The sequence below is a fragment of the Cryptomeria japonica genome, chromosome 8 (assembly GCF_030272615.1).
Source record: "Cryptomeria japonica chromosome 8, Sugi_1.0, whole genome shotgun sequence".
NCBI classification, from domain to species: domain Eukaryota; kingdom Viridiplantae; phylum Streptophyta; class Pinopsida; order Cupressales; family Cupressaceae; genus Cryptomeria; species Cryptomeria japonica.
Genome location: NC_081412.1, coordinates 576,405,858 through 576,477,946, shown reverse-complemented (window position 1 = coordinate 576,477,946; position 72,089 = coordinate 576,405,858). Strand labels below are relative to the sequence as shown.

The 72,089-nt window shown below is 34.2% G+C and overlaps 3 protein-coding genes and 1 pseudogene across 3 annotated transcripts in view; 1 reads left to right on the top strand and 3 right to left on the bottom strand.

Moving 5' to 3' along the window:
• Positions 1–784, bottom strand: part of LOC131857801 (ATP-dependent RNA helicase SUV3, mitochondrial-like) — a 1,272-nt gene extending 488 nt beyond the window's left edge. Inside the window, exon 1 of the mRNA XM_059210526.1 lies at positions 1–784. This exon is cut by the window's left edge and continues 488 nt beyond it. Coding sequence (XP_059066509.1) covers positions 1–784 — 784 coding nt within the window.
• Positions 785–19,916: 19,132 nt separating this feature from the next.
• Positions 19,917–31,142, bottom strand: LOC131857800 (protein DETOXIFICATION 33-like). Its single transcript, XM_059210525.1, has 8 exons — positions 30,954–31,142; positions 23,082–23,620; positions 22,862–22,948; positions 22,503–22,559; positions 20,517–20,755; positions 20,253–20,371; positions 20,079–20,165; positions 19,917–19,997 (listed from the first exon to the last, which is right to left on the bottom strand). Exons 1-8 carry the CDS (start codon positions 31,056–31,058, stop codon positions 19,917–19,919), a joined length of 1,314 nt encoding a protein of 437 aa, XP_059066508.1. The 5' UTR covers positions 31,059–31,142.
• A 23,540-nt stretch (positions 31,143–54,682) lies between these two features.
• On the bottom strand, positions 54,683–70,870 carry LOC131857799 (protein DETOXIFICATION 33-like). The gene is made up of 4 exons (XM_059210524.1): positions 70,580–70,870; positions 55,270–55,811; positions 55,037–55,122; positions 54,683–54,729 (listed from the first exon to the last, which is right to left on the bottom strand). Exons 1-4 carry the CDS (start codon positions 70,868–70,870, stop codon positions 54,683–54,685), a joined length of 966 nt encoding a protein of 321 aa, XP_059066507.1.
• On the top strand, positions 65,935–68,991 carry LOC131055709 (potassium channel KAT1-like; annotated as a pseudogene).
• Positions 70,871–72,089: the final 1,219 nt, after the last annotated feature.

Genomic DNA, 72,089 nt, shown 5'->3' with positions numbered 1-72,089 from the left:
TTCGCCCAGCTCTCCCCAACCCCAGCCTTTTTGATCCCATACATAACTGAAGATAACGAACAAATGTCCAATCCTGAAATTCCCCCAGCTTTCTCCAACGATGGTCGAGGATGGGCAGTATTGTTGGATCCAAATCTAAAATCGCCAGCTTGATGGGCTCAGTGAGAGCATCAAGACAACTCGTAAGGTATTCCAGGCTCTTATAGTTTGTAGCTGTACAATACCCAATTTCACTGCCCCGACCAGCTCTTCCAGCAATCTGTTTAATTAACTGAATCTTCACAGGACTGGAAGATTTGCAGAAGTTTATTATGCTTGGGTCATATTTTTTTGTCTCTGTGAAAATCACTCGTCTTAGTGGAAGATTGAGGCCCATAACAACGGCAGCAGTGGCTAACAACACGGTCTTTTGGGTCTCAGAATCTTTCAAGAAATTTTCAGCTGCTTCAATGATGAATTCTGGTGGGAGGCTTGCGTATAACAGAGTACATTTCACAAAAGGCTGTTGCTGGAAAATTGTTTTTTTAATTTCTCTCAGTTTACGCACTGAAAATCCAACAAAGCAGTCCCCTGATTCAATTTTACTTGGAACTAGGGCCTCTTTTTCCACAACCAATTGGGTTCTCCTGCGGTGTTTCACCATTGTCAATCTGTCTCCTGTTAATTCACAAAGATCTCGAATGAGGTCCACCACGCTGTTCTCTCCACACAAGTGGATTTCATCAGCATTTAGCCCAAAAAAGGCCCTTGTCCAGGCCCCACCTCTGAGATCATCTCCAATCATCTGAATCTCATCTATCACACCCACATCCTACTTTTTACTCAGATCCACCATTTCCACGCTGCAACAACATTTTACAGAGTCTTGACGATATTTAAAATCCTCCACAGTTTTAAGGTCACATAGGATTCCTTCCTTAGTCACATCTTGGTAAACTTGCATTGCAAGAAGGCTAAATGGGGCACAATAAATTGCAGATTTTCCTTGTTCCTTGAAACTTTTCATAGCCTCAAAAGTTGTCCCACTATTTGTTGGGCCAAAATGAAAAGTAATTTCACGCTTGGAATCTGTGCCTTTTCTTGGATACCATTGCAGAGGGCCGCACAAGCTCAACAGCCTTTTGGGCTCTCTGTGTACTCTATCACAGTTCATGTACTTTACAAACACATTTTTAAGGAAAATACAACTACTGAATTTTAGAATGATATCCATTAAGGCTGCAGGACAGTAATTTTTCAAGAAACTCATGTAGTCTAATTGCATCCAAAGGGTAACGCGATCTCCTTCAGCCCACTCCAGCTTCATGAATTTTTTTGTGTCTCTATATTCAAATGAATTCTTTAAAGGCATATGGAACTTCTTAATATATTCCAAAATATCGTCTAATCTCCACTTAATTCTTTTCCAGGATTTTTTGTCTCGCCTTATCTCCTGAATCGACCATTTTTTTGAACATTGAGTGCAAGGACTCTCAAGATGTTGAGAAGATGGGTCAGGTTTACCACACTTGGGACACAGCATTGTTATGGTGGTTTTAAGATTGGCATATCCATCGTAGATACCAAGCAATGCATTCCAAATATCTTGACTGTATCTTTCAATCTCCTCCTTTGTGGCACTTTCTCCATTATATTCACGCTCCCTCTCAATAATACGGTCTCTCGCTCTTCTGTAGTCACTCAACATAATAATCTCTCTCGCTCTTCCGTGTTGGCTCCTCACAATAATCTGTGTCGCTCTTCTGAGTTTGCTCGTAATTTCCATATATTGTTTTCTCTCGGGTGTCTTCTTTGAAGACGCACCTCAAAAAAGCTCTTTCGCCCTTTCGAAAAGAAGGTTTATGGTTGTGTTTGCAAGAGAGCTTCTATTGATTTCATGTTTGGGAAATATATATATATATGATATAAAATTAAATAAATTAGAAGAATGATTAATAATAAAAGAAAATAAAAAATTATTCAAGATAATTAAAGTGTGTTTAATAAAAATAAGAAATTATAAACTATTCAAGATATTTATTTTATCTTTTTGAAAAAATAAGGTTTGTTTATACACTAAAATATTTAATACGTATATTAAATATTTGTCTAAAATTTTCAAATAGTATTAATGAGAGATGAATTAAAAGCATTTAGCCTCTACATTTAGCCTCTAAATATATGATAACCAAAAATTTGAAAAGTGTTTGATAATAATGAAAAATTTTAAGTTGCTAAAAGTAACTCACCCCCTTTTAAGAAGAAAGGTTTTGGAAAAGTTATGTGTAGCACCCCTATTCATTTGAACTCATTAGACTCATATTTTATTATTGTTTACTTTCAGTGGATACATTACCATGATGTGGTTTTCAGACTTATATGACATTATTTCATGCTTTATCTGGATATGAGATGCATAACTTATTTGCAATATTTTTGTACTTGTAATGTATGGCATTTTTATGGATTATTGCTATGTACTGACACTTTACTTTATTTTATGTAATGTGGAATAATATGTTGTGTGTCTGTGAGTGTATTGGATGCAAGGGGACGATTTTCCTTCACTCATTTCGCTGAGATAGGGAACATTGCAATTCTCCTTCATCGGTGTGTATGTTGTGTCTTCTATATAGTATATATGCATGTGTGGTTCGGTGATGCAGGATATTGCAGGTACAAGTACCGGGTAGGTACGGGGTATCGTCTCCACCTGGCTCCACAGGTTTGAGTGTGCCTTATATTTTTCGATGGAAGTGGAGGAGGTAGTAGTTGACCCTATTTTTTTCAGTTACACTCGTGTGAGTGTCATCAGTTGGTCGTCCAGTCAGTTAGTTCGACCTTTGTATTTTGTCGTTTGATCTTTTTATGAGTATTTGCTTGAAGTTTGTTTTATTGTGTGTGCTTTAATGGATTTATTTAATTAATTAATTAAATTTATGGATTTATCTCATGGTTGTTATTCTTGTGAATTATGTATTTTATGCATTGAGATTATAAATTTAGCCAATTAAAAAGAAATTATTAAATTAAGTTGCAAGCTGCATGATGTTAGAAATATATTTTATTTAAATTTTAGTGGAAAAATAAATTAGATTAATTGCATTTATTGTTTCCTAGAATTTTAAATAAATAAAAGAATAAATAGAATAAATGTATAAATAAATGAATGAATAAAAGAATTAATTAGAACTAAAATATTGCTTTAATTTCTTTATTTAGAAAATTAATTAATTTGCATGAGAAAAGAAAAGAAAGAATAATAATTTTTAATTATTGCATGTTAGTTTATCTTTTGTTATAAAATTTGAAAAGAAAATAAAATTACTTTTATTTTAAATTTAGGTTTTTTAGAAAAAGCTATTGAACGTAGAATTTTAGTTTAAATATGGAAATAGGTCTTTTTTTTTAGATACATAGGAAACAGGTCAGGGATTTAGGTGAAGAGAAATTTATTTGGAAGCTTTTTGAAGGATTGGTTCTCTTCTACAAATTTTCTTCCAGGAAAGCTATACCAGGTTGGGTGGCTTCTTTTGATTGTTTGTTTTAAAGAAAATATTTTATTTCTTTTATCTTTCTGAATGATGTGTGTTAAGATGTTTGACAAATTTAAAATCATGTCTGATTATTTCTTGTTCTTGGCTAAAGTCCATTCCTGGAGTTAATTTCTAGTTTATGGAAATAAGTTATTTCCTGGGTGTTTGTAGATTAAATTTTAAGAAAATTGGAAAAATTTATTATGGCAAATTTTGCCAAGATTTTTACTGTTCATGGAAATTGCAAGATTTGGGAGCAATGGGATTTACCAGAGAAACCATTCCCTCTTGTTTGATTTTTGCTTCGATATTTGGCTATGACGGTCCTTTTTAATATTTGTGTATCTCTGTGATATAATTAGTTATTATAGAAATAAATTTAATCATTAATTAAATTTATTGTATTATTAGAAGTTAAGAGAAATTATTTTATTATATTATTTTGGAGAAATTGTGTAATAAATAATTTCTCTGGAAATAAATTGGTTTGGAAATTAATTATGTTTAAAAAAAATAAATTAAATTTACTATTTTTAAAGTAGTAGTGAATTTTAAAAATAAAAAATAAAAAAATTAAAAAAATTAAAAAAAAAATTAAATTAAAAAATAAAATTAATAAATAAAAAACAAAAATATTAATTATATATATATATATATTGTTTTATGTGGTTTTAATTATGTTATTTTTGGAAATGAAAGATATTTCAAATTAAATCATCTTTTTATTATATAATTTAATGTGATATAATTATATAATGTTATATTCGTAGAATATATATATTTATGTAATTATATTATATTATTATATATAATTTGGAATTTGGAATTTAATTTAGATTATTGATACAATCTAATCGGGTTTATTTGTAAAGTAATCATGAACATATAATTAGGGGGTTAATTTTTATGTGATTGATTTAAATTTATTGGACAAATGACAAAATTGATTTCTTTGTATTAATATAGTTGTATTTTCTTATTGTCTGGAAAATCTTTAATTGCAAGTTATTTGTGTTTTTGGCTATTTTAAGAAAAGATTGCCTGTATTAGGATCTTGTGTAAATGGTGTTTGCAGTCAAGCTTAATTTCATTGCAATTCTGGTTGAGTTGTCATTATGTCCTATGTTATTATGTCTCCTTGGCCAGGTGTTGTCATATAACCTTATTGATGTGAGCCATTGTGTGTTTCGTCCAAATGGTCAATCTTAGGTTAGTGATTGTGTATCTTTCACCTGTGCTTTGTCAGGATTAGTTATGGTTGTTTGTTTCTCCATAGAGTTCTTGAAGAGAGACCTTTCCTGTTAGTGTCCTATGAGAGAGAGTGGCTTTTGAGTGGGGGTCATGCCCAAAGTGGATGACAGGATAACCCGTCGAAAGTCAGTTAAAAAGTGATAACCTAATAATATATTGGGGGGAAGTCAGATAAATATTAATTAAGATAATGTACCTCGTACATAGGTGTAGTGCTTGTACAGGGCTCATAATGCTACGAGAAGGCTTGTAATGGCAAACTTACCACCTTGTCTTCATGAAAGGATTGGTAGGGTCTGCATGAGACTTAGTTGGAACCGGAGGCTCGGGAGAAGTTACTAGGAGAAACCCAGGATGGGGGTCGGGACTTATGGAGAATGTACCATGGTATCCACCGTAAGACATGCAATGACACTCTCTCCTTAGAGTCACATGTGTTTTGTGAGTTGAGTTACATGGATGTTTGCGGAGTCTTGTGGTCCTTTCGTACTTGTTTTACTTTGCTTACTTGAGGGTTTTCTTCTATCTCCTAGCACAGTGGGGTGGTTCCATTTTGGGATCACATGGTCAAGTGGTAGTGCCACTTCCCATCGGATGTTCTAGATTGTATCTTCAGGCGAGGAAAGGCTTCATTGGTGTTTCTTGGTTCGTGGTTCATGTACCAGCTCTTGTTCGAGATCATTGTTCAGTTGAGACCTTGTGGTCATTGTATCAAACTTTTATGTAACCTTGATATTGTAACCTTATAATCTGTTGCATTATTGGAAGCCATGTATTTGTGGCTATTGTAATAGTATGTCAGTGGAAAGTATGTTATTTCAGTTGCTTTGATCTTATGTTAAATTGTTTTATGGAAATTGGATACATTGGAATCCTTTCATTTCTTCATTATGGAATTTAGATGTATGTGTAGTTTTAAACTTAAGCATTTAATTTATCTAATTAAATAGACAATTGGATTAACATTGGTGTTAATATAATCTACAAATTAATCTTCATTGGTAACCCTTAGGAAATCATATGTTAGACTTCCGTTGTGGTATTAAACGTGCAATGGTTATAGTTAGTGCACTTAGTCTTAAAAAAAATTTATTTCACCCTTTAGTTGCCTAGTTGTGTTGTTTTCCTTTAGGGTTCCTGGCGAGGCATTACATTATGCTTAGGTGCTTATATGTTAGAATAAATATGATCTAGTTGAATAAAATGTTTAAATACTACCAGTGAAGAAGAATTTAGAAAAGAAAACTAAATAATGTTTTATTGAACTCTATTTTACTTCTAAGATCTTCTAAAATTTGAAAAACATCGTAATCTTAATTAAATCGAATTGAATTTTAATTTTGCATCCTTCATAAGTCATATCATTGCTACAATGGCCAGCTTGATGCATGGTGTACAAAAGAATAAAAAATAGATCTTATGAATGTGAAAGATTTTTAAAGAGACAATTTATGCTTTGTTTTTTATTGTCTCTGTAGATGTATGTAAATTGAAATGATAATTAAAGTAAAAATATGTGCAAATCATTTACCTGAGGTCTAATATTGAAAATGAGCTGAAGATGACTAGAAATTTTGCCATGTGAATTTTAGAAGTATGAAGCTTTCTTTAAGTGTTAGCATTGGTTAAATACAGGGTACCTATGATACTTAGGCATGTAGATATCATGTGTCGTGTTCATTATTTGACCCTATGTTTACTAGTAATTAACTCATCTGCCCTTTAGATGATAAGATAATCATATCTAAGTGTTTGAGATGAAAAAAAAAAACTTGTCTAATTTAACAAATTGTCATAATTAATTCCCTATGTTAGTGATGTTTCAACTTTACCAAAAGTACAAATAGGAATTGTTAACTGTGTGCATGCCTAGTGATGGTGATAGTGATGTCAAAAATAAATTTGAGAAACTAACCCTATAGGATGTTACACATGTGGTATGTGATTTTGATTGAGAGAAAATGAAGATGCAAGTGGTGGCCACAAAAAAAGAAATCAAGCAGAGTCAAATGCTTTAAATTTTAGAAGGGTTGAAGAATGAAGGTGTTGGATACACCATAACTAATAACTAATATATGATTGATTCATATATAGGTTTTATTGAAAGGATACGATACATTGTCCCATGTGCACCATTTTTGTCTTGAGTTTAGTCTTAAGAACATCATGATTTATAGAGTCAAATATTATCATGGTCCCACATGTCCAACTTATTTTTTAATTCAATTTTTGTGTTATTGTGATTGGTTGTACATATTATTATGGATGGTTGTCTTGTTTCTATGTTGGTTTCTCAATTTTTTGTTCTTGTCATCCACATTTGTCAAAGTCTAGTTTGCTTATGATTTTGCTACTTCTCTCCCTGTACAATATTTGTATTGTGATAAGTATTTATTTCAATGTCTTGATCCCACGTGATTTAATTGTATAATTATATTTCTTAGGTTCTTTTCTTGGACCAATTATTATAGATCCTTGAAATTTGGATTATTTACATCATGTTTTGTATGTACTCTCATGTATAAAATATTTTATATTTCATTGTTTAGAGAATTAAGATACATTGTGAATTGTTTTTAAGTGAATATTTTTAAGTCCAAACCACCATACATTAGCAGTTAAAGTCATAAGAACTAGTTGTTGTAAATGTATAGGCAGATTGAGAAAATTTTTAATTGCATGATCTCTTGATGACGATCACACCATCCTGCAATAAGAAGGAAAAATTTTATACTTCTAATGAAATAAAAGAAATACTAGTTGGAGTTGAACCAAAATTGTGGCACAATATCTATGTTTACCTTGTGCACTTTTGTTCTATCAAGTATGCCATGGTTTTCATCGTTGACGATTCTTATCCTTGCCCTATATAAATGTTCAAAGTTAAACCATGATAAATGAAAAAAAATGAATCAGTATTGACACACATTTAAATATGTCCTTTGATGATTCTTGAATAACACTATATCCAATATACTTATAAAACATAGATGTTTTTATGAAGAAACACAAAAATTAGTGATTGCTTGTTGCAAACAGTTTGGAATTGATGGCAAATGATATGTCCTTGATGATCAGAAAACACATCTTATTGATACTATTATACTTATTCTTGTATTTCTTCAATGCTTGAATATCTACTATTAAGCTTTTGATTACAACAGTCCACCTTTTAAATATGTCATGATGCCTTTCATCTTAGTGAGCAAACATGGCAAGTGACTTGTATCATTCATGTGCTATTATGTTTCTATGGATTTTTTTTGTTTTTCAATATTAATAATGACATAAATAAAAAATATTATGTGATTATATTATAGAACAACTTCATTGTAGTGTTGAAACATAATAAACACATTGTTGTGTCAAACATTTTGATAATGCACCCTATTTTTTTATTAAACGTTTGGATAGTACCCCCCTTATGTGGTTTATACGATGTTGAGATGAAAAGCATATTAGTATTAGTGTGGTGGGACTCTTGTGTCTATTTTTAAGAGTGAAACACACATTTTGTACAACTTTGATGCATTATAAGAAAATTCATAGAGGGAGGAAAACAAAAGACCAAAATAAGATTGCACAAGTGAAATTGTAAAACACATTGTGTCTGCCAACTTGTTCCATGCTGAAAAAAAAAAAATTGTTTCAAAATATTTCTACGAAAGGGTATTCAACTATAAACACAGTGTGTTTTCAAACATTTTCATAGTGCATTGTTTTGGCATTTATGCAACATTTGATGCGATTAAATGTTAATGGATATTTCTTGGTCCTCTGCATCCTGAAGCTAGTTAATGGAACGGACGTATGTATAGGTTATTACATTGTATGAAAATATCATATTAAAAAAAACTTATGATGTTTATGTAAATATTAGATTTGATTAGAAATTATGGGATGTCTCTTGTTGCTCTCCATCTGAAGCTAGTTAACATGTATAGGTTATTGCATTATATGAATACCACCAAAAAATCTTGTAATATTTGAGTCCACGTGAGATGAAATTATTCATTTTTTTTTTGGGTTAGTGCATATGAAAACATGGTAGAAATACACATTTGAGATGTAGATAAATATATAAATCATGCACAGAACTCAAATCATACACAAATAAATTGATACATATGATGTATGTAAACCGAAAAGTATTTTTATTCAATTTATTTGTAAAGTCATACATTGTAACTCCCCTCACATACCTTATATCAAGTGAGACTTCAAACTTGTAGCAGTGCACAAATATCAAGTGTGCACGGAAGGGACAGCAATTTTTTTTTTAACTAAATCATTCTCTACAAAAGTTAGTTTTTTTATTTCTTGAAATAGGAGGATCCAACTTATAGTATACAAATTATAGAGCTAAAGGCATATAGAGTGCCTATTTGTACATGGCCTTCCTTAATTATATAGAACACTCGACTACATCAATCATGGCATCAAACTCTATTGAAATAAATCCTGACATCTTATTGTTGGCCTAACTTGGTTACCTATTGAAAAATATTCATCACCTGGTGTTTATGCATTTGCACCTCCAATACCACAATGAAATCAGTCACCTCAATGAACATTATTTTTTGAATAGGCATGACCTCAAGTGCAAGGTGAGGTTGTATTGCTTCAGTGAAGTGGTAATATCATTGTTGAGCACCCCCTCTATGGTTGTGTCCTTTGTAGAGTTTCCCTGCACACAACATATGGTACTCACTCATAGAAAGAGGGACAAGAAATGGTACTATAGCAATATAACAAACAAATGCAATGCATAGTAACTAACCAAATTGCAAAGCACTTATAGTGCAATTAAAAAAAAACATGAAATGCTTAGTTTGATTAAGCACATTGAATCATGTCGTCACACCGAACATGTATGTTTTTGATTGAGGAAAAAATAGGTTTTGAAGGGGTCCTCAAAACCCTTTACAAAGGAGATTCTAAAATAATTAGAATCAGAAAAACTCAAAAGAGAAGTTGTCTTAAAAATGAAGCATTATATAAATAGACAACCAAAAGACAAGAGGCGCCCATAGCCAGAAACAAAAACCAGCAGCCAACCTATCAAGAATTACCTTTAACTTTTCTCTTGTGGGAACAAAGAGTCATAACAAAAGAGGGCAAAGATCGCTTAGTTTTCTTTTCTTGAATAGTGACCCAACCCTCCTCCACTTGTGTAGCCTTACTATGCCAATCTGCAAAACCATCCTCCCACCCCCACCTAAGAAGAAAAATCAGTAGGAGAAACTCCCACCAACACATTGACAAAATCTCTCCCTGTAGACGAGCCAATATCACCCATGTCATTGACGCGGGGAGTGGACACTTGCGGCCCATTCCCTCGATCAATAGGCGAATCAGGATAGAGTCTTCGTCTAAAGCCTGCAAATCCCAGTAACACCAGTAGCCCCAACAGAAATATCCTTCACAACTAAAGAATCATGTTGGGAATCCAACGCAGCCTCTTGAAAAACCAAATGATGCTCATATTTTTTCTCAACAGTGTAGTGTTGAGCTAATACCCCTTTCCACCATGAAACCACCAAATATTTCTTCTTAGTACCACAATAAGAAGCCACATGAATAGTTTTGAAGGGGATCCCCTCATAGTATAAAGGTTGAACCCAGCAACCCTTAGAAGTATTGAGTGAAATCTTTGTAGGCAACCCTTAATAAATATCTATCTCAACTAAGATATGGGAAAAATAGAATGATAGATATCATTAGAATCATTATCAACCATCAAAAAATCCCCAAGTGCATCACTCACCTCCTCAAATAGAGGATTCACCCAAAAATGAAGGGGAAGATTAGGGAGCCGCACCCAAATTGGAATCTTATTAAATGTTTCCAAAGATGGATTGAAATCAGCATGCCACACTTTAATCATCAATACAAATTTATCTTCTCAGCTAAAAAAATTATCACATAAAATTATTCTTCTATCATGTACATTCTCAAACTTAGCTATAAAAAAATCCTTCGCCATAGGGTAAATATGTACCTTATCAGAAATGAGCATCCTCTGATGCTCAAAAACCAAGCATGCAGATTACGCAGACTAAGACAAAAACCCTTGAACCTATAAATCACTCATGAGAAGAGAGGATAAAATCATTCAAATAAATCTCTCTCACAATCTCCTCAGACAACATAATCGACATGGAGCATAAGACTGGGACAAACCTCTCCCCAAACCATCTTTGCACCTTATCACCAAGGACGACAATGGAAGGGACGAAAAAATAAACAGTTGTATTTTCCCCTCCCCTGCAAGCCTCCAAAAAGTTTTGCGGACCGTTCACAGCATTACCCCCATTGGAAGCCACAACAAACATAGTGCATTTTCCACTATCCGCTCCAGGCACAACAAGGGCCACCCCATCACGCAAGATTCTAGTGGTAGTCAACCCAGTAGCAGTCGCACCATCTAGAGAAACCCTATCGACAACAGAAGAATCGTGAGAGGGAAGCATGGTTTTGAAAATTTTGTCTCCCTCTTGCACGATTGTGTTAACTGTCCAACATAAACATATACGTAATTCATTTTACACCGAATATGTATGTTATATGTGAACAAGTAACATAAAAAGTGCCATGGTGCAAAACACGATGTGTTTCTAAACCTTCACATTCCTAGTTTTAGCATTTCCAAAAAGAGGAATGTATGTTTCATTTGATTTGGGAATGAAAAATTCAACTTCATATCATGCTAAATGTGAAGTTTCTTGAATGTAGGGCATTCAATACCGTACCCAACAAAGGGTATTATACATTTTACCAAGTGCAATCCAAAAGGAAGCGGTTGTAAATTGTTGCCATTACTTTGGGCAATACTATTCCTTATATTCCATTAATTTTGACAATATAACATGATACAAAACACAATTTGTTTACCAATGTGTTTACCAATTTGTTAAACAATGTGTCTACCAATTCATTTACTAATGTGTTTACCTTAGTCTATTACGCATATCCAAAGACAGGAATGCAAAACTAGTGATATGCCTACCACATTGTAGACAAAGTTATCATGTAAAAGACAACCATAGATTACAAAATCAGGACAACCATAGATTACAAAATTATTAAATTAAAAATTGTTCCAACATAGTATGTAAATAGAGTTCACAATATGTATTGTAGTGAATGCAATGTTCGAATAGGCGATAAATAGGTTACAATTATATGCCCCTCTCATTGTCTCCTTCGCTATCTATTTTGTGCAATGGAGGAGATGTCTTTGTAAAATCTACTTCACTTCTTCGGGTCCTTATGCACCTCAAAAGGAGTGAACCCGAGGGATCAAATCCTCAATCTTGATCATCTGCTAAGTAGAGGGCACTCAACACATTATTTTTCAAATTGACACACTCCACAAGCTTATCCTATAAGAAACCACAAACATTATATGAGTGCAACCATTATAATAGGACCTGTGCAAATTAATATGTTGGTATAGTGGATAAAATAAAAATTGTGACGCAAATGCCATATGTAGGGAACCCTTAAGTTGTAGATCACAAAGATAGGATGGGCCAAGTCTAAGATATTCCATATTTTAAATGCACCTAAGGAATTAGATAAGACATCTGAGACAGGATGGCAATAGGGTATCTTGACATCTATGCCAATGATCTTGACAATCCGGACTTTGACACATCCTTGTGGAAGTGCAATATTTTTGCAAACTGTATCCTTTCCCACAATAGCCACAGTGCATTTTCTAACCAACACTCTCTTCAATCATAGCTGGATATGATCTCAAATGAGATAAGTGTTGCATTCACCATCTTTTCTCTCATCATCCATAGTGTTTGACTGCAATGAAAGGAAGACACAATCTTAAATGTAAAACACATTGAGTTTTCATACTTCATAAGGATTTTCATATTAATGCTCAATAGAAACGAGAATGGCTATAGTTCAATCCATCAAAAAAAAGAATATGTTAGCAGCATGTACCACACGAAATGTATAGTAATCACATATAGCACTATCTTAAAACAATAAACTTACCACATCCTCTTTGAAATCTAAATTGGCCTTATTATGCCCACCACCTCTCTCATCATTGTTGCCCTAAAATGTCAGTTGATAACATTACAAGGAGTACATATACATGGATGCATGTCTATAGCACTAGAGTTGAATTAATTCTAGCATGACATAATTTCCATATGCAAGCAACCACCTAACCAAGAAAATGACACAATACTTTCGTATTACAATGCTAAATTAACTTCTCTTTCAATATCATCACCTCCTTCGACCTTAATATGTTCTTCTTCCTCTTGTCTATTGTCTACTCTATATATGAGAAGACCCCTTTGCAATTACCTATAGAGTTTGTGAATGAACGACTTCAAAAGTGCCCTATCAGAACAAGAGAGTTCACATCAGTGCATGAATGTTAGCATGACATTATTTTCATATGCAATGAACCATGTCTCCACTTGCACAAAATGCTAAATCCTAATACATTTAGAAGTATAATGGCAACTCACCATCTTGTCCTTCGACCTCAACATTTTCTTCTTTCTCTCGTTCATTAACTTCTTTGTATCAAAAGACCCCCTTGAAGGTACCTACGAAGTTTGTGACTGAGGAGGTGTCTCCTCTCCCAATTCCATAGCACCATGCTAAGGTCCACTAGGAATGGCTTCAGAAAAGACCTATGAGAATAGGAGATTTCAAATAAATTCATAATTGTTAGCGTGAGATCATTTTCATATGCAACAAACCAGTTACACATTCTAATGACCCATCCGGATACATTTAGAAGTACAATGACAACTTACCTTCTCCTCCTTCGACCCTAGTATTCTTGTCTTCCTCTCATTCATTGACTACACTGTATGAGAAGACCCTCTCGCAAGTTTGATATCTGGAGTTTGTGACTGTGGACATGTCTTCTCTCTCAAATCCACAATACCATATTGAGGCCCACATGAAATGGCTTCAAAAGTGCCCTTTTAGAATATAAGAGTTCTGATTAATGCATGACTGTTAGCGTGACATATTTTTGTATTCAACTAACCACTTGCACAATTGGATAACACATCCCAATATATTTACAAGAAGAATGACAACTTACCTTCTTATCCTCTGACCTCATTTTTTTCTTCTTCCTTTTCTCCGTCCTTCCTTTGTATGAGAAGACCATCTTGCAAGTTTGTCCTATGGATTTTGTGTCTGAGGAGGTGCTCCATTTCCCAAATTCGTAGCACCATGTTGAGGCCCGGTAGGAATGGGTTCGGAAGCACCCTATCAAAACAAGATTGTTCACATCAATTCATGAATGTTAGAGTGACGCCATTTTCATATGCAATGAACCACTTGCACAATATATGACTTCTCATAATACATTTGGAAGTCTGATGATAGATTAATATTTCGTTCTTTGACCTCAATCTTTTCTTCTTCCGTTTCTTCAGCCTCTGCTCTACATGAGAGAAACCCCTTGCAGGTTTCTAACTGTAGAGGTTCTTTCTCTCCCAAATCATTGGCACCATGTTGAGGCACACTGGCTACTCACAGCTCGCCCATGGTTTCGTTGGGTAATGAATTCTAGGTTCTTCTTCAGCAATCTATGCACATTCACCATCTTGAGATCCCAAAATGTTACCCCTTTTTCTTTGGACCACTAAAGAATATTTGGTGAACTACAACTATTGCATTGAAAGAAAAGGACAATCGGATTATATGAACACCTTGCCTCCATTCGGACGACCGTGCTAATGAACTACGATCAATGTAAGGTTTCATTTGATGTAAACGTACAACTTTTAACCTCAGTCGATTCATACTTATATTCTACATCACAATGTCTAGTCTACTTGTTTATTTGTTATCAATGCCTTGAAGTTACCTTCTTCCAACACTACTTTTTATTTAGAAATGAAGAGAGAAGTCCCGATTGCACTAGTGAGAGAATGTACCCACTACTCTCAAGTAGCAAATTAAGCCTTACACTTTAGACTAGCTTTATTTTAACTAATAGTCTTATTCACTTCCACCATAATAGCTCGCATGTTATGAATACCAATACTAAGTGAGCATTCATTTTATAAATTACATAGTTTTTCAAGTATGGATTGTGCTTGAGAGACCTTATGTAGTGTTTAATTATAAACTTAAGGAGATGAAGGTGCAAGTGGAAAAGTATTCTCAATCATTTCTCTTTAAAAAAAAGGAGGTGATCTAGCTAATATTTCAATCAATGGAATCTTAATGCTTTACAAAATTTAATTTTCTTCTAGGTTAAGAAGATAGTTAAATTGGGAGGCCCCGTAAATGAGCAAGATGCAAACATGTTCAAAAAAAGAAAGAATTTATTGAACAAGCTAATTAGGTGTATTACAAGACCATTTGAGATATCTTCTTTGCAGTTTTTTGTTATTCTATTAGTTTGTTTTCATTGAAGCTAGTTCTTGAACTCCATTCCTAATGGAGTTCAATTTCTTATGTTTTTTCTCTGTTAATGCATTCTCTATTTTTTGGTGTCATGTTATAAAAGAGTTTGAGTCCTTTCAAAAACCCACTTCTAATCATAATATCAAAAGAAAATATAAGAAATTAAATGTAAATTATGACTTTTACTTTATATTTAACAAATCTTTATATTAATTTGGTGAAAATAAGATATTTCAAAAAGACATTACTAAATGTTTTTTAAAATTAAGCAGGTGCCTTCTGAGCTAAACTAATTTAAAACAAAAAATCTATCAAATATTGTTTATTAATAAAGGAAACATTAGTAAATGTAATATGTTTTTATGACCTTTTTTAAAATAATCAATTGTTTATTATTTTTTAATGTGATTTGAAAACTTCACTAAAAACTATTTTCTACCCACAACTTAGCTTGCTAATAACAAAATACCAAAATTTAAAACTTTACAAAAAAATTATAGACAATAAAGTCTAGAATGTGGCACAAGTGTCATATTTAAAAAATTATACATGGTTCATTACATGTGTATGAGACAAAATAATTTTTTATAATACACGTAATTCTTTTATAAATCCTTTTCATTTTATTAAATTTATTCACAAAAATATTTATTATCTTCAAGGATGAAGTCATAAATAATGTAAGATAACACCAAATATTTGATTTGTGTATGTTTGTAGGAAGTTTTGATATTCCCAATGGCCTTAATAAACATAATCCCAAGTCATTATTGGAGAGAATACAAATTTGAACTAGAAATGACAACTCTTTTTCCTTCCATTTTTTCTTTCTAAATCATAAATTTGAACTAGAAATGTTAGCACTTTTCCATCCAACCATTTTTTTTCATTTTTTTCTTTCTAAATCACAAATTTGAACTAGAGAATACAAATTTGAACTAGAAATGTTAGCACTTTTCCATCCAACCATTTTTTTCATTGTTACTATTTGGCCCATCATGATGTTGCATTTAGCCACACCATATGTGCAACAAGAAAACCTATGCACAAAATAAAAGACACAATAAAACCTAACAACTCTTCATGCATGAAAATAGACAACTAGTGATGCCCATCAAGAAGCCCATCACTTGAATGAGAGTAAATTTCAATGTGAGATGAACATTCCTATAGAAAGGTCCCACTTGCTTTGATCACTAGCTTGCCTAACTAAGTAGGGCAATGAGAGTCAAAGTTCTACCAAACTGATCAAATATATACACCTCCTCCTCACATCTCCTAAAATTATTATGTACCTTGTATAACAAAATTTCAATGCATGTGGATTAAAAGAAAAAGCTATTGAAAAAAATGATAAAGAAAGTCTATATTATGAAAAAACATCATGTGAAACATTTGGAGTTAAAAAAATGTAATAATTTTTTATAATAAAAGTAGTATATGTAAAATCTAAAACAATACTAGAATAAGTAAAAATTAAAGATAATATCCAATATTTTCACCTAAAAAATACTTATTGAAAAAAAACAATCAACACAATTAAAAAATTACTATTGTAAAGTTAACTCGACCATTATCAAATACAACAACGAATTTTTCTCACTTTACCTTTAAACTTATGTAGATATAAATATGCACATGAAAAGTAGCTTTATACATTGCATGAAATCATGCAAAAGATGGACATGAGTGCTTTAAAAACACAAGAAAAAATAGAAAAAAATAAAAACTAACATTCAAATTTTTTTTATCAAAAATGTCTAACAAGATTGATTCCATTTCAACTATCAAACATTAAAAATCTTCATACCGCTTGAGATCGGTAAACACTTTCTGCAGAACACTGATAGCCTAAAGACTATAATACATAATACCAGTTTGGAACAAATACCGATTGAGCATAACTCATACATAGAAAAACTGATCTCAAAGAAAGTGTGTGTCTATCAATGACAATCACAACATAATCATCAAAAATGCCAACAATCTCCCCCTTTGGCATTGATGGCAACACTTAGGAAAATTTTGACATCTAAGTGTTTTACAAAAAAAATATGTCATAATCAAAATTACTCCCCCTAAGCATATACACTATCCCTTTGCAGAAAATACAATGTATACTACTCCCTTACAGAGATAAACATGAAAGTATACATAGCATGCATCAAAATTTTAGATATAGAATACTACTCCCCCTTTGCCAATAATGACAAAGTAACTGAATAACCCCTGTTTCCATTAGCAAAAATAATAAGTGTTTGACCATACTTATTACAGTTAAAGCATTTACCATTGAATTTAATAAGCATTAGGTGGTCTTACCGGTTTGCTGTGATCCTGAGTATTTGCAGTACCAGAGCTTTCACCAATTTCAAAGCCAATTCCAGAAGTGTCACCTTTGGGTTTTTGATTCTTTAATAAGGTACCAAGTTCTTGTGAGCTTTTCTTGAATTTTTCTTTATGTTGATTTGCAGTTTCCAATTCCCTTTCCAAGATTTCTTTTTGTCTCATTAGTTCATTTGAGTCATTCTGAGTATGCATCAAATCTGTCTTCAACATGTCATTTTCATAGCTAAGTCTTGTGATCTCATTTGCTGCATCACTTAGTCTTCTGGTTAATTCTTCTTCATTCTTCTTTCTGTCCTCAATCTCTTTGCAAAATCTCATAGTCATATCCTGCATTTCATTTTTTGTTGTCATGATCTCTTGTTTCAGCTTGCTTATCATATCATTAAGTGATTCCTTTTCATCATTCTCATTTTGCAATTTTTCACAAAGTTCTCTTCTCTTATTTCTTGTAACAGTAAGATTTTCTTGAAGTGCCTGACTGATATCTTGAGCTGCTCTTAAATCATCTTCTAATTTGATATTTTTCAACTCAAGCAATGAGGTAGCAACCTCACTCTCCGTTTGCATCTGGGATACCTGTTCCTCCATGGAGTCGAAGCTACTCATCTCTTGAGTGACCGTTAAGGCATCCAAATTGAGATAGCATTTTTGAAGTATTTGCAATCTTGGTAGTAGAACTAGTTGAAGTTCTTGCAAATATTATCCAATGATATTATCAATATCACTTCCAACTTACCAAATGAATATTTAAGAATGGTTGCTTCTCAAACAAAAAATATCTTGAAACTATGTTATGTACTTCGAGTATTGAATAGCTAGAAACTCTATATAATCCTTGTATTGTATAATTTGAGTCACGTTCCAAATGCTTTCAATTATAAAATGTTCAAATATTTAGAAAAATTCTATCCAAGAGAATAGTTTGTAATTTCTTCTACACAAAGTAAATTCACTTAATTTCTTATTGTTTGTTTAAACAATGTACCATATAATCACCAAATTTTACTCAATTCTTAGATCTGCCTTCCATCTTTCACTAACTAGGTGTTGAGAAATGAGGTTTTGTTTCAAATTGACTTCAAAATTATCTAGTAAATGTCGTAGACACATGAATTCATTGATATCCGACCACACCCGAAGTTATCTCATTGTAGCTAATTATATAAATATTTATTATTTTTGTATGCAAGTTTCTGGATTAGATTGTATGAGCATTTTTTTCCATCAACGTTTCGAATCACACTCCGTGATTCATCATCAGGAGGTTTTTATTCTTTATTTATTTCATTTTTTATCTTTTAACCCTAATCCTTATCAAATAATTACATTAACTAGTACCTACAAATTAATTGATTTAGGCCGTCATGTGACAAATATTCCTACCACCTTATGTTCACATGTATGTGCATGCAAAGATCACCTCGTAGTTATCATATCTTTTACACATGTCATAATGTAAGATAGCCACCCTACCTTTCTTCCTTATCTCTTTCACGAGATTTTCCATGTGTGCTCACACACACCTAACTCTTACACCCCCATTCCACTTTGACATAAATCTCACAAGGTTAAGCCTTGAATCCATGTCATTTTTTCAATCAGTCCTATCCATCCATCTGACATTGAATTTTAGCCATTGATTCTTTCCATCAAAAATCTATAAATTAAACCATTTGCTCTCATTTTCTGCATCTTCTCATATTTTAATTACATGCTGTCATATTTTCTATCTATTCAGATTTGAACAATCACATTCCACCCAATAGCAACATCAAAGAACAAATCAAGTGAAAGGGTGTATTGACTTCTGCTCAGTCCATCCATGACGTTGAAAAAGTAGAAGACAAGGTATTCTGTGTTTCTTTCATATCATCTATTTATGTGTTTTATCCATAGTTTTCGTATTCAAATATTGCCTACTATTTATAGACAACTTGCAAAATGCTGACATTTCTGATAATTAACTGAATGAGAATTCCATCATGCTTTGTTCAATGGGCAGTTTGTTTCTCACTAAGAAATTTATATTATCTTACCGCATGACGAAAAAATTTCATTGAATTATATTACAAACGTTTAATTTTGAATTATAGTTACAAAACTTGCTAACGAAAATTTTTCATTGAATTAGAGTTACAAAACTTGCTAACAAACGTTTAATTCACGGTATAGCATGTTGTGTGTCAAACCACTAATTTGTAGCTGCAGTTCAAATATTTGGAGAGTTTTATTTGTAGAGTTTTCTTCTTTACAGAAGACATCTTCTAGATACTATCTTGAGAACAACATTCTCTTTCCCCTGCAACTCAAATGTGAGAGGGTGGATCACAATGTGAGAGTAGGTTGTACAGTTATTAGTGTTTTTCGAGTAGTCTATTTAACATGCACTCACTTATCTTCCAATGATCGATTTGCATAAGACTCAGCTGATTCTCCCCATACCCTCATACGATCCTCAGCTTGAGCAGCCTGCACTACAAAAAATAAAAAGTAGTCACCACAGTAATGAGATAGTTATCCCAATAGCCTCTTCAGAAATATGATGCTTACCTCTCGATTCCAGTTAGTGAAATATGCAATAACCAATAAAATGGCAGTCTGGAGGGCTGTTCCACAAATCATTCCAGTCCAAATGCCCTGTTTCAACATAAAAAAGACCAATTTCAAGAGAACAACAAAGAGCAATTGAGAATTTGCATTCTGTAAAGAAGAATCTATGTCTACCTTCGCTCCTAGCTCGAATTTATATCCCATAAGAAGGCCAAGGGGTAATCCAATAACATAGTAGCACCCTACGTTTACATAGGCGATCAGACCTTGCCAACCTCCGCCTACAGCAACATCTGAGTTGTTTGCACACAAAAACAGAGGATTCAAAAATTATGATACAACGTTATGAATCCATAATCAAAGAGGTCATCAATTATATAGCGTAAACTGCTCACAGCCATGTAAACCAAGAATTGTGAATTAGCATTTGTACTCTACCTGATAGAACCAGTTGTACACTGTTCAAAACCATTGTCACTGCAAGTAACAATGCCATATTGGATGCTGTTTCCATGACCACTTTACTATTCGTGAATAGTACTGAAAACTCATTTTTGGTTGCAAGAATGATGCCCATACATATAAGGCCAATAGAAAGTGATGTTAGAATCACAACGATGACAGAAAATTTTGCAGCTTTAGGGTGACCAGCTCCCAACTCATTTGATACTCTCACACTGCATGGATTCAATACAGACTAAGCAGCTTGCAAGTTTGCCAAAGATATGAAATAGCACCACTGAAAAAATGAAGAAATCTTTTATTTGTTCAAGTAATCTCTATCTACCTTGAATATAAGGTCATGTATTCGGCTAATAATTTTCATTCCAAAGAACCCAAAAGGAATATGAAACATGAAATAGTAACTGATGCAGACATATTTATGAACCTGCAAGTTAAATTCCAAAAAATACCCTTTCCCTAGTAATCATTACTCAATGCTATGAACAGTATCAAAACAACAGAAGCTAGAAAGGAAGAGTCAGGCTAGGCTTCTAAGCAAAGTTTTAAGTCATGATCAAATATATAAAGCAAAGAATGGAATAGGAAGATCTAAAGCAGCAAACAATCAACATATAGCACAGTTGATATTCTATTTAGATTAGAAAATAGGAATAATACACCTTAGCACCAAATCTAATCTCTCTTATAATTTCAACTGCTAATCAAACTTTTAATTGACATTTGTATCCAGTCCTCTAGAATAGAGAAGGGCAGTTTCAACCACTATTAATTGAATTTCTCTGATTTCTCTGATTTGATGGTGAATAGAGTACTCCCTTTTCAAAATTTTGAATCTCTTGGTTCAAAGCTAGTTTAAGGGTCTTCAATCCATTAGTAATCCTGCCAACTCTTAGATTTAATCTTTCTCTTGACGGATACTAGATTCAATGACTTTCCTCTTTGAAAAGAACTCTTGCTCACAAGATAAATATATTTATTTCCGCCAATCTTTTTGATCTTTTCACACTCCTTCCATGTTTTTGCTACAACGTTCTTTTTCTTAGCTTTCCAAATATTAGCTTGTCTCACGCTACTCTAATGTCCAGCATAATTCCTTCAACTGAAGCTCTATCTTTGCAACTTTCTTTGCTTTTCTTTTCTTTGGTTCTGCCTCTTCCTTGCCTGGTCATCCTATTTTAATATCACAAAACAACTATCTGCATACATAGCCATAGCCACAAGTATTTTCTGAACCATTCAGAACTCTATCTCTGCCAGCTAGATACTCTGTTCCAAAAGTTAATGGATCAAAACACAACCCACAGGTGAAGAAGAGAACAACAGAAACATTGTATCGCAACTAATGCAAACATACCATTTATTATTTGTTTTATACTATATTAACTTGCCCTGAATGTAGAAATAGATGTAGTGTAGTGAGTGATTGCAGGAAAAATAAATAAACTTATACCTCCGATACCAAACTGATGCGGACAGATCTCTATTGGTAATGAATACTCATTACTCAAGGCTATGAACAATATCAACAAAAAGCTAGAAAGCAAGAGTCATGTTAAACCTACAAGCAAAGAAGATACAACAATGCTTACTCACGCTCAAACAGATAAAAACAAAATAATGCAGCTCAGAGGAAGATTTAGAGCTCAATATACAGCACATTTAATATTCTGTTTGGATTAGAAAGTACAAATAATTACAAACTGTCAAACTCACCCTCCTTCCCCCATTATCCATCTCATCAAATGCATTACTAAATATAATAAAAGATGTCCACACAGCAGCGAATTCCTAATTGAACTCCATAGGATTAATAAAACAAGCCAATCAAACTTTTAATTGACATTTGTATCCCCTTTGCTGGAACAGCAGGGCGGTTTTAACCACTACTACTATTTTTAGAAAGTCAATTTCTTTGATTCAGTGGTGAAAGTTTTACATCAGTAGCGGAAAAAATCATACCTAATGGCAGCATTGAAACCAAGGAAGATCATGGCTTCCCATCCATTCAAATTCATGCTGCAAAAGGAACAGATAAAAAACGGTCAAAAGGGGTACATTTAACTAGTAATTCCAATTGATTAAAGGTTTAACTTTAAACAACCGTATACACCGTGACTAGGGACTCCCCATTCGTGTAAAGCCCTTTTGACCTATGAAATGCAAATGTCTTACACATAAATACACGAGTTCATTGCAGCCAGTAAGAGCTGGAACTAGACTTGTGGGGGTTCATACAAGTTACAGTTATGCTACTAAAATGAAACTGCATTTGAGAAAAAAGTTGGACTTTTAAATAAACTTCCGGAGGTGCTTATTACCAGATAGATATCGCATTAACTTCAATTGCTGCATTTTTTAGATGACCCGTCAGAACAACCAATGACATCATATACCAGAACTCCAAGCTGAAAATGGCACCACCACAAGTGAATATGATTAACACAGATTGACTCACTTCCTCAGATATATTATTCATTATCATCTACTAATTAAGGTTTTCACCAGAAAGAAAATAACCACAACCACTATGCTACTAACCATAGCATAACAGCTGAAGCCATTGAAAGTCGAACAAAAGCCCATAGATCATGAAAAGCGAGCCAGGAGAACCCCTTCCAAGCATCTCGGCAAAAGTAAACTATATATAAAAACTGACCAGTAACGTTAATATACCATGATAGATTTAATGAAATAGCTGTTCCAACCAACCCCAAACCCACTTCGAAGATTAATAACCAGCTCAGAAAAGCATGGATTATCATTGCAGCTAAGGCAATAAAAGCCATGGCCATGAGTTTTTTCTGTGACAGAAGAAACTTTTGCATTGGCAACAATAATGCATACGCAAACAGCTGTGGTAGCATCCAAAGCGCATATTCACCCGCTAGATCAGCTACATCATTTTCTTGTCCCAGTAGCTTAAGAACTGGAGTGGCGAAGATGCAAATAAAATTCAAAAGCACTGCTGCACCCAACAATATTAACCATGAACGCTGCAAATACACTCCAAGCATTTGAATTTTTCCTGCTCCAAAAGCCTGGCCACAGAGGGTTTCTAACGCACTGCCCATTCCCAACTGCACATAAACGATTGAAATTTTGGCATGGTTGATTTAGTGAAAAGAAAATTATATTGAGTATAAGTCAAACATAGAGCAATGTGTTGTCATGGATCAGGTAGAATCTTTGAAAGCTAATTGTCTGACTCCACGAAGGGTTAACATTTAAAAATATACATTTTTTCATTCAATGATGAAGCTGCAAGAATTATCTTTCAAACAATCAACATAATTGTTACAAGCCTGTCATTCCAACATAAATGGTCTCGTTTTTAGCTAATCATGGCTCCTCCAACGAACAGAAGTCTTCATATTCTGACCAAATTCTATTTTGAAACTTCAAACCCATGAGTTGAGAGGCAGATCAGCACTCGTGCAGCTTCCAATGTAGAAACAAACTTGAAGGAATGATACTTACATTCCAATGTCTATAATAGGACTATCCACATCTAATTTAAGCATTTTTTCTGAGTAGAAGTTTGATCAAATATTTCAATGAGCAAAATTTAATTGAGATATGCAAATATTCAACATTGGCATAAAAAAGTCTTATATTGCTATATAAAAATTCAGTACAAGAATATACAAAAATCTAGTGATAAGGTTTTGATATCATGTGAAACAATTAGGCACTAAAGACAAACTATCTTCTATGTGAGATAGGTTGTCATCTACAACAAACCTTGTAAAATTATGCATCAAAACATGTCAAACATATCTTCCCTATTATTTCAAGGTGTTACATTTAAACTATAGAAACAAAGATCTTAGACTTGTCAGAAAATCCCACATCTTTAAGGAAATGAGGTACCCTTTGAATTCCAAATTTTTATTAACATTAATAGCTGCTTAGAGAGTCTTTCATTATCACCAACATTTAGTTCTAAGATTTTGACAACCCTAAAACAAATTTCAAGTTCAATTGTGTCTCTAAGAAAAACTTTGTACCTTCAAGAAATAGTTATTTTGACTTAAACCTCCAATGTTGCTAATTGTTTGAATATTTTGTATAGCTCACTTATGATTAGGTCAAATCATTGAAGACACGAACAAGGTAAGAAAAAGCACAATGGATAAAAGATAGTCAAGTTATATTTGTTACACCTTTTGTGTAACAAGTCCAAATCAACAGTGCATTCCCAACCTTTTACTTGACCTTGTCTTATTACATTAGTCAAAAGGATTGAGAAAACTTATAAGCTCATACATATTATAACAAGTTACAATCATAGATGACGAGATCAAGAAATTTAAGTAATAATCTAAATAATGTATGTTTGATTACATTATGCTTTGTAAGATGTAGTCCAAAGGTTTCCTCTACACTAGTTTTGTACCATTATTGTAGCATACTAGACCAACATATTTTAATAACCCAATCATTATACGAAAAAATACTATTTTTTAAATTTTTTTAAAATTTATTTAAAGTTATTTAAAGTTATTAAAGTGTTCATTTCTTTGTATACTCTAGGACTTCTAGCCATACACGACAAACATTTGTTCATTCAAGACAAAAATCCATCCATAAGAGACATCTATCATACAATACGCATCCATTCTTAAAGGATATGTACCCATTTATCTATCTAGGATAGGCATCTACTCAAATGACCAAACCCTGTCTTTGAATTGAGCATACGTGGCATCAGTTCTTGGCAGATCCCCAAGGTTATGCAGGGCATGTCATCCCTATCCATGGATGGCAGAATTCTGCAAGTCATGTGGAAAATAGATACCTACGTTGCCACGAAAACCAGGATAACCCCCTTAACATAGACAAAGCGCGTGAACTGTTTAACAGAATGTCTAGAAGAAATGTGGTCTCATGAAATGCAATGATGGCAAGATATGCAAAAATTGGATTTGTCGAAAAGGTTTTTAAAACTATCAAGAAAATGCAATTGCTAAGTGTAAAGAAAAAGGAAAAAAAGAAAGTTCCCCAATTGCTACCAGCATTCTCCCTGCCTGCAATGAAATGGAAGCTTTCAAATAGTCTAGGGACATCATTGGAAGTGCAAAGAGGGGATATCAAAGAACTGTGAGGAGGAGGAGATAGCATGCAGGGTGAGAGAGAGAGAGAGAGAGAGAGCAATGGAAAAAAAGGCCTTGGAATGGCGTGAGAGAAAGACTAGAAAGAAAACTGCAATAGGTAGGTGTGAAAACATAGGTGTGGGAAGAGGTGATGGGACGTGCGGAGTTCCCTTTAACGATTTGGGGATCACCACTTCCAACAATTTCTTCTTCCAATGAAATGGTCCATTCCCTTTATAGACAACATACAAGTTGTAGTTGCTTTATGTGAGTGGACAGACATCTCCCAACATAAATCAACCATTGTGGCGCAAATCTCATGTCATGAGGAAAAGTTCTTCAATGAAGTTTAGTAGTTTATCTTATTTATACGTCATCACGTCATTCTCATTTTTATTTATTACATTAATTAGTCTACAAATAGTCCACTCTACTATAGAATAATGTTATTATATGGAAGCGTGTCAATATGTATAGATGTTGGAATCTCCACCTTTATAGAACGGATTACAACGATTTAAGTAAGCATACTCCTATACTACAAGACATCGTTGGCTAAGCAGCCACCTAGAGGATCCAATCTGTCAAATTCGTCAGTCAAATTCACCCAAGAGTCGAACCTAGCCCGAACATACCTCTAGGGGTTTGAAACTTGGTGGATGGCTTCTATATCTCAGACCATCATCCTCACTAATTGTGCCAAATTTAGCATAGTTTGACTAACATGCTTAAATGGTATATATTTATTTCTTTCATATTGGCCTTATATTAGGAATTTCATCATGCTAGGTGAAATAGATGCAAATATAACTTGCAATAATCAAGGGAAACTTTGCAATGTCTTTTATATTGAATGATGGTGAAGCATCCATGATAGACCAACTATCATCTCATTGCTAACAAAGTTGGTCCTACGAAATGACATGTAACTTTTCATGCATCTAATATCATACATTTCCTTAATAACCAAGTCAATAGCTATAGAAAAACACAATATGAAAAGGAGAGGTCAAAGAAATGCATTTTCAATATAAAACAATTGCTTACTATGTTAGTTCTCCCAAAAATAGTTTGGCATGAGGGCATTTGTTATTGAAGGTATTGAAATGGTGTTCTAAGGATTTATATAAGCATATATAGATTGAAAGAAACCCCTCAAGCATTGCTCCAAAATGTTAATGCATTTGTAATTGTGATATTATCTTTGAGACATAGAAAATTAGAGTCAAAACCAGAACAATATTGTTTATATTTCCAACAAGGTTAGGTACTAATGAAGAATGCTTTCTTATAGTTGAATAAGTCACTACAATTTATACATATATTCATCTTAAAGAAGACAGTTTTAGGGATGCACCAAATCCTCTTCTTGATTGTCATATGGTATACTTGACCCTATAGGGCTAAGGATGGACCTCGACTGTAGTATGTGGTTAATAACTAAATCTTCTTCCCAATTACTATTGGTGTAGAAGACAAGGGAAAAGAATGGGATCCACAGTATAGTGTGCAATGCACTAAATTAAATTTTTATATGGGATGCAATATGGACAAGAGATATTTAGCCATTGTGTAAGAGCCAATTACTATTGTCTTTGCGATGCCTATATAAAAGTTGTCTTTACTGTCTTTGTGATGAAATTGTATGACCTCTAGTAACTGTGTATTTGTGATGTATTATGGAGCTACTCACTATGTATGTGATGAATTTCATCGCTAGTTAGCTTGTGCACCTGTGATGTGTATGAGCTAGTTCCTTGTATATATGTGATGTATACTAGAGATAGTCATTGGGTGTGTGGTCTATGACATGACCCCTATACATGTGTATGTTTGAGCACTAATAATTCGTAATGTTGAGTATCTTGATGATAATGGTTATATCTTTATTATAATGAGACTAAGTTAATAGATTACACTGAATTTAATAGCCAAAGTTTAAAGAGAGATCAAAGATCTCATCAAGAGGAGAGAATGAAAACCCTTTGATTGTGAACTACAATGTCTCTAATTTTCTACAAGAGGATACACATGCATGTTCATCAAGAACGAACCCTCAAGGCTTAGGCCTAGGTCTAGTGATGACCATAATTATGGGATCTTAACACATTCTAGTGTAATAATACAAGTTTAATATCAATGAGTTGACACCATTGGCATGAATCAAAAAGTTATGAACTCAACCCTTATAAGCTAGATGGAAAATGTTTATCAATAATGATGATAATTAATGTTAACTGCAAAAAAAAATTGTGGTGGCCAAGGGGCAGATTTTACACTTATCTGGGAGTGTATGTACATTTTGAAATAAGAATCTTAATGTTATTTGGGAGTTTTCTATATTTCATCCTTTCATTTGTTTAATTTTTCAACATGGTAACAAAGTGAGTATTAGAACTACGGTTGGATGATCACAAGGACGTTGAGAAGGGAAATTGGAGATATGAGAGATATCCTCCAAGTAATACAAGTAAAGTAAATATCTAGAAAACTAGCCAATGAGTTGTATGGGTGCAACCCCAATGCATCAGAGCAATGGACAAATTCTTCTGGAGGCTTCACTACAAGAAATGTTAGAGGAAGGATTTTTTTTTCCATCTTAATGGGTGAAACATTATGTTCCATGGTGTTTTTGGGATAGGGAGGGTCAGAGAACAAGGGACATGTTTTAGAAACGACAGTCCAAGGGTCATATTTTAGGGATGGTAAGGGGCGATAATATATATGAATGTTTTTGAGAAAGTTGAATTTCTAGAAATTAATGAACATCAAGATAGCAATAGCTATATAACAGACACAGTTAAAATGATGTTAGATGATGTTTGTATAAGATTTTTTGCCAACAACATTCTAAAGAGAAATTATTTGTTTGTAATTCTCACACAATACCATAGGTAAGTTAGGCCATGGAAAATGCAACTTTAATTTCTTTTTCAATTGACAACAATAACTTACTCTAATACCATATCATGAATTTTGAAGTTTGTGACTTTTTTTAACAAAGAAAACATAAATCCAAATTATTGTTGTTAGTGTTAGCTGTTATATAACTCTTATCATTAATCGTTGATCATTGTATACTATTGGCATCCTTAGTCATGGTAAGCTATTTTATTTCCATACTCGCTTACGGAAGACTACCTTTTGTTTTGTAGGTGATCTTGGGTTTGGTGAGCTCATTTTCAATCTCCTAAATAGTTTGAAAGCTTGAGTGACTATTACACCCTAAGGATTGAAATTTATAATTGTGTTAGAATTTGGGCTAACAAAATAATTTCAAGCTTTGAGAAAAACCATTTCACTTGAAACTACTTGAAACCAATGTGAAATCTTTTTTTAAAATTTTAAACTCTCATCTAAATATATTAAACTAATATACTTTGATATGATATCTTTCTCCTCAAGAGACTCTAACATTTTAAAAAAATTGCAAACTAGTCATGTAGAAAATGAGTTGTTAGGAAGCCAATGCCATAATGTTGTTTTTTAGGACTATCATTAGGAACCTATATACTAATATCCCAATATCTTCCCAATCATGTCAAAGGTTTCTCACATGACACAATTCTTAGACTTCTCCCTAAAGGAGATAATAGTCAAGTATAAATCAAGAGAAATTAACATGCACAATTTGTTGCATCCATTCTCTTATTAGACAATTTTCTAAAAGGCTTGGAGCCAAACAACTCTTAAGGGAACTTCAAGGGAATATTATGTAACTGCCATTTCTTAGATAGTAATCATATTAAATGGGCTCAACTACTAATATTATTCATTATAGACAACTTATTGGAAGCATATGTGAGGTCTCTAACATTACAAGAGATGGCATTTATGTGGAGTTGTTCTCCGTAGGGTTTTGTGACTACTCATCGTTATTGTCAACTAACACTTCAAAATATTTTCTTAACAATGATATTGATTTGAAAAAATATAATCTCTAAACTTAAAATAGACAAAAATTTGCTACTATATTCTCCCTTTAATGACCTATCCTCACTAGAAAATTATTGTGCCTAGAAGTTCAAGAGCATTCTTGAAAGATTTCACAACATTCCCTAGGCACCTTTGACTAATTGTCTCAACCACAAGTTGAGAAGATGAAAGATGAGGTGATCCAAATGAAAGAACCAACACGTTATTTTTTTATCCTTAACCTTACAGATATGCTATTATCTTGGTGGAGGGTAAAAAAACAAAAAAAATTTAAGCTACCTAGTAGCAACAAAGTTTTTAACATTTATAATTTACTAGCCAACCTCTTAGACTAGGAGTACAAAAGACTCATATATTGATTTAGGCACGATCAATCCTTAATCTTATGATCAACTAGCAATAAAAGCAAGTGTTAGGTAAACTGATATAGATAACATTTTGTGAGAACCTTAAATCGTCAAATTCAATCTACAAGATTCTTTGATGGAAGAGTAATGGATTAAAAGCATAAAGCTATGGTAGAGTTACAACCAAAAAAAAAAAAAATTCTAAGTCAAACAATTCCACTTAAATTAAACATGTAACATTTTTTTTTTTTTTTTTTTCACATATAGCTCTAGCTAAAACTCTTTCACCCGAAACTATTAAATACATTTTTCAATTAAAATACCTGTAATATTTTAAGTGTAAGCATATTACTTGAAAGAGTTTCAATCAAAAAAATTTCATCTGAAATCATCTATGGGTAGCTTAACCTCTCTTTCTAGGTAAATTAGGAAAAAATTACATCAGATCAGGTAAAACATCAATTGGGTCGGCACCATTGTCTGGTTTGAGATTAAATAATGGAAGATCAATCACTGAGCAACTGCATTACCTTTCACATATTTATGATCTCATATGAGAACAAATATAGTAACAGTATTGTGGACTTTATGACGAACGTTGTCGTCCACTCACAATTGTCTAAGCTACATTCAATTCAAAAGATGTAAATGAATAACTGATAAGACATACTAGCCTCTGTGCATCCTCTGTCAATGTGATCATGGAATGTAAGGGGTTTACCTTACAATATTTCTTCTGTTTATATCTACATCAATTTGTCGAGGAGCTATTTGAAAAGTTTCATTTCTAATAATTTTAATCTCCTCACTGTACTCACTCTTTATCTCAGTCGAGGAAAGTTGATCATAAATTAATGTCTTGTATGTTGAGGATGGATAGAATGTTTTCTTAAATAAATATGATTAGAAACTTATGAATAAATAAGATCTAACTCTCATCATTTATTCTACATCTAATTTGTATATATAAATCTAGTTCTTTTAATCATATTATAAAATTTTGGAAAAAGAATACAGTGAAAGATTGTACTGACCATGAACCCAAAAGCCAGGCCTCCAATAACATAGCCATGAATTGCCACAGCTGCCAATTCTACAACACCCATGTGGCCTGCACATATTCTTGTGATTACTTGCATCGAATATGAACATATTCTGGTAAAAATAGCAGGCCCTGCAATTCTCCACAGTTTCTTTGATTCTGTCCAACTTTCTTTTATCAGCTGTTGAAAACTAACAATACTATCCAAGTCCGTTACTCTGATATTCTCTCTCCCACTAACTTCATGGTTACTGATCTCAGCATCTTGCTCAAGAACATCAGCCATTTTACAACTAATATATGTATGCTCTTCTTATGTGTCTGATAAAACAGAGAAAATATATTTGTATTATGTAGTCTTAGTTTTCACCTTTGAGAAGTCATGCGTGTAGAAGGGTAGGTACAGGATTTACCTCAATCAAAATGATTGGTTAATTCTAATTCTATTAATGTGGTTTCATTCAATCTAATCTAATCGTCCGGTTGCTGTTACTCTGTGATTGTCATTGTCCGGTTGCTGTTAATTCATTTATTTCGTTTCTTGTACCACTCTGATATATTTTGCTGTTTATTTCACGATCCTTTATAGGATAGGATGTTAGAATGGCATTCACAGGCATTTTCTTCGTGAAGAGTACGGATAAAATTAGATAGATTAAATGTAGAGATAAAAAGACTGTTATAGAATCTTTCTATGTTTTATCCAATGTATAATGATCATATGAGAACATATTCTGATGATTCTTTCAATGATATAATTATAAAAGAGATTAAAGTAATAAATTGGTTTTTGGTCTGATCGTATGATTCTATCAAATCAAACATCACAATCCAGAAAACAGAAAGAACTCGTAAAGTATAAACTTCCATATTACTTTCAACCGTCTCCTCACTTCTTCACCGTATCTGGGAGCTCTCCAGGCTGGACTTGGTTCGATGGGGACGTACACCTAATTTTTAAATAAATCGATATTTCTTTACTCCACATCCGCATGGAGAATGTTTTGTTGGTTATGGGGTTCTGTACAGGGATGTCTATTTATTACTGAATATACCTATGCATCTTTAATTCTGTTTCCAGATTTTGTATATTTATTGTGTATATGTCATGTGACATGTGCACGCCTGTATCCTATTGTTTATTTCTCTGTCTCTTCTCTGTAATAGTGCTGAGGTGTACAATCCAGATGCACTCCCCTGTAATAGAGCTAAATTTCTGCCGCTCGACAGTCTGAGGCAGTTGGCTGATTTCCGTCACCTACCAGAATTAGTAAGTTCACTTCAGCAAGAAAATAGATTGAACTACTCTATTTCAAAGGCTGTAGTTCAGCTGTTTGCCATCATACGTTAAATTTTGACAATGATCATATATTCAAAGCGTAATAAGCAGGGAGACAGCTATCCTAGCGATAAGAGGACATGGAAGTACCGAAAAAAAACATACATATCATCATGGAAATGTACAAACCAGGGAAAAGAGATCAGAAGTGGAGCAGGGTCTAATAGTCGTGATACGTGTAGAGGTTTATGGCCGAAAAGTTAAGTTGTCAATACATATCATAAAAATAATAAAAAGACATTGTACGCAGAAAAACTATTTTATAATATAAATAGATTTGTCAAAATTAAGTATATTATGAGTACAATATTTCAAGTCAGAGCACATTCATTCCACAATTGTCACAACACATACTAAAGCAAATTTGGTATGCAAATGGTCACAACTTTGAAATAAACACCCATAATAAGTTAAAAAAAGGTACAACTATGCAAACAAGTGAACCTTATTTGCTAAACTTTTTAACTTGTGCTAAAACTAAGTGAATCTACATCATCAATTTACAAGACATTCCCTCCCATCACATGTTCTAATCAAATCCATCGCTACTCAGTCAGATCCACATTCACATTACTTATCAAACCAAAACAAACACATTGTGTCCCATCGATCATGCTAAAGCGCACACGTAATGGGCAAAACGACAACAAGATGTAAGGCCACAATTGAACTACCACATACTACAAGCAAACATTAGTACACCATTATGTCAAGTCATCCATTTATGTCTAATTTGGAATCACAAGATCCATATGTAAAAACAATTCAAATAGTAATACACCTATTTATTTCTCCAAATCAGATAACCAATCCACAAATCACTGATGCAAACAATTCAAATAGTTATTCCATCCACTCAAATTCACTTCATTACATTGCTTTAGAGATGGTCATGGAGGAGGAGTAGTCGATTAGGAGAAGTAAAAGCCATTTTCATACAATTATTCTCCACATTCTATTTACTCTAGGGTTTTAAGTTATATTGTCATTGGGGTTTTTAGTTATACTATCATTGTGGCCATCTCTCTCCAATTGATATTTATATGGGGTTCTAAGCTATAGCTTCCATGGCTGCCCATTTACTAATGTAAATATCATTTATGGGGTTCTAAGTTATGTTGTCCATGATTGTAGCCCATTTAATAATGTAGATATTGTTTATGGGGTTCTAAGTTAGCTTGTCCATGGCTGCCCATTTAATATTGTAAATATCATTTATGAGGTTCTAAGTTATGTTGTCCATGGATGCCCATTTAATAATCTAAATATCGTTCAAGTGATTTTTACAGTTGTAAATATCATTCAAGTGATTTTTACAATTGTAAATATCTTTTTAATCCTTTTGTGATGCCTACATGTTTAAAATTTATGTGTCCACATCAACATACACTTACTCTGTCAGGTAGGAAAACTTAAGTGTTGTATGTGTCCATTTAAGTATTCTTACTATCTTTTACAGACTTAAAATTATGTTTGAATCATTGCCATTTCATGTTCATATATTGTAATACTCTTTTGAGTGCTATAAGTGTCATTTTTAATGTTAGTTATAGTTTGTTGTATCTGGGCTTTAAGTGCTATTCTCAATTTCGTATCTCAATTATAATTACCTTTATAAGAAATAATTAATGATCTACCATGTTTTTTTATAAGTGTCATTTCACTACACCAATTATACTTCAATTTCTATATATGTTGTTTGAATTGCTAGTTTCCATTACAATTCAAGCTTCTCTATGCATATAAATGCAGTTCTAAGTTATAGTGTTTAAGGTTACAAGTTATACTAATTATGACTCCATGCATTGCTATTTTTAAGTTACACTATTTATTCCTCCATGTATTACTATTTGTAAGTTATACTATTTATGCTTCCATGCAATGCTATGATATGTTGGGTTGTATAGATGTTTATGTCATTTAATGTTTTGGGTTTTATGAGTGCATGTCTATGATGTTTATAGATATAATTTTTATAGAACTCTCAAATACATCTGTTACATTGAGAATGTATTTTACAATATTGAAACATTAGTTTAAATATTACAAAAAATGCTTTCAAATATTATTTTCAAGCATCACTAGGAACATTGATTTTAGCTTTATATATCAGTCTGAAGATGACAAATCCATGGGGAATTAGATCCTATCCTATGAAAAGAAGCGCAACTAAAAGGTTGGCTAAGAATAGGAGAGTTAGAATTCAATTAGATGAGGAGGCTCCATATATTATTGAGAACACTCTAGCACCTCATGAATTTGAGGAGGAGTTTCTAGCAATTCCAACTCAAAGTTGAGCAACTGCCATATAACGTTCTTTGTCACCAATAGACATGACAAGAGCTCTTTATTGCATAGAAGACAATGACATGTCAAGAAGGGCGAGTGCATGAAAATAGAATATCCCACCAACCACACTCACCAACTAGTTCAGTGATCATAACTCCACCAACAAGAAAGGACCACCAACTGTGTTGACTAAAGATGAAGAGACACTTATTCTAGAATGGTGTAATGAGATGGTTGCAGTTGGGTGTGACCTTGAAATAGGTAATCCGAAAATAAAAGTTGCTAAAATATGTCAAACTAGACCTAACCCTTTCAAGGATGGGCTACCTAGGAAATCATGGTGGACTGGTTTTAAGAAGAGGCATCTAGAAATCACCCTACGTACAACCGAAGGTCTTAACAATGATAGAGCAATCAACCTCAAAATTGTTGTTGTATCTGCATTCTATGAGACATTGTCAAAAGCATATGATGCAAATCCATATGGTCCTCACCAGATAAAGAACTATGATGAGAGTGGAATTCAAGCAAGTAGAAATGGTGTGATGAGAATTCTCACCAGAAGAGGTAGCATCATCTAAGGCTTCATATTTTCTTAGTGTTATGTGAGGAGAATATCATGAATAAAATGTATAACATCTTTCTTACAAATATGTTGATGAGTAAGATAAGCTCTAGGAGAATAAGGAGGATCTAGAGGGATTGATACACCAACATTTTCATCTTGTCCCCTTTGCACTAGAGTATGTATATTAGAGTAAGGTGGTGTCATGTTGTTCTTCAATGCTTGCTCTCCATTAGAGAGATCATTGACAAGATTATTGGTCAACTCTTTCCTCATTCTCATGAGATACCCTAGTTGAGGTACAAGTATTATCCTTTTCATTGTCATCGTTAGGATTATAATTGTCTACAAAATCTTTTATGTGATCCACATATGTAATACATTTTCTTAAGAATATCATCATAAAACAACATACAATATGGATAAAATCTTTGAGAAATGTCTTGCAAGTAGTAAACATTTTGGAAATTGCAATGATTTCATATGCAATCTAGTACTATGAATGAAAAGAAATAATGTGAAGTGAAATATTCCATTATCCAACACATTATTTTAATAAATATAACTAAGAAATAATTTAATCACATTTGAAATAGAAAAACAATCATATTAAATAAATTCCATTATAAAAAACCGTGAATCAGATCTGAAAACACAATTGAACAATTTTGCAACCCCCAATTCAATTTTAAAAGATTAAATTAGGGTGTTTTAGAATTTAACCTCTGAAGTTTGTGTAATTCAATTGTATGAGTTCAAATATGAATGTTAAAGTGCATACAAATCAGATTTGAGACCAAAAATCAAAATTAAGTATGAAGCACGTTGGGTTCACCAAAATGCGTTGATAGTAAAAACTAGGGTTTTGCCAATCAAAGATAATAAAACCAATAATCTTACACAAGGAACCAATACATTGAAGATGGGTGAATCCAAAATATCTAGTCATCATTCAATTAGGAGAAGAACTGAAATTCTAATTAGAATCACTAGTTTTGTGTGCCACCCTCTTTGAGTTGAAATTGGATTTGTAATTGTGAAACTTAGGGTAAAATAATGGACAATTGAAGTGAAATAGAAATAATGGATTGCTACAAGTATTAGATAGAACCACAGGAAGAGATATGAGCAAAAGAAGATGATCATAACTTGTTCTTAAAAGCTCGGGCTGATGTTCAGGGATGGGGAAAGTGTGTCACCCTAGTCCTTTAACTCTAAGGCAAACACGTAGGATATGTTTCAAATCAAGGAGATGAACTAGATTCACTCTTAGAAGCTCAAGTATAACTCTCGGGACCAAGAAGGTAGGTCACCTTGGTCCTCCGCTTTTCGCTCCGTCAAAATCTAAGCATGTTCCTCGTCATGAACTCTATTGAAATATCTAATTATACCTCTCAACTCAATTACCTTCAAACAAAAAAAAAGGAAAAATGTTGTGGATAAGGGTTTGCCTTAGGTCAAAACCTAGTTTAGGAATTAACCTTGAATTGAATAATGTAAATACTAAAGTAAATGCTAGGAGAAATGCCTCAAATCTGCAATGGATAATGAAAAGATTGATGATGAAATTTTCTTTTGATATGATCGCAAAGGGTTAATATAATAACACTGCAAACACATGCACATAAAAGACCTAATAAAACACAAATGCTTTCATGAAGATTTATTTGACTTTTCTCCATAATGCTTGAAGGATGAAATGCTATCTTGAATGTGTGAAAATTCTTGATGGATGCATGAAAGATGGGGTATAGTGTGGATCCACAAATGAAATGATAGGATGTCCTTATATAGGGTTCCCTAGGTAAATTACCGATTAGGCTAACCTTCAGCGGTCACATTGAGGCATGGGGACTGAAATCTTTTAGAGAGGGGGAGTGTCAACCCATATTTAAATTGGTTCCTAATTAAGAGAGAGCTCTGGTCCAAACAAGGGTGCCCTAGTGCCCTTGTCCTCCAAAAATAGGAAAAGAAGCCAATAAATAAGGTGGACACTGCCATGGGATGGAGTCCACCTAGCCATGCAAATAAATGACATCAAATTTGAAGAAAAATGAGGCCAAAACAGGCCTGGGGGGAATGAAGATAGGACACACTAAGGTAGGAGCACAAATATGAGGTTTAACTTATACCAGTTGTAATTTACGATGCTACAGTTTCTATCATAAATAGATGTTTCAAAGCCTTCTATTACAATTCTATCCATTAAAAGTTTTGCATGTTCCCTTTAGAAAAGTTCATTTAACTTCTTTTTTAAAAAGAGAAAATAAAAATATGCATTTTTTGTATTTTTTTTATTAGTTTTTTAAAGAAACTTTAATATTTTTGGTTTGAAGATTGTTTATTTTCTTATTTTCTCATTTTGTAGATTTTACATTGTTTTGTTAAATATTTTTTACAAAAAAATAATTAAATTATATTTTCTTAGGCTTTTGTTTTGATTATAAATTATCATTTTGTTATTGCTATATTGTGTAGTCTTGAGGACCAGTCCCATAAATGAATGGATAAAATCGATAAATTATAAATCAAATCCATAAACAAGGGTGCATAACAACAATAAAGAAAGAAAAAGGTTATCGTCCTAATATCCCTAAACAAAATTATATGAAAGAGCATGTTATGAGTCTTTATACTTAAATTCATTGTGAGAATATAGTTTCATTTGTTGCTAAAGTCAAAGGATATTGTGTAATGTCCCATAAAAAGAACCAAGGAAAAACTTGGCAAAACAACTTTTTAAAAAAAGAATCAAGTACAACACCAAAGATATGACAATTTTACATTGCATTTGCACTACAATGTGCACACAAGTGTCAAAAGTAATGATACAACATGAAGGAACAAGTACACAATACCCTCACCATTGCATAAGAAAGGTGGCACCAACTGAAGACAAACAACAATGGGAGAAACTCACCACAATGAACTAACAAGAGAGAGGATGTGACCTCAACAATGATATGTATAATTCACAATGACATTATCAAACAAAACCACATGAGGATGGGATGAGAGAATCACCAACCTTTAGTCCACATCAAACCACACTAATGCCATACTCAAAATATCAACAACAGTCAACGATGCCTAGGAGGCAATTTGCTCAATTAGACAATGGTGTGCTACCAATTTTTGAGGTCAAGAGTAGGAAAATAGTATAGTCACCTCTAGTCTACTCAATAAGAAAAAGAAGATCGTCAAATACAAGGAAAACCTACACAAGCAATCATTGAACCAAGAGTAATCAACTCTCTACTGAACAGAAGGATGACAAGTTTCTTCCAAGCTTGAACATGCTTCCCAACAAAATGAGATGTCTTAAATCCTAATGTAGGGCACTCATCATAAAAATGATGACCTATGAAGGGTCCAGAGACCAAAGGGGACCGAATTCCATACATTGGGTCACCCTGAGGAACGTTCAACAACAACTTTTGAGAAATGAAAAATGCACAAATGGATAGTCTAGGGATACTAGAATCTTGGAATGACACTAGCATGCCACATTATAGTCCCAAATTCATGTTGGCATCTAATTATAGTATTGTTGTCCAGTGCTAGCATTAGTTTTATAATTGCACATTGTAGTCAAGCTCTACCACTAATGTTCTAATAAGTGATCAATCTAGATCTAGGGCTTGCTCACCAAGACACTACAAACATAGAGGACACAACCACAAGGGCCTATAATGCCACATGAGCTCAAAAATGACAAAGCTTGACTTGAAGAAGAACAAACAAATGACTCCCTTAGGAGCTAGACACCAACAAAACATAAGAGGAGAAGATGGGAAGGTCTATAATGACCTGAAAAACACTCCTAACTACTATGCTAAGCTAAAATATACAAGGATAGACAATTACAATGCTTTTCCATGTTTACAACACTCTACAGGAGGGTCTAAATCAACCTGAAAGATTCACAATACTACTCAAAATGCTAAAAGAAAACATGAGGAAGGTATGGTGGGTCTACGATACCACCCAAGATGACTCCAAGACATTAATTTATTTTAAGCCCAAAGACAAGTTTCTACATTCATTTCACCTTAATCAACATAAGCAGCTTGATCAAATAATAAAACGATCGTGCTTAGCTCCAACACAAAGACATAAAATCTAATCCATAAACATAAGCATCATCTAATATCAATTACATTCATCTTAACGAATGGATTATGAAAAATATTTCATTTACATTACATGAGGACTCAAACGTCCTTTCGATATGCTACTTACATTTTGTATATGGTGAAAAATGATGATGACAAACTATTACAAAACTACAAAGATCCAACCACAAACAATCCTAGTTCTACAATGAAACATTCACTATACACCAATTAAGATACCTAAGAACATGCAAATCCACAAATTGAATCAATGATACTATTCACATGCCAAGTAGGGTTTTATCGCCATTGTGTCCTATCTCCATTGATCTTGTTTGATATATTTTCTTTCAGATTTTTGTATCGTGCACAAAATATCAACAAAGAATGGATTGTGTTTGTTAAATCGCTTGATTGCAAGAAGGCTTGATTGCATAAAGAGTGTTGATTAGGGTTGATAAGGATGAAAGAATCTTCTTATATAGGAGATACTTTAGGAAATGTAGGGATAAGATTAAGAGGTGAGAAGATAAATGGTCGAATAGGATTAAAGGGTAGGTAAAAGAAATAATAAAATAACGAAGCTTGTAGGTAGAGAAAAATCAAGAAATAAATGACGTGTCATAAAGTGAAAAAGATAATGAATTAATTAAATAATTAAATATTTATTTAATTAATAGAAGAAGTGAAATGAATTAAATAAATAAAATATTTATTTAATTTAGGGAAAAGATAATTTAAATAAATTAAAATATTTATTTAAATAAGGAAAGGGATAGAAGAGGCTAACTGAATTAATTATATAAATAAGAATTTATTTAATTAATAGAAGAATTAGGATAAAATAAATAAAATATTTATTTAATTAAGGAAGACAATTTTAAGTGTCTACACATTTCAATGAAAAAACTTAAAAGTATAAGAAAATATATGAAAAATGGATCCACTGAACATTCTCAGTTCACTAATCTTTGGACCCTAATGGTGGTATACACGCAACTCAACCACATGGAATCAAAAGATTCACTCCCTTTCTGCTAAGAGATGGATAGAAGGCCAAAATGCTCACACACACAAGACACATAAGGAGAAGGGCATACACTCATCCAAACATGAAGAATGCATAGCATCAATATATGAAGAATACACAACATCAAAGAATGAGAGATATCACAACAACCAAAAGAAAAGAACAGAACGCATGGTATCCCAAAATGCATCAATAAATCAACACCAATAAGAAACCTGAATAGTCATCTTTTTTTTGTACTCTATTACTCAAAGGGTTATACATTAGAGAGCAAGAGACTGAATGGTCATCTCATAGCTCAAAGGAATGGCTCACATGGAATCTAGTCCTCTACAAGAGACAAGGTAACTCAATCTTACCGGATCAATGTCCCATGGATGGTAAGGTCTTCCCAAATTTGAAAAAAAATAAAAAAAATTGAATGAAATGAAAGACAATAAAGAAGGCAAACATCCTAACAATGTCTATTTAACCTCTCAAACATTTAAAACGAAATATGATATAAGATTTGACAAAATACATCTTTTCACATCACAAATTTCAAATGGAGAGTACTCAAATATAGGCAACGATGCAAGACAAACTCACCCTTGCCTGCGAAATCCAAACTCGGATAACAGACAATAGGCAGATTTTTCTGCTCTTAATTGAATCCACAACCATAGAATGAGATAGCAACACATACTTTTATTGTCTTCAAATCTTCAATTACTCCTGCATATGGAGTCTTCTATGCCTTCTCTCATTCACACAAATTTGAGCTACAACCTTTAACTATTATCAAATCAAAGACAAGCTCGAATAATACAATAGCTATTACACCTTGTAATGAACTCAAAGCTGCACAATTCCAACCACGCCTCAATTCCCCTATACAACCCACTTCTATTATCTTCCACTCTACCTTTCACAGACCCCCTCTCCACTTTTCTGGGCCGATGCCCTCATCTATGGAGCCACAAACCTCTGAAATATGCATTCTTTACTTAACTCAGTCATAGTAGATCAGGTACATCATTCTCATGTCCCAGTAGCTTAAGAATTGGGGTGGCAAAGATGTAAACAAAACTCAAAAGCACTGATGTGCTCAGCAATATTAACCATGAACACTGTAAATAAACTCCAAGCATTTGAACTTATCCTTCTCCAAATACCTGACCGCAAAGGGTTTCTAATGCACTCCTCATTCCCAACTGCACAAAGACGAGTTAAAATTTTGACAAGGTTGATTTAGTAGAAAAAGAAATGGATTTTGATATTTCAATGTCAAACATAGGTGCAATGTGTTGTCATGTACCCCGTAGAAATGTTTAAAGCTAATTGTCTGGCTCCATGGAGAATTAAGAAGATAAAATCCTCCTACTAGAGACACGAGGTTTTTATTCTGGGGAGGGACGTATCTTTATGGAATAGTTCTTTAAAATATTAGAGGAATGTGACAGTGTTCTGAAATATTTCAACATTTCAACATGTTTTGTGTTCTGTGATAGGCGAAATTTGGGAGACCGAGGAAAACATTTCAACATGTTTTGTGTTCACTTTTCAGGTTTAGCACGTTCAAGCCAAATTTTAAAGCAATCTTAAGGAAAAAATAGAGGGAAAAAATTATGTCAAAAAAAACTAATATTTGTTTCTCGACATCATTGTTGTGATGTCATTTTTTTCAAAATAGATCTATTTTGAAAAGTCTAGAAAAATACATTTTAGTAGAATAGGCATAACTTTTGCATTTCTTATCAAAATTTTAATTGTTTATATGCATTGGAAAGGTGATTAAGAGCTCTATGCAATTAGCCCCTGCGGGCAAGCATAGTTGGCTTAAGTCTCGGGTTTTCTCCCTGAGGTCTTGGGTTCGACTCTTTGGCCCATGAATTATTCTGTTGCACACACTTGGGGACGAGTGTTGATAGCCATGTGGCCCTAGGGATTAGTCCCGCCTCAACTCGCCTCTCTCCTGAACCCCAACTTGGTTGTTAATGGCCAAGGTAAGGTTCTAGGTTTGATCGATGGGCTGAGACATGGGGATATCTTGAGGATAGGAAAAAAAAAGAGCTCTTTGAAATGTAATAGGTAGCTTTTCTATATTATGCATTAAAAAAATAATAATAATTTGAATTCATCCTTCATTTTTGAAACATCAAAATCTCATAAATTCTTCATATATGAATTCTCTCTTTTATGAATCTTTCTATAACAATCATCTGAAAATATTTGAAACATTAAATGAGTAATTAATAATAAAAAAACTAGCCATTTTACCAAGGACTGTAATAAATTTTGATAAACCATCATATCTCTCTTTTTCCCTTTCTCTACCTCTCTCTCCTGAGATCGAAACATATCACTCCACCTCTCCCTTGCTCCCTCCCTCTCTTTTTGTCCCTATTTATACATCTCTCTAGACCTATCTATCTAACTCTCGTTGAATCCCTCATTCTATCTCTATTCCAGTTAGTTAAATATGTCACCCTACACTAAAAAATAAAAATTAGTCACCCCACAGTAATGAGATAATGTCCCAACGGCTGCTGCACAAATATGATGCATTACCTCTCGATTCTAGTTAGTTAAATATGTGATAAACAATAAAATGGCAGTCTGGAGGGTTGTTCCACAAATCATTCCAGTGCAAATGCCCTATTTCAACATAAAAGAGATCAAATTCAGGAGAGCCTTATATTTATTGGTAATGGAAAAACAACAAAGAGAAATTGAGAATTTGCATTCTGAATAGGAAGAATCTAAGTCTACCTTCCCTCCGAGGTCAAACTTATATCCCATAAGAAGGCCAAGGGGTAATCCAATAATATAGTAGGACCCTACGTTTACATAGGCTATCAAACCTTGCCAACCTCCACCTACAGCCACACTTGAGTTGCTCCCAATTCATTTGATACTCTCACACTATAGGGATTGAATACAAACTAAGCAGCTTGCAAGTTTACCAAAGATATGAAATAGAACCACTGAAAAAATGGAGAAATTTTTTTATTTGTTCAAGTAATCTCTGTCTACCTTGAATAAAATGTCAGTTATTGGGCTAATAATTTTTATTTCCAAAGAACTCAACATGAATATGAAACATGAATAGTAACTGATGCAGACGGATCTTTGAACCTGCAAGTTAAATTCCAAAAGATACCATGTTCCTAGAAATCATTACTCAATGCAATAAACAGTATCAAAACAATAGAAGCTAGAAAGTAAGAGTTATGTTAGGCATCTAAGAAAAGTTTTAAGTCGTGCTCAATTATATAAAGCAAAGAATGGAATACGAAGATCTAAAGCAGCAAACAATCAACATACAGCACGGTTGATATTTTATTTAGATAAGAAAATAGGAATAATATGTTGGAATGTGAAGTCATTTAGGACTTTGCTTTCATATGTGTCATACAAGTTGTCTTCAATTAAGACTTTGCTGATGTATGTGTCATACATGTAGTTGTGTGAGTCGTACTTACTATATTTAGTAAGTTGTCTCCAACTAGGACTTTGCAACTCGGTTGTGCTGAGTTAGTAAATTATTGAGTGATTCATAGGAGAGTCAAGTTTGACTCTATATGTGTCAGCCTTGTAGACAATTGAGAGCCAAATATAGGCTTAGTCAATAATATGACTATAGTGGTGGTATTCGAAGAGTTGGAGGTGGCAAATTTGAGAACTTAATTATTGCATTAAGTTTCTCAAATTTGTATATATATAGAGTAGCTCTTCTTGCTTTGAAAAGAAAGCCTAAATGGCTTTGAGATTGTTGTAACTATGTAATTCCTGAGAATCATTACGAAAGACAAAATTTGCCCATGGTTTTTTACTAGTATATTTTTACCATGTTTTTTCACATAAATCTGTGTGTTATGTGCTATTGTTCTTCTTTGCAAATTTTCTGCACTTGTTATTTTTCTCACAATTGGTATCAAAGCATGGGTTATTTGTGTAGAAGTTGTTTGTTTTTAGAAGTGAGCAATGGCTGGAAATAGTGTTACCATGTTTGAGGTACATAAGTTTGATGGTTCAAATTTTGCTCTATGGAAGCTTAAAATTGAAGCTTTGTTGGTGAAGGATGGATGTGCCAAAGCTCTTAAAGGAGTATCAGCAAAACTTGCAAATATGAGCATAAGAGATTGGAATACTATGGATAGCGTGGCTAGAGCAACAATCTAGTTATCTCTAACATATTCAATTTTGTTCAATGTTGCAGAAGAGAAATTTTTCCACGACTTATGGAATAAGCTTGCAAAGCTGTATGAGATGAAGTCATTAGCAAACGAAATTCTTCGAAGGAGATAGTTGTATAATTTGTGGATGTGTGACAATTCATCTGTCACAAATCATCTGAATGATTTCAACACACTAACAAGTAAATTGGCTTCAATGAGTGTGAAAATCGATGAAGAAGATAAGGCAACAATATTACTTTGCTCCTTGCCAGATAGTTGGGATCAGTTGGTTATGGCTCTCAGTATTTTTACACCGAGTGGGAAGCTGGTCTTTGAGGATGTGATGGCTGCTTTAATCCCTGAAGATTCAAGGTGGAAGAAATCTCAAGGATCTTCTTCTAATGAAGCCCTTGTTGCAAGAGGCAGAACTCAAGAAAGAGCAAATACTGAGCATGGACAAACTAGGTCCAAATCAAAGGGGCGAAAAAGGGTAAAATGTTGGAACTGTGGCAAGAATGGACATGTCAAGAAGGATTGTAGGCTACCAAAAGAAACCAAGAAGATTCCTAGTATTCCTACATTTGAGGCAAACACTGCTAAAGTTCAGACACCATTGGAAGATGGAGAGGTATTAACTTCTAATTTGAGAAGTTCTTTACTTCATGTTTGGATTCTTGATTCTTGTGCTTCCTTTCATATGACACCACACAAAGACTGGTTTACTACTTATCGGTCTTGTGATGGTGGTATGGTCTACATGGAAAATGACAACCCACGTGAAGTTGTTGGTGAAGGAGAGGTAAGAATCAAGATCTTTGATGGAGTAGTTAGAACTATTCAGCATGTTAGGCATGTACCTAGTTTAAAGAAAAATTTACTTTCACTTGGAGTGTTTGATTAACAAGGTTATAGATTTAGTGGTGAATATAGTTGTCTCAAGGTAACAAAGTGAGTTTTGGTTGTGCTAAAGGGAGAGAAGGTTGGAAATCTCTATAGATTAGTTGGACAAACTAACATTGGAGAGGATACTATGGTATCTGATGTAGAGATGGAATCATTATCAACCTAGCATCAAAGGCTATGCCATATGAGTGAACAAGATCTCAAGGTACTGCTAGATAGAAATCTTCTGCCAGGTGCAAAATCTAAAGATTTAAGTTTTTGTCAACATTGTTTGTTTGGAAAACATAATAGACTGAGTTTTTTCTAGAAGTACTACCAGAAGAAAAGATGTATTAAATCTAATTCATTCAGATACTTGGGAAGCTCCTATAACATCTATTGGAGGTTCATCATATTTTGTTTCATTTATAGATGATTATTCCCGTAAGGTGTGGATTTATCTTCTCAAGAAGAAATCTGAAGTGTTTTCTTGTTTTAAGAGGTTTAGAGCTCTGGTAGAGAATCATAAAGGTAAGACAATAAAATGTCTTAGAACTGATAATGGAGGTGAGTTTTGTTTAGCAGAATTTAATCAATTTTGGCAGTGAGCATGGAATTGCAAGGCAGTTGACAGTTGCTAGGACATCACAACAAAATGGTGTTGTTGAACGCATGAACCATACAATCATGGAGCGAGCTAGATGTATGTTGAGTACTGCTGGTTTGGAGCAAAAATTTTGGGGCGAGGTTGTAAATACAACTTGTTTCCTGATCAATAGAGCTCCCACTACTGCTCTTGATAATGGAATTCCACAAGAAATATGTAAAGGTAAACCAGTTGATTACTCATTCCTCTGTATTTTTGGTTGCAATGCTTATGTATATATTCCTTAAGAGAATAGAAATAAGCTAGACAAGAAGTCCACAAAATGTATTTTTCTTGGCTATGTAAAAGGTACAAAGGGGTACATATTGTGGGATACTGCTGCCCACAAGATTATTGTTAGTCGAGATGTGTATTTTAATGAAAATTCAATGCAAAGAGGTAAAGAACAATAAGGTATGGAAGTTATTCCAGTAAAGGTTGAAAAACGTGATGATCATCTAGATGTGCTTGATGAAGAACAACCAGATACAGAGCAACTAGATGAAGATCAACTAGAAGAACAACAACTAGCTAAGCCACAAGGTGAATCATCACCTGTTTTAAAAAGATCCAGTAGAGTAATCAAACCACCTATAAGGTATTCTCTTACTTGTAATTCTACTTATGCATTACTTACTGATGTTGGTGAACCTAATTCATATCAGGAGGCTTGTGAAGTTGAATGTGCAAGAAAATTGAGAGTTGCTATGGAAGAGGAGATGGAAGCTCTACATAAGAACAAAACATGGGAGCTTGTGTCATTGCCTAAGGGGAGAAAAGCTATTGGGAACAAGTGGGTCTTCAAGTTGAAGATAGATTTAAATGATAATTTGGAGAGATATAAATCTCAGTTGGTGGCCAAGGGGTATGCACAGAAATCTGGTATTGATTTTGATGAATGCTTTTTGCCTGTTGTACGGTTAAGTATTGGTAGAGTTGTTTTAGCTCTTGTTGCTAGTCTTGATTTAGAGTTAGAACACTTAGATGTAAAAACAATCTTCCTACATGGTGATCTCTCTGAGGAGATTTATATGCAACAACCAGAAGGTTTTGAGGAAAGAGGCAATGAGAATCTTGTTTGTAGGCTAAGAAAATCATTGTATGGTTTGAAATAGGCGCCAAGGTGTTGGTACAAGCGGTTTGATTCCTTCATGTTGAGTTTGGGTTTTAGTAGATGTGAGGCTGATCATTGTGCCTATTTTCAAAGGTATGATGATAGTAGTTTCATTATTCTACTACTATATGTTGATGATATGTTGGTAACAGGTCCCAACATGTATTAAATCATCCATTTGAAAACTCAGCTTGCTAGGGAGTTTGAGATGAAGGACTTAGGCAGTGCAAATCAGATTCTTGGAATGAGGATACATAGAAACAGAAACAACAGGAAATTATGGTTGTCACAGAAAAATTATGTGGAGAAGGTTCTACAAGGCTTGAATATGCAGAAAGCACAACCAGTTAGTACTCCATTTCCTATTCACATTAAATTATCTTTTGAATAGTGCCCTAGCATAGAAGCAGAGAAGACACAAATGTCTCATGTATTGTACTCATCAATAGTAGGAAGTCTTATGTTTGCCATGGTGTGCACCAGACCAAACATTGCACAAGTAGTGGGAGTTGTCAGTAGGTACATGGCGAATCCTGGTATTGATCATTGGACAACTGTGAAGTGGATTCTCAAATATTTGAGAGGCACTTCAAATGCTACTATCTGCTACACAGGGAGTAGTCTTCAACTTAATGGGTATGTGGATGCAGATTTTGGTGGAGACAAAAATAAGAGAAAGTCTACAACAGGTTATGTTTTCTCTTTATTTGGAGGCGTTGTTAGTTGGGTGTCAAAGTTGCACGCAGTGGTGGCATTGTCTACTACTGAGGTAAAATATTTGCAGCAACACAGGCTAGCAAGGAGGCGATTTGGCTTCATATACTTTTGAGTGAATTGCAAGTGAAGAGAGATAACATGGTACTGCATTGTGACAGTCAAAGTGCTTTACACTTAGCACGAAACTCAGCTTACCATTCCATAACAAAGCATATTGGTATTCAATATCACTTTGTTCGTGAAGTGGTGGAAGGAGGACATATCCCTTTAGCCAAGATTCACACTGATGTAAACCCTGCAAATATTATGATGAAACCTATTAGTAGAGAGAAGTTCATTTGGTTCATAACTTCTCTCGATCTACAGATTATGTGATGATAGGCAGCATTGGCAATGGTCTTTTAGTAGAGGAATTATTTAGAGTTTGAAATTTGACTTCAAGTGAGAGAATGTTGGAATGTGAAGTCATTTAGCACTTTCCTTCCATATGTGTCATACAAGTTGTCTTCAATTATGACTTTGCTCCTATATGTGTCATACATGTAGTTGTGTGAGTTGTACTTACTATATTTAGTAAGTTGTCTCCAAGTAGGACTCTGCAACTCGGTTGTGTTGACTTAGTAAATTATTAAGTGATTCATGGGACAATAAAGTTAGACTCTATATGTGTTAGCCTTGTAGACGATTGAGAGCCACATATAGGCTTAGTCAATAATATGACTATATGGTGGCATTCGAAGAGTTAGAGGTGGCAAATTTGAGAACTTAATTATTGCATTAAGTTTCTCAAATTTATATATATAGAGAGTAGCTCTTCCTCCTTTGGAAAAAAGGCCTAAATGGCTTTGAGATTGTTGTAACTTTGTAATTCCTGAGAATCAATATGAAAGATAAAATTTGCCTGTGATTTTTTACTCGTATATTTTTACCAAGTTTTTCTAGGTAAATCTGTGTGTTATGTGTTATTGTTCTTCTTTGCAAATTTTTTACACTTGTTATTTTTCTCACCTAATAAACCTAAGCAGCAAATCTATTTTCTCTTATAACTACAACTGCTAATCAAACTTTTAATTGACATTTATATCCACTCCTCTAGAATAGAGAAGGGCAGTTTCAACCATTATTAATTGAATTTCTCTGATTTCTCTAATTTTATGGTCAATATAATACTCCTTTCTTTTCAAAATATTGAACCTCTTGGTTCAAATCTACTTTAAGGGCCTTCAATCCATTAGTAATCCTGGTTTTTCTATCTCTTGGCGAATACTAGATTCAATGGTTTTCTTTCTTTGAAAAGAACTCTTGCTCACAAGATTAATATTTATTCCTACCCATCTTTTTCAGCATTTCACATCCCTTCAATGTTTTTGCTACAATGTTCTTTTTCTCAGCTTTCCAAATATTAGTTGACTCATGTTGCTCTAACATCCAGAATAATTCCTTCAACTGAAGCTCTAATTTTTGCAACATTATTCGCCTTTTGGGGGTTTTCTTCTGCCTCTTCTCTGCCTCTTCCTTGATCTAATTTCTCCTTCCAGTTTGGTCATCTTTTTTAACATCACAAAACAACTATATATCTGCATCCATAACCATAGCCACAACTATTTTCTTAAACTTTTCAGAACTCTATCTCTTTTCCAAAATATTTAGAACTCTATCTCTGCTAGTTGCATACTCTATTCTAAAAGACAATGGATCAAAACATAACCCACAAGTGGAGAAGAAAAACTGTATAGCAACTAATGCAAACATACCTTTTATTATTTGATCTATACGCTATTAACTTGCCCTGAATGTAGAAATAGATGTAGTGTACTAAATTATTACAGGAAAAATAAACTTATAGCTTTGATACCAAACTGATGTAGATAGATCTCTATTGGTAATGACTACTCAAGGCTATGGATAGTATTAACAAAAAACTAGAAAGCAAGAGTCATGTTAAACCTATAAGAAACGAAGATATAACAATGTTTTTATTTCATGCTCAAACAGATAAAAGAAAAATAATGCAACTCATAGGAAGATTTACAACTCAATATACACCACATTTAATTTTCAAGTCATTTGCTTAATTTTCCTCATATAACTCGGCCACTGTTAAGTTTCGCTGCATTGAACTTGAACCTTTTTGGTTCAAGGTTCAAGGTTCAACGGGCGTTGCTTTGAATGTTTTTCCCCCCGCGTGGTTTTAAATCTTTGCTAGTCCTTGTCGGCATTTTACATTCTCTGAACCTTGAACTTGAACCTTTTTGGTTCAAAGTTCAAAGTTCAACATTTGTCATGTTAATTTTGTGTCGTAATTATTTCACAAAGTTCAGAGCTCGATGTATAGGTTTCTCGGAAGACATGTGACTTGGTGCAAAGTGACGACGTGCATTTCAAGAGATGATTAATGGCCGCAGAGGAGAGGAATATTCTTTCTCTAATGATTTGAAATCTGTCATTTATAGCAAGCATGTGTGAGGATCTGTAGTGTTAGAAGTGAAGTGATCTAGCATTTAAGGCATGCTCTGATACAATCATTTTAGAGCAAGGCCACATGAACGAAGAGTAAGGCAGACAATTTATGGTAATGATGGGTAAGATTTTCTCGGCTTTAAAACTGAGTAGATGTCACATCGAGATTATTATTTTCTTGAGAAGGTTTTGAGAAGGAGTTTTTGGAGTGGGAGAAATAGGCTGTGATAGGGGTTTGTAGAGGACAGAGGAAGGTATGTTCAACAACTTTCTAAATTGTTGCAATTTGTTTTAAAGATCTGGGTATTCTGTTAGCTGTTTGTTTCCATTTCCACTTTCCTTCTTTGCCTGGGCTTAATTGGAGAAAATCATGAGCTAAACATGAGGCCTATTTTGCCCAAATTGATGAGCTCGTCTTCCCTTGTAAGCTCTTTATCAGAATTAGGTGATACAACATTAGTCCAACTGGATTTAGATGATTTTCTAGAAAGAGTCTAGAACCCATTCGCAGATCCTATGATGAGAGATGTTGCATAGAGCGGGTTATTAGAAGCGATCGCATTTCCTACAACTGCTCCTTGCCCTGAATTAGTTTTAGAATGTATGAATCACTATGACAAGGGTAATAGATGCATAAGGCAAAACAATGGTGAGGTCTTCTTATCCATCGATAGATATGCAGTAATGGCAGTCATGGGTATCCCACATTGGGAACCCTATGAAGATTGGACGATTGGAAAATCCTATGGAATTTTCTCTGAGAAAAAAGCGGTATTATAGAACTGTTATTCCACGGAATTGGCTCTTGAAATTCCAGAAAGGAGGTTCAAGGCTGTCGATACCTCTAACCCGTGAACATTTAATTCCCGCAATCTGAGACTTGGTAATATTGTTGAGCAGAGTAAAGGGTAATTCCCACTCCTTCTATTGGGAGGACTGGATGTATTTCTTCATCCAGGTCACTCTAGATAAAAATCGATTCATTGACTGGGGAACTGCTATAGCGGAAAGGTTACACGAAGGTTTGAGTAATTACCCTGGGATGACAAACTTCCATATGTCTTTGTACCTGTTATATATGCTTGCTTGTGTGAGGGAATGGTCTAGATTATCTCATGCAAAATGAGTTCAAGGCATAAAGATTTATGAGTATCATCCTCATTTGACCTTAAAAGGGCATGTCGATGATTATCTCCACTGGAATGATATTTTTGCTAGAAGGTTGACCTTTGAATTACAAGGTAACTTGCATAGGAGGATGTCTGCTGAAGCTATTGAACTTGTTAACATCTATGGCAATTTCTTTACATAGTTTAGTCACTTCACTTACCTAAGGGTTGGAGGATTTAAAGGTGAACCCTTTAGGATACCCAGGTATGTCTCAAACTCCTGTATTTTGATCAAAGTTTCCAGGCAACTTGCCTGTGTCGCAAAGGATTATGGTGAAGACTCAGACACAAGTAGAATTTTTCCCATCGATTTAGACCATTACAGCTGCAAGTCTATCTCTGTTGTGCTGAATCTTGAGCTATAATTTAAAGGATTTCATTTGAAGACCTTTGTAAAAAGGGATAGTTTTGATAGTAAAGGTTTCATCGCTCAATATGTGAAGAAGATGGTGCTTGATCAGCATGTGCCTCAGTTAGAAGATTATTGGGAGGGTTGCCTGGATGAATTTGAAGTAAGGAAAAGGATTTGATCCAAGTTAACCTTGAAACAAATCCATGACATGAAATTGCCAATGGACACTTCATGTGTCACCACTGATGATGAAGATATACTTCATTTTGAGTTTCTAAAGTGGGTGCATAATGAGCCTCTTCTAGAGGTGGACTGGAGTAAAAAGATGGAGGATAGTATTCAGACACGCACCTTCAATGTAATTCGTAGGATAGAAAATTGGCTTAGGAGTTGCCGATTTTATTCAGCAAGAGCAGCCAGTTCAAAAAGCAAAAGTGGGAAGAGGAATACTGCAAGCAAAACTTCTATTTTAACTAGCATTCCTGTTTCTATTGTAGGAAAAAGGCAGGCAAGGATTAAAGAAGAGAAACTTGACACCGAGGTTGAGCTTTCTATTGGTGGTCGAATTACCAGGTCAAGGTCCAAGAAGAGTTTTCAGCTGTCGACTCCCCATCTCATTCTTGATTTGGACACAGAGGAAGCACTGTGTGATATGGCATCCCTTGCTTCTAAAGTAGACAAGGTTTCAATTGGCATAGATACTACTTTCCAAGATCCAGGGACACTTGATATCCTGTCTCATGTGGACGATGCCACACCGCCATCCTCAGTAGGATTTCCACCCATGCCATCTAAGGAACTGACTCTGGCACCCAAGTGGTTAAGTGATTCAATCACTAGGAAAAGGAACGTGGTTCCTATTTCGGTATCAATGGAGGATGTTGTGAGTAAATTTCCAGGAAGGTCTAGAAAGCCCAAAAAGCTAAAAATGGAGGCCATGATTGATTTTGATGAAAGCACGAATCATTGGACTGCAGACATTGCCAGACCTGCATCCAACAAAGATGTTGTTATTGCTTCAGAAGCAGACTATGCTATTGGACGAGTTGATTTGGGGGTCAGAACCAGAGCCATAGATGTGAAACATCTGGAGACTTTGACTAAATGAATTATCTCTCGTACTTGGAAAGACGAAAGAGACAAGGCTGAGTTAAAACAAAATTTAACGCAAATGGCTTAGTATATTCATGCTCTGCAGAACAGCCCATTACCATTGTCTCAAAATTCAAGACCATTTAGCCCAAAATCACCTGGTAATCAAAAATTCTTTGATGAAGTTCAACGAAACAGGATGATTGCCGAGGTTTTCTCAGAATGGCTCACCTCGATCATACATCAAGCAACCAATTACATAACGGATTTAGTCCAGATCTTCAAAGATGCTAACGAAGTCACCAAAGCATTGGACTCTGACTTAATCTCGTGGCAAAAAGAGAAATCTAAATGGGCAGTGATTTCAAAATAGATGCGTAATATTCAGTGTTATGGTCTGATGAATTATCTTGCTGAAAATCAAGTGTCAGGGTTAAATGAAGATGTAATGTTTATTGCAAAGAAAGAATTGAGTGGCGCAACCAGATTATTAAACAGGGTCATAATGAATCAGCCAGTCTGCGTGGCAAATTAATAGCCTTAAGGGAAACCATGCAGAAGGACTTGCACTGCATGGATGTTCAATTGCTCAAAGAAGATAGCAAAACCCTGGAAGATACCACAAAGATGATTAACCAGTTTAGCAGCCACATTAAACAAATCAAAGTGGAGAAATCCTTGGCCGTGGAAGACTTCACGAGGATTTCCAAAGTGGAATCGATGCTCACAGTTTGTCTCGATCACCTGGATTCCCTCAGAGACAAAGTGCAGATGGTGAAGAGAAAGAAGGAGCTCTAGAAGCAGAGAGTAATTCACATCAGTTTGCCACACGTAACTGTAATTCAAGAGTGTTTAAAGGTGCATCGAGAATGGAGTGCGGCGAAAGCGATGATGGTGTCTGTCCAAAACACCAACTCGAGCGATCACATCGGGACCGAGCAGACGGCATGACTAGCACTGCTGGCAGTTGTTTGCTAGCAAGTCTAGTCATTTTCCTTAGTTTCGGTTATACAGTTAGGATTGTTTTCTATTAACTCTTGCGAGTTAATTTTACTTTGGTTAAAAATAAACTATTGGTCTGGCGACCTATATATACGTTTTGTAATGACTTTGAAAGGGTTGACTAAGTTTTTGGAAAGACTATCTTTTAAATTAGCTAAAGACTTTGTGTATGTAGAAGGTGGATGATCATTAATGAATGAAAATCTCGTTAACGGTTCTCTTTGATTTCAAATCTATGCGTTTGTTATTTTGGAATTTGATTTCTATGAAAATCTGTTTCAAGGAAGGAGTCGTTATACTTTCTATGTGTGCAGAAAATTATTAGCGAATTTCATCTTTAAAGGCTTTTCATTTTGTTTTAGTGTACGTGTGAAGTCTATTGGCTTTATATAAAGAGTTATATATGAATCAGTGCTTGCATTCATTTTGTATTGACTGGTGAATTTAATTACCTTTTAGTGCTTTCTGGTGAAAAACATTCTATTGATTGTGTGTAATTTGGAGCTGATTGAATATTTATTAAAGGGAGTTGTACCTTAATTCAGAGGTTAATCAAATATAATGATTTTCTAACTGATTGGTAGGAAATTTGTCTTTCTTTTCATGAGCCATAATGTGCAGTGGTAAAATAAACAAAGAAAGACCAATCTGTTTACCAACACATTTGCATCCCCTTTACTCGAACAACAAGGTGGTTTTAACCACTACTATTATTAGAAAGTCAATTTCTTTGATTCAGTGGTGAAAGGTTTACATCAGTAGCAGAAAAAATCATACCTAATGGCAGCATTAAAAACCAAGGAAGATCATGGCTTCCCATCCATTTAAAATCATGCTGTAAAAGGAACAGATAGAAAACTGTCAGAAGGGGTACATTTAACAACTAATTGCAATTGATTAAAGGTTTAACTTTAAACAACCATATACACCGTGACTAGGGACACCCCATTCTTGTAAAGGCCCTTCGACCTATGAAATGCAAAGATCTTACACATAAATACAGGAGTTCATCGCAACCAGTAAGAGCTAGAACTAGAGTTGAGTTGTGGGGGTTCTTACAAATTACAGTTATGCTACTAAACTGAAACTGCATTTGAGAAAAAAGTTGGATTTTTAAATAAACGTCTGCAGGTGCTTCTTAACAGATAGATATCACATTAACTTCAATTGCTGCATTTTTTAGATGACCCCTCAGAACAACCAATGACATCATATACCAGAACTCCAAGCTGAAAACGACACCACCTCAAGTGAATATCATTAACACAGATTGCATCACTTCCTCAGATATATTATTCATTATCATCTACTAATTAAGGTCTTCACCAGAAACTGATGTCAGAATAGAAAATAACCACAACCACTATGCTACTAACCGTAGCATAACAGCTAAAGCCATTGAAAGTCGAACAAAAACCCATAGATCATGAAAAGCGAGCCAGGAGAACCCCTTCCAAGCATCTCGGAAAAAAGAAACTATATACAAAAACCGACCAGTAATGTTAATGTATAATGATAAATTTAATGTAATTGCGGCTCCAACCAACCCCAAACCCACTTCGAAGATCAATAACCAGCTCAGAAAAGCATGGATTATCAATGCAGCTAAGGCAATCCAAGCTACGGCCATGAGTTTTCTCTGTGCCAGAAGAAATTTTTCCGTTGGGAAATACAATGCATACGCAAACAGTTGTGGTAGCATCCAAAGTGCATATTCATCCGCTAGATCAGCTACATCATTCTCCTGTCCCAGTAGCTTAAGAACTGGAGTTGCGAAGATGTAAAGAAAAATCAAAAGCTCTGTTGTACCCAGCAATATTAACCATGAACGCTGCAAATATACTCCAAGCATTTGAATTTTTCCTGCTCCAAAAGCCTGACCACAGAGGGTTTCTAACGGACTGCCCATTCCCAATTGCACAGACACGATTGAAATTTTCGCATGGTTAATTTAGTGATAAAAAAATGTTATTGAGTATACGTCAAACATAGATGCGATGCGTTGCCATGGACCAGGTAGAATCTTTGAATGCTAATTGTCTGACTCCATGGAGTTTTAACATTTAAAATATACATTTTTTCATTCAATGATGTAGCTGAAAGAATTATCTTTCAAACAATCAACATAATTGTTACAAGCCTGTCACTCCAACATTAATGATCTCGTTTTTAGCTGATCATGGCTCCTCCAACAAACACAAGTCTTTATATTCTGACCAAATTCTATTTGGGCCTTCAAACCCATGAGTTGAGAGGTAGTTCAGCACTTGTGCAGCTTCCAATGCAGAAACAAACTTGAAGAAATGATAACTACATTCTAATGTCTATAATAGGACTATCCACTTCTAATATATGCCTCTTTTCCTAGAATAAGTTTGATCAAATATTTCAGTATGCAAAATTTAATTGAGATGTTCAACATTGACATGGTTGGCAAAATTGCCTTGTGGACAGCCATAACTTCTAGTTAAGGCAGCTAGCACCTAACTAGCTATATCCAAGCCTTTTATTGTGAATTGCATGTTAATATTATGAAATTTCTTTCAGTAATTGGGCAGAAGATTGGATGAAACAGGCACCTCTGGCTTGATAGGTTCTAGAAGTGGCCAACGAAGGTTCGCAGATTTCAGTCACCTTGTGGGACTTGTGAGTAAATAAAGCATGTGATTATCGAGTGAGATCTAAATTGTTGATAAAAAATTTGAAATGTGATTTCTATTTTCATTTTCTACCTGAACCAAACACTGTCTTTGAATTCAGTATACGTGGCATGAGTTGTTCGCAGATCCCCGAGGTTATGTTCATTGTTACCTCGTCTGAGGCTGATTGCCAAATCAACTGACTCAATCAAGGTAGTATGATAATAAAAATTTAAAAAACTAATACTTTTTGTAATTACCACATATCATCGTCGTACTGTGTATGAGAATTACAAAAACAGAAAAGTCAGTTAAATAAATAATTTTTCCCTGAAATCTTAGGATATATACGACTTCAATAAATTAATCTAAAATGATATTCTTCTATGAATTCTAGATACCATTGAAATTTATAGGCCTTTGTTTATGAGTAATGTCTACATAAAGATCAAATTATACCTAACAAGATAATTATTTTATAATTATTAATTAATTTAAAAATCAAAACAAAATTATATTCTGAATTTTTTTTATCGATAATATAAATTTATATTAAATAATAAAAGCTTTTACAGTATTCTGAATAAAATTTTGTGGCACTCAACCACTGATATGTCAAAAGATACCCATAGTACCAAATTACAGACACCTACAACAAAATTCTGCAACCCCACTATACAACCACATACAAAATTATATTTCTGAGTTTATACCCTGACAAACAGAAACTGCACATATACAAGATATTTACTTCATATAAACAAAAACAAACAAACTATAATTATGCCCAATAAACAAAACTAGGGCTTCTTCACATCTGGTCGTGGCACACTAAGCCAATAATCTCCTTTCTTGAATTTTGGTTTCTTGGATTTTTGCTCAGTATCAAGCTCGAACACCTGCTCCACTCGTTCTCTATCTCAGAAATAATCCTTAATGTACTCCCATCCCACTTGAGCCTCCATGCAATGTTCTCCTTTGTCACCATATGCATTCCACAAAAGATAGGGGAGAGTTAAATTCAGCCACATGCATCCATTCACCAGCTTTTGTAACAAACCCTTCCCCTGGCATGCCATCACCATAAAGGTTTCTACCCTGTATTTCCATTCTTCCTAGACACACTCCCTCATGACCCACTATACATCTTCCTTGGAACCTAATTCTAGGTACCAAGCAAAGAAAACCGAGGCAATATCAACATTTGTTTTATACCTTAATTCTGATTTCATGAAAACTTCTAATTTTGGGTGTTCAATCTTCAAGACATTTTTTGAGTTGTTCTTTTTAAATTGCTCTAAACAAATCTAAGTTGCTTCTTGCAATAAACAAATCTAAGTTGCTTCTTGCAAGTAAGGTGCATGAAATTAGCCTCCATTCTCTGGTTCCTGCAATTAGCTCCACTTCTCCTCAACTCACAACTACTAACCACCACTAAGAGTGGATTCATTTTAATCCGAGCCAAAATTTAATACCACTTCGCACGAGTTCATCATGCAGAGGTAGTGAACATAAAGTTTCATAAATACTCCTCTAATTCAGGGGCATACGATGACCCAACTTCATTTGATTCTTCATCGAAGTGGATGCCACAAAGATCTTTCCAGATTTCATTTGTGTTGTCATCATTCAACTTAATAGCCCAATGGAAAGGTATCTGCCACGCATTCTCCTCCCACCTTGTCTGGTTAATTTTGAATTCATCCTTCACCAACTCATTTCTAATCAAATTAATATATTTGTTCAATCTTCACAGAATTGCCTCACCCTTCTTTATTGCATTAATTCATTAATAATTATAAGAGAGTTCCTTTCAAGGTGAAGCTTTGATATCAATAGACCAATAGCCATTTTAATCACATAGGTTGATGCTTGAGCTTTAGCTTTGTTATTAGTCTCTTTCCTAAGAGTTTTAGCTCTAAAAGCAGCAATATCTTTATTATAGTCTCAAGCCATAAAGCAAGCACCAAAATAACCTCGGTTATCTTTTGAACCCTATCAAAATTAATTTTTACTCATACTTCTTCTGATGCAGGAGTGTCCTCGGTTCTTAGCAATCTTGCATCAACCAAAAATATTTTTTTTTGTTTGTTTTTTGTTTTGTAGTTGCAACTTTTCTATCTACATTTTCTTGCATTGGCTCACCGGATCTTGCGGAGCTGTATTTTTCTTGAGGACATGATCATCTTCCTTATTCCTAAATCGTGGAGCATTTGGATAATTTTCCGGCAAGTTATCAATTCTGGATTCCGGGACTGTTCTTCTATCACCGGAACCGTTTGGACCTATTTGCATTGGTGAATCTATCGGATCCCTTTCGTAGCTTGCGGAGCCTTGTGCATTGATTCCAATGTTCTTTGGTGCGTGGTCGACATTCCCTCTAATCCGCACTTCATCCTTTGGATTCCCTGAAAGAATCTCTTTGGCAGAGGTCGACTTATTGGTTTTACACGTTTGATCTTGTTCTTCGGCATTTGATCCCTTTTGGGCCAATTGGATCTTCTTGGATCATATAAATCATTGTAAATCAGCATAAGAGATCAATCAGATAGAACATAGTAGATAGATCTAAGGTTTGGAGGTCCGGGAGTGACCTGTTCTATAATTAAGCATGTTTGTAGCAAGTCAATGAAATGAATCTTGTAACCCGGATGTTACCGATTATTTGTAATCAGTTTTCATGGTCTAATATATTCAGTTCTGCATTGTCTCCATCATAGCCTCTTGCTTTAGTTTTCATTGTCTAATATATTCAGTTATGCATTGTCTCCATCATAGCCTCTTGCTTCCATTGTGTTTACTCTTGCTGCCCAGTCTGGATTGATCTCTTTGAGGTCCCTCCTAACCGGTGACTGCACCATCTTCTGACTTTTGTCAAGTATCACTCTTTTTACAAGAAACAATTAGATCAACCCAGGTTGACCCATTAGTAGGCCAAAACTTAATCAAAGGCCATATAGATTGAATGAAATTATCCCACTGGTTGAAAGGAGTATTAATAGGATTAACACGGGAAGCAACCAATTCAAGAATCACACTTTCTATATGAACCCCAAGGAGACAAAATTTCCTCCACCTCTTAAAAAATTCTTTTGTTACTATTTAAAAGAATCTAACACTATTTATTAAAAAAATATATTTCATGAATACCAAACAAAGACAAAGGATGAGAAACTCAACCAACACAAAGACAAGGGACCTAAGAAATTTGACCAACATAAAGATGTCAAAGAATGCTTTCTCTAATCAAATAAGAAAGCACTAGGAAGAAAATACATGTGCAGCAAAATGCATTGCCTCAAAGTCTGCAACCACATTTTTGTGAAGACCAAAAACTTAAGGTTTTACTCTACATCATGTTTCAGTTCGTCTTTTTGTATTCTTAGTTGAACAAAGAGAAATTAAATGTGCCAACTAACTTTATACAAGTTCTTCAAATTCCAAGTTTAATGTGCTTCTCTAGGGTATATGTACATAATAATTTGAATTTCTATTTGGGCATCTTCCTTGATGCATATAGCTTTTGGTAATGTTTCAACTGGTTGTTACAACTTGTTAGTTCCTGCCCGCAGGAAACTATAGCGGAGGCAGTTTTTCTTAATGTGTTATTAATCCAATCATAGGCAACCAATCATAAATTGTTTTGTTGCAAAGCTTTCTTATTTTCTTAGTTCCTACCAGGTAAAGATGCGTATTGTTTATGCGAATTATCACCTTAAATTTTTTTGGCATTTACATATTGGATATGATGGCGGTTTGCAGGAGTTTGGAGGGGATCGCATAGTTCTCAACGGGAGAGAACGCACATCTCCAGAGGCAGTTGCAAAGTGTCAAAGCAGAGTTCCCGACGATAGCTTGAACCTGGCAAAATGCATTTGGAAAGCCATGCAATGTGGTGTCGTGCATGCAAACCTTGTGTGGAAGAAAATACTGTAAACATGTTTTCTGGTGCATATTTTTAAGGAGGGAAAATACAGTTGTTCAAAACTACTGAATGATGTGTCCTCTTGCCTGAGTATTAATATGTCCCAGACATATCTACTCTAGGATTGATTTCAGGTGATATATATCCTGCTTCAGAATATTCCAGTTCCTCTAGCCAACCTGGATAAGTGTTGAGCCCTTGCATTCACCCCCTCAAAATAGTAGGGGTTTTCCACGCACTTGGAATAAGACAGACTAAGTTAAGAGAATTGAAATTGTACACAATCTGTGAGGAAGTCAGGTGCCCTAATTTGGCATAACACAGTTCTTGGGAGGCTGCAATGATTGTTGATAACTGATGCTGCTCTAGCATGCAACTAGATTAATTTAGTTAATAGTTTTTTGTTTATTCATGCAAATAAAGCATGTACTCCAACATGCATTAATCCTTAGGACTATTTTTAGTTTTATTTTTTGCATGAGTTTGTTTTTAGTAAATAAAGCATCTTGTGCATGCACTTATTGTATTCTTAATTTAGGGAGTAGTTTGATTTTTTTAGTTTGAGAGTCTTAGTAGCTTTCCATGCAATGCTAGGAATATATTTAGAACTACAGTTATTATTAATTATTTTAGGCTACAAATTCTTTATATATACAGCCTCTATGTAATTTTTTTAATTAAGCTTCAATAAATAAATTGGTGTGTGCAATTCCACAAAATAAGGCACTTTGTTTTTTTATTCTGAATTGTGATTTCTTTTTGCAATTTCTTCTTTTTGCTGTTATTGTTTGCTAATCAGTTGGTTTGGAGAGGATAGGTTAGGTTCAAAATTCTACAAGTGGTATCAGAGCAGATAAAATTGTTTTGGGTTAAAGTTTTATTGTTGGAATTTCATCAAAGTTAATCATGTCGAATTCTAACAATATGACCGTTCTAGAATTTGATGGGAATGATTATGATTATTGGTGCATTAAGATGCTGACATTTTTTATTGGAAAAGACTTGTGGGAGATTATTGAATCAGGTTATGAAGAGCCAACTGATTGGAATGCCCTTACAACCAATGAAAGAACAACAAGAAAGGAAGCAAGGAAAAATAATGCTCAAGCTTTGTTTCAAATTCAGATAGCTCTTGATAAGAGCTTATTTCCAAGAATATCAAGAGCAACAACTGCCAAAGATTCCTGGAAGACTCTACAAGAAGCTTACCAGGGTAGTGATCAAGTTAAAGTGGTCAAGCTTCAGACATTGAAGCGAGAGTTCGAGAATTTGAAGATGTACGAAGCTGAAAGTATAAGTGATTATTGTGTCAGAGTCAAAGATGTGGTCAATAAAATGGTTACACTTGGGGAAATTGTAAGCAATGAAATTTTGATAAAAAAGGTGTTGAGATCTTTGACACCCAGATGGAATCATGTAGCAATAATCATAGAAGAAAGCAAGGATTTGATAAAACTACAGCTTGATCAACTGGTTGGATCCTTGACGTGTCATGAAGAAAGATTGAAAGATTCTTTTGAAGGTGTAGAGAAAGCCTTTTCCTCTAAATTGCTAATCACAAAAAATGAAGATGCAAGCAGTAGTAGTGCCAAAATCAATCAAGGCCAAGGTAAAGGGCAAAGCCAAAATTCTTCAAGAGGTAGAGGAAGAGGTGGCTCAAGAGGAAGTGGTGGTTTCAGAGGAAGAGGTAGAGGCAGATTTGATAAGAGAAATGTTCAATGTTACCATTGTAACAGGTATGGCCACTTTGAAAGAGAATGCAGATTGAAAGAAGGTAAAAGTGCTAACTATGCTCAAGAAAGTAGTGAGAATCCTCCTGATCACTTATTTTTGTCTTATGCAAAGGGTGAAAATACTAGTAAAGATGTTTGGTACCTAGATTCTGGATGCTCTAACCATATGATAGGGAATGAGAAGTTGTTCTCAACAAAGGATGGAAGTTTCAAATCCAAGATCTAGCTTGGTGATGATAAATCATTGGAGGTTGCTGCCAAAGGAGCTATGGAGTTCCAAACAAAAGAAGGTATAAAGAGTATTCATGATATTTATTATACTCCACAATTGAAGCATAATTTGTTAAGTGTTGGGCAGCTATGTGAGAAAAATTATAAAGTAGTCTTTGAGAATAAAGCATGTACTATCTATGATAAGAATAAGGGTAATAGGGTGATCATTGTTGTTCCTATGATAAGAAATAGGATGTTCCCCTTGAGGTTTGGTGAACATAACAACAATTTGGCAAATATGGCTTATGAGGATTCAAGTTGGTAATGGCATCTCAGGTATGGGCATTTAAATTTTCATAGTCTGAAGTTTCTAACCTCACATGCATTAGTTTCTAGTTTGCCCAAGGTTGAGGAACACAAGGAGGTTTGTGAAGGTTGTGCTAAAGGAAAGCATGCAAGAGAAAAGTTTCCAAAGGGCAATGCATGGAGGGCTCATCACCCACTTTAGCTTGTTCATTCAGATATATGTGGTCCTATGCAGACTAAGAGTTTGGGTAAGTCATCATATTTCATCACTTTTATTGATGATTACTCATGAAATTGTTGGGTATATTTTTTGAAGGCCAAAGATGAAGCCTTGGATACATTCAAGAAGTTTAAAGCCCTTGTGGAAAATGAGAAAGGGTGCAAGATCAAGTGTTTAAGGATTGATCATGGAGGAGAATTTTGCTCAAAGGTTTTCCAAAGTTATTGTGATTTTAATGGCATCAAGAGGCAACTTACTACTGCATACACACCTCAACAGAATGGAGTAGCTGAAAGGAAGAATCGTACTATGGTTGAAATGGCAAGGTGCATGTTACAAACCAAGGGATTGAGCAATTCTTATTGGGGAGATGCAGTTGCTACAATGGTATACATCCTCAACCATAGCCCCACTAGTGCACTAGAAAAGATGACTCCTTATGAAGCTTGGTATGGTAAAAGGCCTAATGTTAATCATTTCAAAGTTTTTGGTTGTTTGGCTTATGTGCATGTACCTGATCAGAATAGACAGAAGTTAGATGCAAAGAGTGAGTCATGTATTTTTATTGGATATAGTGAGAAAAGCAAGGCTTATAGATTGTATAATCCCCTCACTAACAAGCTTATTGTCTCAAGAGATGTGATTTTTGATGAAGGGGGAGTTTATGGTCATCAAAAAGGACATATTGAGAAGCAAAAATCTGTTTTGAGTGATAATATAATTGCTGATATTGATCATGAGCAGCCAACTAATGTTTCTATATCCAATGGTTTAACTCCACCAAGCAGCCCTTCATCAAGTTCTTTAGTACGAAATTCAAGTCCAGCTTCTTCTCCAAGTTCTACAAGGAAAGTAAGGAGATTGAGTGATATCTACCAGAAGAGTGGAAATCAAGTACATGAAGAAAACCCAATAGGTGAGACAGTAAATTTTGCTTTATTAGCCAAGGCTGATTTTGAACCATCATGTTTTGAAGATGCATGTACTAATGAGGTTTGGGTGAAAGCCATTGAAGAAGAGATGGATTCCATTCACAGGAATGACACTTGGGAGCTAACAGAACTTCCACATGACAAAAGAAGGATTGGCACCAAATGGGTCTACAAGACCAAATTTAACAGTGATGGGAGTGTTGAAAGACACAAGGCAAGAATAGTTGCTAAAGGCTTCACATAGAAGTATGGAATTGACTTGCACTAGTAGAAAGACAAGAGACCATAAGAATGTTGATTTCATTAGTAGCTCAGAAGAAGTGGAGCATACATCATATGGACGTGAAAAATGCCTTCTTGAATGGGTACTTAGAAGAGGAAGTATATGTGGAGCAGCCACAAGGTTTTGAAGTCGAAGGAAAATATAATTATGTCTACAAGTTGAAGAAGGCTTTGTATGGCCTCAAGCAAGCACCAAGAGCATGGTATGCCAGGATTGACAGATACTTTCAGGAGAATGGCTTCCAGAAAAGTTAGAGTGATCCTACCCTATACTACAAATAAGAAGGTACTGATATTCTCATCATAAGTTTGTATGTTGATGATCTTTTGTATATGGGTAGTAGTTCTAAGATGAAAGATGAATTCAAAGCTGCCATGATGAAAGAATTTGAGATGAAAGATCTTGATCTAATGAAATATTTTCTAGGAATGGAGGTTTATCAAAGGATGAGATTTTCATTTGTCAAACAAAGTATGCACAGGATATGCTGAAGAAATTTAATATGACTGATTGTAACCCTGCCTCTACTTCAAGTGTTCATGGAGATTTGTTATGTAGAGATGATGGTGCTGATTTAGTTGATGAGACAGCTTACAGAAGTATTGTGGGGACTTTGATGTTTCTAATCCACATGAGGCCTGATATTGCCTATTCAGTTTCACTTGTTTCAAGGTATATGACAAATCCATCTGAAATACATATGAAGGCAGCCAAGAGGATTTTGAGGTATGTGAAAGGGAATTTAAGTTTTGGTATTCATTACTACTCTTCTGAAAAGTTCAATCTAGTAGGCTTTAGTGATTTAGATTGGGGAGGTAGTATGGATGACCATAAATCTACATCTAGAAATTGTTTTTCTTTTGGTTCTGGTTTAATTACCTAGAGATCAAAAAAGAAAAGTATTGTTGCCCTCTCATCTATAGAAGCGGAGTATGTTGCAATTACCTCAGCAGGTACACAAGCTCTTTGGCTCAGAAAAGTTTTGGAAGAAATTGGAGAAAAACAAATTCAGCCTACAGTAATTTATTGTGACAATGTGAGTGCCATCAAGTTTGCTAAAAATTCGGTTCATCACAACAAAACAAAGCATTTTGATTTGAAATATCATTTCATACAAGATTTGGTGCAGAAGAAGGACGTTGAATTGAAGCACATTAACACCCAAGATCAGCTAGCAGATATATTCACCAAAGCGGTTGCGAAAGTTCAGTTTATAGCACTACGAGATAAGATTGTGAGCCCTCTTAGCATCAAGGGGGAGTATGTTGATAACTGATGCTGCTCTAGCATGCAGCTAGATTAATTTAGTTAATAGTTTTTTATTTATTCATGCAAATAAAGCATGTACTCCAATATGCATTAATCCTTAGGACTATTTTTAGTTTTGTTTTTTTGCATGAGTTTGTTTTTAGTAAATAAAGCATCTTGTGCATGCACTTATTGTATTCTTAATTTAGGGAGTAGTTTGCTTTTTTAGTTTGAGAGTCTTAGTAGCTTTCCATGCAATGCTAGGAATATATTTAGAACTACAGTTATTATTAATTCTTTTAGGCTGCAAATTCTTTATATATACAACCTCTATGTAATTTTTTTAATTAAGCTTCAATAAATAAATTGGTGTGTGCAATTCCAAAAAACAAGGCACTTTATTTTTTTATTCTGAATTGTGATTTCTTTTTGCAATTTCTTCTTTTTGTTGTTATTGTTTGCTAATTAGTTGGTTTGGAGAGGATAGGTTAGGTTCAAAATTCTACAATGATGCATATCCAAGCTTCGCAACTCTCGATGACGTCTCTGTAGTTCAATCCCATTATTGGTTATGAGCCTCTGGTATGCCAAAGTCAATTACAAGCTCCAATAATAGAGCAATTGCAGAGTTCATGGGAATAATATTCAATAGATCACCAGCCAAGGCCCATGAAATGAAATTTGTTGGAACACACAGAAGATACACAAAGAATGGAAGAAGAATCTGCATCACAAAGAAAACCCAAGCTCTCAATTTCTGTGTTTGCTTCAGTTTCAAGCGGCATTCTACCTGCAGTTGGAAGCTCGCCTGATATACCTTCTACTCATTTTCGCAAATGGATCATCCCACCTTATCATCGCCATTATAGGTAAATATATTTTCCAAAATTTCTTAGATCTGTAAGAAATCACACAGCTTTGTAATTCTCTTGGGACTGAAAAATATTAATGAGGCTGCTCCATCCACAACCAACCAGTCTTCCCAAATCAGCTGTTGGGCTGACAGCAAAAATCTTTCAATTTCATTAAAAAGTGAATTTGTGTGATTGAAAAGCTTTAACTTGTGCAGGGATTGCAATAAAATTGGTGAATCAATATGTTTTTTGTTCCAGATTCCAAAAGTCTCTTTTCTGAAAGCTTCTAAGAACTTTTTGTTCCTTCAAATCAAATATGCCATAAAAATGCAGATCTTGGAACTATTTGTACTAGTTAAAAATATACTTTATATCAAATTCTAGTTGTGATATACAGGTGGTGGCAGAATTGGCTAATTGTATTGGTGGTGTATACAGCGTGGGTTTCACCATTTGAGTTTGCCTTTAGGAAGGTTAACAAGGGTCCACTGTTTTATGTCAACAATATTGTTAATGCCTTCTTTGCCATCGACATCGTCGTCATCTTCTTTGTGGCTTACCTCGACATGACAACATACTTGCTTGTCGAAGATTTCAAGAAAATTGCACTTCAGTAAATAACCTTTCTCAAATCTTGTTTAATCTTTATCATAGATCTCTCAAACTAAGAGATGCAATCTATTATTTTCTTACCTTGGTTTTATGATTGTGGTATGTTGAGGCAGATATGTTTGCAGAGGGTTTATATTGGATTTGGCCTCAACAATTCCATTTCAGATAATTTATCTTGCTTTCACAAAAAATGGAAATGCAAACAATGAGATATTTATTTTTCTTAATATGTTGCGCCTGCGGCGATTAAGAAGAGTTAGCAAGCTCTTCACCAAGTGGGTTTTCTTGAATCCCTTTGTACTTAGAAAATAAGTTATTATCCTTCAATTTCATACTCTACAAATCCCTTTCATTTTTCCATATACCATGTAAAATGATTTAATATAGCTCTGAAAACAATTGTCATCAATGTTGGGATTAACTAATCTATGGACAATAGATCTCTGAATAACAATAGAAATTGTGTTCTCTTCTAACAAAACATTTATATATAACAATAATTATATTTCAGGCTTGAAAAGGATATCCGGTTCAACTATTTTTGGACGAGGATTGTAAAGCTCATTTCTGTAAGTCTCTATGGCAAACATTAAATTTTGCACCAGAACAAGTTAATTGTAAATATACTGATTTTCTTAGAACTCAAGTAATTGCAGGTTACATTATTTGTTGTACACAGTGCTGCTTGTTTTTACTATTGGCTTGCAGCACATTACTCAAATAGGGGAAACACCTGGCTTGAGAGCACTATCCCTAATTTTAAAGAAAAAAGTATATGGAGGGGATATGTGGCTTCCATATATTGGGCAATTACCACTGTAACAACTGTTGGGTATGGAGATCTACACGCAGTCAACACTAGAGAAAAACTGTTTACTATATTTTACTTGTTCTTCAATATGGGTTTCATAGCCTACTTGATAGGAAATATGACTACCCTTCTTATACACAGCGCAATGAAGACGTTTATGTTTGTAAGCAATGTTTACCCTAAATTTTATTTATGTTTTGTTTTCTGTTAAACCTTTCTTTCCTTTTGAATTTAGATTTATGCTTTGTTGAACATTTTGGTAGAGGGATACAATTGATGAGGCTTCAAAATATGCTGCGAAACCCCGTTTACCAAAATGGATAAAGCTGCAAATGATGGCATAACTGCGGCTCAACTTCAAGACAAGAGAACTTCAGCAGGACACTTTGGCAGGCCTACCTAAAGCCCTCCGTTCTAACATCTATCACCATCTCTTTCTACCAACCATTGAAAACACTTACATATTCAAAGGAGTTTCAAGAAATATGCTTTTGCAATTTGTGAGTTTTCTCTACAATGCCACACATGATTTTTCATAGCAGCATTCCTAATACAGATTTTGTATTCACTTAATTTTATATTTAATTTTGATTACTGAACTTTTGTATAATATGTATTTTTTTGGTTTTGTATAGAATGCAATTAAAAAATTCTATTCAATCCATTATCTTTTATAATTATTTGTAGAATTAATAGAAAATTAAATGATTAAAGCTGAATAACTTCGTAGAGATCATCTTTTCATGCCTGAAGGTCGCAGAGATGAAAGGAGAATACTTTCCACCAAATTTAGATATCATTTTAAAGAATCAGATTCCTGGGGATTTTTACATAATTGTTTCTGGAACAGTGGTATGTAAAACATTTAAACTCTTTTCTACATTTCTACATTTAGCAATCTATTACTAGAACAGTTCCTATCATATCCATCTCAACACTTTTAACATCGACATTAAACTCTCAACTGTCTATTTACATAATATATTCACACATGCAAATGGAAGCGAACAGGTGAGAGGGCAAGCATTACCCATTGCTTTAAGTTTACAGATAGTTCATTAATTGAACTGAAAGCGATTCATTCATTACATTTATTTTCCTAGTGCAAAGATCTGCTTAACAATCTTTTTAACTCTTTTACAGTTTCTAGAAAAAGAAGGAACTCCAAATTTGATGGGGGAGATTGTTGTACTTTTGGATATCCCACAACCTTTTACAGTAAGAACTACCAAACTTAGCCAGCTTCTTCGATTGGGTCCCCTAATGATCCAATCTTTGGAAAGTAGTCTTGGAGTTCCCATATATTAACTTTAAAACTCATCCAGATCATTGAAAAAAGATTATTATGATATCTCCTGACAGTCTTAAAAGCTGCACAGAATCATTCAAATGAAATAATGTTTAGTTAAAATATGTTATTTGAGCCAAGTCCCTATGCCTTTAGGTGCTCTATGCTCATGGGTTATGCCTTCATCATTACTCCTTCTTTATCTATCACTGTGATTGCAAAAGTTGATTGGGTGCTTTTATGCTTTTGATCATTAATTGTCATTGGAGGTCTTTCATTTGCTTCCCCTACTTTTTGTAGGAGCTTTACAAAGTTTTACTTCAAGTGGAAGGAAGAGAATCACATTGTTAGTAATGGAGTTAATGCAAAGCTCTGTTAACTAAGTCTATCAAATTTATCCCTATTTGTCTGTAATTATGCTTGTGTAAGAAATGACAGATTAATTATATGGTTTTGAATAAATGGAATGATAGAAAGCAGGATGGGGATGGCCAGAATCTTGCAATCCAAACAGTTCAAAATAATTATTTCAATTGACACAAACCAAGCAGCATCTAACTTACAAATCTATGCATACAGCAAACACAAACAAAAACTTCGGGCAGGAACTTCGCTGCTTGCAGCCCTTGTTTATAATGTTTTGGCTAGCTGTTTCAGCTTGGTGTTGTATAGTTAAACAGTTTTGTTCACTGTTTGTGAGTTGATCGATTCAGCTGTCTTGGTTGGTTTTAGTATCATTTTTTTTAATTTATTCATCCTTTCTGTCCAATTCTTTCTTTGGACTGCTTATTATTTACTTGTAATCTTTTCTTCAGCTTGATCAATACAGAAGGAAAATCTCAGTGATCTGACAATATATTGATCTATTGAGGATAATGAAAATCAATTAGAATAAAATGCTTGAATAAATTCTTAAACCCAAAAACCTTGAAGGAATGGGACTCAAGAATTCTCAACTTGAGTAAGCAAGTACTACTTTAAAAGACACGACCCAGATGATAACTAAAATTTTCATACCATTCTTACACGGATTCAACTGCATTAGATCGGGTAAAAACATCGAACTTCATTGTAAACCTTCAAGATTCTCAACATCTCTGGTTTGAGATTCCCAACAACAGCTACGAAATAATGGAAGATCAATCACTGAGCAACATAATTAACTTTTCACATAGTTATGACCTCAAATGAGAACTACGAGAATAAATATTGTAGCAGTATTGTGGACTTTATACGAATGTTGTCGTCCACTCACAATTGTCTAAGCTACATTTAATTCAAAAGATGTAATTAAACAACTGATAAGAGTATCTTGTGTGCTTCCTCTGTCAATGTGATCATGGAAAGTAAGGGCTTTATATCTACATCTATTTGTCGAAAAGCTATTTGAAAAGTTTCATTTCTAATAATTTTAATCTTCTCACTGTACTCACTCTTTAATCCAGTTGAGGAAAGTTGCTCATAAATTAATGTCAATATGTTGAGGATAATCAATATTGGATTAGAAAATTATGTATAATTAAGCTCTAACTTTCTTCACTTATTCTACATCTAATAGGTATATATATAAATCTAATATGTATATGTAAATCTTGTTCTTTTAATGTTATATTAAAATTTTTGAATCCAAAAGCCAGGCCTCCAATAACAGAGTCTTGAATTGCCACAGCTGCCAACTCCACAACACCCAAGTGGCCTGCACATATGTTTGTGATTAATAGCGTTGAATATGAACATAGTCTGGTAAAACTAGAAGGCCCTGCAATTCGCCACAGTTTCTTTGATTCTCTCCAACTTTCTTTTATCAGCTGTTGAAAACTAACAAGACTATCTAAGTCCGTTGATCTGCTATTCTCTCTGTCACTAACTTCATGGTTACTGATCTCACCATCTTGTTCAAAAACATCGGCCATTTTACAACTAATGAGAACTCTGCAACATGTCTGATAAAACTGAGAAAATATATTTGTCTTATGTAATCTTAGTTTTCTTCATTGAGAAGTCATGCGTGTTCAAGGGTAGGTACACGTTTTACCTCAATTAAAATGATGCTTAATTCTATTTATGTGGTTTCATTCAATCTACTCTATTCGTCATATACAGCAAGATACTCTGTGATTGTCATTGTCCAGTACCCTTTATTTCATTTATTTCGTTTCTTGTACCACTCTCACGATCATTGATAGGATAGGATGTTCGAATGACATTTATTGGCATTTCCGTTGTGAGGAGTATTGATAAAATTATATAGATCGATATACAGAGATAAAATCTTGTTATGTTCTATTAAATGCATAATGATGAAAAATGTACCGATGATTTTTTTAATGATATAATTATTAAATAGGTCAAAGTATTTAATAGGTTTTTGGTCTGTTGGTGAAGTTAAATGGTTCTTAATGAGTTCAGGAAATAAGTCTTGTTAAACGTAAAGCTCTAACATCATAAAGGATGAGCTTGAATATTTTATGAGATAAGACTAATGAATTTGGTGGAATGAATAGCCTTCAGTCTTGATCTTTAGTCACACAAAATTTCAAAAATCTAAAGATACAAATAAAAGAACAAAAATTAGATTGCCGTTTATCTACTTGCTTAATTATGGTATCCAGAAGGTTAGATCTACAATAAACCACTTAACATGAATAGTTGCTGAATTTAACTCGGAGTTTTTCCGCCGCATTTCAAATCAAACGTCACGATCCAGAAAACAGAAAGAACTCGTAAAGTATTAACTTTTTAATTACTTTCGACCGTCTCCTAACTTCTTCACCATATTTGGGAGCTTTCCAGGCTGGACTTGAACTCTGATTGAAACGTATACCTAAGTTTTCAATAAATCAATATTTCTTTACTCCACATTTTGATCCGCACGGAGAATTATTTTGATGTTTATGGGCTTTTGTACAGGGATGTATATTTATTACTAAATATACCGTGCAGATCTTTAATTCTGTTTCAAGATTTTGTATATTTATTGTGCATATGCATTTACATCTGTACGCCTGTATCCTACTGTTTATTTCTCTCTCTTTTAGGTAATAATAAAGCTGAGATGTACAATCCAGATGAACTCCCCTGTAATGGGGCTAAATTTCTGCCACTCGATTGAGTAGTTCAAGAATGCCGGCC

Excerpts from the sequence above, each read along its gene's own strand:
- LOC131857800 (XM_059210525.1), bottom strand. The coding sequence starts at position 31,058 with ATGCAAGTAATCACAAGAATATGTGCAGGCCACATGGGTGTTGTAGAA. Across the intron at positions 23,621-30,953 it reads GCCTGGCTTTTGGGTTCATG|TTGGGAATGGGCAGTGCGTT; the intron begins GTCAGTACAATC and ends GTTTATGTGCAG. Across the intron at positions 20,166-20,252 it reads AATTCGAGCTAGGAGCGAAG|GGCATTTGGACTGGAATGAT; the intron begins GTAGACATAGAT and ends ATGTTGAAACAG.
- LOC131857799 (XM_059210524.1), bottom strand. The coding sequence starts at position 70,870 with ATGGCCGATGTTTTTGAACAAGATGGTGAGATCAGTAACCATGAAGTT. Across the intron at positions 55,812-70,579 it reads GAGGCCTGGCTTTTGGATTC|CAATTGGGAATGGGCAGTCC; the intron begins AAAAATTTTAAT and ends ATCGTGTCTGTG. Across the intron at positions 55,123-55,269 it reads GCTTTAGCTGTTATGCTACG|CTTGGAGTTCTGGTATATGA; the intron begins GTTAGTAGCATA and ends TGTCGTTTTCAG.